Below are 72,089 nucleotides of genomic sequence, written 5' to 3'. Positions count from 1 at the left end.
ACTGTAAGCCAGTCTTTCATCTGTGGTCTCTGATATGATGGGCTGCTTCCTTTATAGTGCAACCAGCCTAGGCTATGATGCAGGGCAGCCTCCTGCTGTGATTCAGACCAGAATTTACATTTTGTTTGCAGCTCTGGCATAGGCTCCATGTTCAGCTAAAGCCTAGGCCATGGGCTCTGCCTAGTCCTGTCCATCGCTGCTCTTCTTTACCCTCATGGTCTCACTGGGTCATGGCTCACCTTGTCATTTTCTGTTTTACTACCAGATGAGCCTTCCAGAATGAGAGTAGCTTGGAATCTTCATTCCTTAGCTACCTGTGTTGGTAAGCTCTATTATCTCTTCACTTTGCGTGCTTTTAGGCCAAAATGTGTGAGCAGCATGCATCTCCTCTTTCAACTCCTTGCTGAGCTGCCTCTTCTTATTGAAGTTTATGTCTTGGATGAGGCTGTGATGTATCCTGTTGATGACAGCAATTGTCCTGTCACCAGTCAGGGTGAAGAGGTTTGCTCAAGATTCAGGCAGCCTGGAAAAGTGACATAGAGCAAAGTATCTAGTTGTCCTTTCTTCAGCTGCTCAGCAGCTCAGCTGTGGTGCATCTCTCCATTTAGCTGCATGTACTGGTGGCAGTCCTCAGCTGCCTAGCTGACCCCTTATCTGCCCAGCCACTCTTGCAGCTCCCAGCCCCTAAAATTCTCTCCGCAGTCCTCAAGCTGCCAACCCCACATAACAGTTTAGATTTACAGTAAAGTATGCAAAAGTGGCTAAGTGCCAGATTCAACCTTGGCTATGTAAATTATTTACACAGAGACTTCAGGGGCACCTGCATTAGAGATTGAAGTCTTGTTGACTCAGGACTTACTCCCCCCTAAAACTCCACACCTTAAACTATAATGTAGCTGTGATGGGCTTCACTCTGCTCTGCAACCATAACAAAATATATATTTTTTGCTTCATATTTTTTCCAGTCCAGAGAAAAACTTGAGAATTTCAAAATGTAGACTTTGGTCACTGTACCCTATAATAAGGAAAGAGAGAGAGAGAGAGAGAGAGAGAGAGAGAGAGAGAGAGAGATTATCAAGAAGTTATTTTGCCTCTACATTTCCTGGAAATCCAAACCCTTCTTTCTTATGGTGCAAGGTAGAAGCTGTGTTATTTTTACTTGGTTAGCTAATGGCCAAAGATGCTGAACATTTTCATTTACTTATTGCTCATGTGTTTATTCTTTTGAGACATCTCTTCCTTTCCCTGCCCATGTCATGGTGGAGTCATTTATTTTAGGAGAGGCCCAATTTTTGGAGTTCTGTATGTGTTTTACATGTTGCTCACCTGTCTGAAGAATAGATGAAAAAAAATTTCAATCTGTAGGATGTCTCTTTAAACTCTTTATTATTCTTCCCTTTGCCAAAGATTTTTAATTTAAGATACTCACTTTTATCAATGCCTAGTATTATTGTCTGTGCAATTAGAGTTCCATCTTAGTTACTTTCCTGGTCACTGCATCACAGTACCCAACTTTAAAAAGGACAGGTTTATTGTGACTCACACTTCAGAAATTTCATGCCATGTTTAGCAGGCTGAAACACAGAAATGGCATGATGCAGGGGCCTAAATAGAGGAAAGCTGTCCAGAGTATGGTGGGCAGAAAGCACAAAGAGAGAAAGAAATTTTTTGATACCAGTGGACTAGGTTTGTTGCTGTGAATATAACTAACCATGTGATTCTGAAGCTTTTGGAACTAGCTCATAGGAGGATGAGTTTTGATAAGTTTGGACACGCTGGCTAAATGGTTGTAAGCTACTTGATATGGGACACTGATCAGCTAATTAGCTTGCTTGTATCAAAATCTGTTTTAGCCATTTTTCTCATTGCTGAAAAACAATACCCAATGCCCACAACTTGAAAGAGGAGAGTTTTATTGTGGCTCCAAGTTCAGATATTTCAGTCCAGTTTTGTGGTCTTCATAACAACAATGAGGGGCTCAGTGGTGCCACACCTGCCTTGAAAGCACAAGGATTTGTGTTTGATCCCTGGTACCACAAAAAGAAAAGAGAGAGAGAGAAAAAAATAGAAAAGTGGTTAAAAGCATAATGGAAGAAAAGAGGTGGAGAAAACGTGCTCATATGAGGGGACCCAAGAGCGAGAGAGAGAAAGAGAGAGAGAGAGAGAGAGAGAGAGAGAGAGGGAGAGAGAGGGAGAGAGGAGAGAGGGAGAGAAAAACAGAAGAGAGATGCACCCTTTCAGGTCTTGTTCCCAAGGTTCTGCACCCTCAACCAATTTTTACCTCCTAATAGCAGGCCTGCTGTAGCGGCATGATGATCCAATATTCTTCCAAAGGCATGATCTATGAGAGCACGTGACTCAGGGGACATCCAAATATAAACCATAACAGCTTTTATACAGAATATCCTTGCTTAGGCCAAATTTACTTTCCTGTAGATTCTGCATTTCTATCTTTGTATCTAGGACTTTTTAAAACCTATTTTAATTTCATTTTAGTGCAGGGTGAGAAATGTGGGTCCAGATTTTTTTTCTTCAAATATAATGGAGAACAACTTTTCCCACCACCATCTGTTAAGAGACTATCTTTTCTCTAGCATTAGCTGTTGGCCCGTCTGTAATAACAATCGGATGAGTGAAGGTGCATGGGGTAATCTTGGTTAATGTATCTCTTTCTGTGCCAGAACCATGCTGTTTTTATTATTGGAGTCTTGAAGTATAACTTGAAGTCTGGGGTTGTAATACCACCTGCTTTTGTCTTTTTGCTCCAGGTTGCTTTTGAAATTCTAGAACTCTCTTGGTTACATGTAAATTTTAGGATTGCTTTTTAAGTTTTGTGGGCTTTTGCTGCTTTGGTATTTTGATAGAAATTACATTGTCTATATATCATTTTTGATAAAATGTCCATTTGATGGATATATTTCAGGCCAAGAAATAACAGGGAATGAAATTTTACAATCTACTGTCCTCTTCAATCTTTTTTTGGAGTACTTATTTGTTCCAGATTTCTTTTAGTTCCTTACTTATGTTAACATATAGGCATATAATATTTTTAAGGTAGCCTATGTGGAATTATTTTAATGATTTTTTCCCAATTCGTGGTTTGTGTATGAGAATACTATCATTTATGTGTTAACTTTTCCATTTTTTCCCTTGCTATATTGGTTTATTAGCCCTAAAAGCACACTTCTGTGATTTTTACAGTCATTTATATAAGGGACCATGTCACCTGTTAATAAGGATAGATTGAATTCCTTCTTTCTTAATTATATCCCTTTTATTTCTTCCCTTACCCAATTTATTTGACAAATGTTTTGCATTGATCATTCTAGTATTTATGGTAGGGAAAAAAAGGTAATTCAGCATGGCCAATACATCTAAGTGTGCATCTAGATTTAATGTACTTGTTTTATGTTTTCTGTATATTTAGTCCAACTTCCTGTTAAGTAGTTTTTAACAGCTCCTTCAAGAAAATTTTTGACTTTATTATATTTTTTTAATTTCCCTTTTCTGCCTTGTAAATTTCTGACTCTGTTAGGCCTTTACACACAAACACACACACACACACACAAACAAAAACCAGGAAAAACTGGGTAACCAAACTCACTTAAAACTGTATGACTAATACTTGCAAATAAGTTTAATATATAATAAAAGTTGGCATCTTAAAGTTTTGTGTGATTAATGTTAATATATATATTTCAGTGAGTTTATTTTTTGGTATATGTTATCCTCTAAATTTTCCACTTAAATCAGCTTTAACAGAAATGAACACTCATTACATTAATCCCATATTGTGTGTGTGTGTGTGTGTGTGTGTGCACTGGAGTTCAAACTCAGGACTTTCTGCTTTCTAGGCAGCAGGTAGTGCTGCCACTGAGCTAAATCCCCTGACTCTGACCCCAATATATTTTTAATCACAGAGCTTAACTGTGAGCTAATTTAAATTGATTGGTATGAGCAAAAATGTCTTTAAAGTGGGTGTTATTTTTCCATCCAGGTTCTCGTCAATCAAGATAATATTTATCTTAAAAATTATTTATGTGAATGTAACACACACTTTTTTCTAGTGGACAATAACAATATATTTTCTTGGGTTAAAGATTATACATATAATTATGACTTGATATATATGACATTCATGCTATAGTTTGATTCCCACGGGTCATCTCAAATGATTGCTTAAATGAGAAAATATATAAAGGTCTAATATTTATATATTATGCATTCCAATATTTAAATCATCCACTACTAAATACAAATTCAAGTATTCTTGGCTTCTGAAGAATTATAGATAATATATTTGGTTTAATACATATGTAGTTATAAGTTAACATGTTTTAAGATTGCTTTCTTAACTTGGATGAGTTACATTTCTCACCTTAAATTTTATAATAAAGTAATTAAAAATTTATTTTTGCCCTCAGGGGAAGCAACTGACCTGAGAAATTACTGAAAAATCTCTCCCCCATGCATGGCTATAAATAGCTGCCTAAAACAACTTGCTTCAGTTTTCTTCACTGATGAGTGGCTTCTCACATTTTACTCCAGAGTCTAATGGAACACCACCCAGCATATTATTAAAAATTATACATATAATATTCATTAGATATTACACATATTTATATATGCATGCATTAGCAATAATGAAACATGAAGTGTTCTATGTCCAAAGCAATAAGGCTTTCTTAATTTATTAAATAGGTTTGGTTAAACTTACAAAAACTAGGTGAAAAATGTTTTATAGTTTAGTAGGATAGTTTCATGTATTTCAGCTTTTTGATTACTTTAAAAATACTGAATTTTGGAGCTACTCCTATTTCCTAACAGGGTTAATATAATGAGTGTTCATTTCTTTTCTTTTTTTTTGGTACCGGGGATTGAACTCAAGTCCTTGTGCTTGCAAGGCAGGCCACTGAACCCCTGAGCTAAATCCCCAGCCCAAGTGTTCATTTCTGTGAAAGCTGATTTAAGTGGAAAGTTTAGAGGATAACATATACCAGAAAATAAACTCACTGAAGTATACATATTTAAGAACTATTCCTACTCTTTACCTCCCTAAAATTCATTCTTCAGTCTTGGGGAACGGAGACACAGTCTGGCTGGCACGTAGCAGCACGAAGTTACATCTGTTCTGTGTCACTAACATGAAAATTACACCCTTCAGATTCAGCGGGGAAAAGTTCCTCTTTGCTACATGGACTCTTCATTTATTTTCCCTCCTTGCTGTAACAAGTTTGAGGCCATGCCTTTTATTTAACTACTATTTAGAGAAGTGTGGGGAAAATTAACTTTCGTTTCAACCCTCCACTTTAAAGGGGAGCCAGGGGTGGAGGCACGGTGGCTGGGGCAGCTTCGCATAGACGGGCAGCCACTGAGTCAAGGTGAGTGTCCCACCGGACCTGCGCTCTCCAGCTTCCCATCCCACCCCAGTCACCTGAGGTGGTCTCAGGCCCCAGTCCCTTCCCTGTCCCAAACGGGGAGGGGGGCGGCACTGCCCTCCTCCCACCATGGCTCTGAAGAGAACCCACGGGCATTGAATGATCTGGTTCAGGACCCATCAGCACAGGGCTCACAGATCCTGTTGGAGATGACATGTTCCACTGGCAAGCTACAATAATGGGGCCACATGACAGTCCCCCTTGGCAGGGGGGGGTATTTTTCCCAACAATTCATTTCCTAACAGATTGCCACTTCAAACCACCTAAGATTGCATTTACAACAATAATTTATCATCCAAACATTGACAATAATGGCAGCATCTGTCTTCATATTCTATGGGCACAGTGGTCTCCAGCAATAACTATTTCAAAGTACTCTTGTCCATCTCTTCTGTGTTGTGTGATCCCAATCCAGATGATCCGTTAGTGCCTGAGATTGCTCAGATCTACCCAACAGAGAAAAGTACAACCGAATAGCTCACAAATGGACTCAGAAGTATGTGATGTAATTAAAGAAATTATTGGATAACCTCTACAAATAAAGACAGAGGAACTCTGAAAGAGAAAGCCCTTTTGATTTCCATTGGACTGCTTTCTGTGAGCCCACAACTCATTTTCCCCTGCTCCCATGTTTACCTGACACAGCAGTGCTGCCTGTTGTACCTACTTGGAAGCAGCAACCTAGAAATACTGCACTTCTGTACCAACATCTCCTCCTAGCAGAGAACTATGTGTGTGAAAAGCCAGTTCTTCAGGCATAACCTAGGTGTGAGACTAAAAAGCTTTCTTTATTGACTTAAATTTGGATAGCAGCAAAGTGTGAGGGGTGGTGGGTACATGTGTGTACTTGGATGGGGAAAAGCAGCACTGGCCTGTAGGAGGTGTTTTTTTAAGTGAAATGCATTTAAACTCAAAACAGTTATGAAAACCAAGGTAAAGAATATGAAGCTGCTACTGTATTCATTCTATTGCAAAGGACCTACAACTTAGGTGAAAGTTAGGACCAACCAGATTAAGGTCCACCCACATACTGCATTTTAAGGTCTAAGTTTAACTGGTCAACATTTAAATGGATTGGAGCTATTAGTACATAAAGTCTGATGGGCTTTGTTCCCAACTCTTTTACATCTCTCTGCCCCCAACTTTTATCCTTTCAGTCCCTTTCTTTCCATATTCTTTGGTTTAGATGTGGCTTCTCAGTTAATACATAGCTAATAGCTCTTATTTTTCTTACAATTTTAACTGCCTAGGTCTATTTAGATGTGACGGTGAAAATATATTTAATGGAAATACTTGTGTATATTTAAAGACCCAATTGCTCCTCTGGACCTTGTAAGTTCAAGAATGATTAATCTGTGTACTAAACTGATTACTGTTGTCACTACATTAAAAAATTATAGTGGTGCTGATTTGCTAAAATATAACCCAGAGGTGATGTTTTGGGAGCAGACACTGAGTTACACATAATCTTTAAGATGTGTAGTCTAGGATGTGCTTCTTGAAAGACATAGAGAAGGAAAGAAAAAGAGAAAAGATAGACCCCTTTGAGGATTCCACAGTCAGAGAGCAGCTGCAGCCGATCCAAGGGGAGGTGCAAAAGCCTCTTCACAATAGACGTTAGAAGAGGAGCTAGACAAGAATCTGGCCCTGCATGTGCGAGCGCAGTGCCCTGGCCAAAGGGAAGTGGGCAGACACCGGTGACTTCTCCTGGGGGGACTGGCTGGTTGAGGTCCCATGCTCTCCATCTTGGCAAGGGCTTTCTCAGGAGCCAGTGTCCTCGCCAGCAGGACCTGTCCCACCTTCCCTCCCTTCTGAGAGTGGGCAGCCTTTGACAGACGCCTGCATTGCGCACAACTGGGAGGGCTCCTCTCTGGCCCAGGCTGTGCAGCCCAGGGAGGTCTGGGGTGAGGTGGTCCAAAGTCTGGCTGCAGTGGGGTGAAGGCTTCGTGGAGGGGCCCTGTGGGCTGGGCCGAGGGCTCAGCACAGAGGCACCTCCTGCATGGTGGCGCCCTCTGTTCTGGGAGCAGGACTGGGTCAGGTCATCTGGTCTCCATGGAGACCATCTGTTCCTACACGCATGTGCGGCTGGTTAGAATACATCGGGCCATTTGCGTATGCGTTGCAGCTGTCAGGCATGTCAGCACCCAAAGATGACGGGTGTGTACAGGGTCCTCTAGGGTTGTCACTGAGTGACTTGTTTCCAAAAAAGTGGCTCACCAACTAAACATTACCAGTTTCTGAGTTGCTCACCTCTCCTTCCAGAGTTGGATTCCACATTCATCTCTCTTGAGCAAAGAATTGAACAAAATGAGCAGCAAAAAATTTTTTTATTCAAGAAAGTAAAAGTCACGAGTGGGAGAGAAATTGGCTCTGCCAAGCAAGCTTGGGACAAGTAGATAGAAAAAAGAGAGTAAACGTGAAAATAAAAGTGAACACTGCCTCTGGGAAACAGTATGGGCTTTCATGAAAAGTTATAGTAGCACAAGTTCCTCGTGGCTGTTTTTTGTTCATGCTGCTCAAATCATGAGGAAATCCATGAGAACTTTTACATCTGGATAATGAGATTCCACATATCAAGCAGAGGTCAGGTCTAGGCAATCCTATCAAAGATCTGCTGGAGTTCTCTAGGGAAGTCCACATGCAGGACTTCGGGAATTGTGCTGTGCTTGTGTCCAGGATCTTATTTTAACAGGTCACACCTATTTCCCCAGTCAGCTTTGCATTGCCCTAATTGCCTGTCCTGGGGGTGGTTTGTGTCCAGGTTTCGATTTTATATTCTCCTGTCCTGTGGTGTACCGGCTGCACACACTGGCTGCAGGAGCGAGTTTCCAGAGTCAAAAAAGCAGCAACTATTCCCTGTCCACAGCAGCAGCCCAGAAGAGTATCAGGGCTGGGGACAGAACCAGTCTAATACTGACCTTGGTGGCTGGCAGGGTCTGATTGTCCCTCCCTCTGCTGTCAACTCCTCCTGACAGTTTAACTGGACACCTAGGGATACAGCAGCCCTTCCTTGGGCTCCCCAGAGTCACCTGATTGGCCTCACCAGTGCAGCTTTTCTGCCCGAACTTAGAGCTGTGGAGCCTGTGGGTCTCTCGGTGCTGGGTCCCACCAGGCCCAGGCCACTGTCATCCACTCCCAGTTTTCCAAGATAACACATATGTTGGGGACATTATCACCTGGGGTTTGCAGTCCCCAAAGCCAATGCAATGCATCCCAAGGCATCAGTCCCATTGGTCAGGGCACCATCCCTCTCTGCCCATCCAGGGAAGAGGTTCATGAGGCAGATGTGTCCCCTGACAGGGGCACACAGTGGTGGGGGAGAAGCTGTCCCAGCCATCTGAAATGCAGGGATGGCCTAGGGGTGGACTGGATTGTATAACCATGCCTGCTGGGAGGAAGGCTGTGCTGGACATCAGGGCACTGGCAGAGGAGACACAAAAGGAGGCAGAGCCCGTGGCCAGTGGCTGGGCTCTTCCATCTTCCTGCCAGAACCCTTTTGGCAATTTTCTGCTTGAAATTTTTTCTGTGCTTTTAAATACTCCCCCAGCTCCACCCACCACATGATAGGCATGTGCTCTGCCACTGAGCTGCTTCCCCAGCTGGCCTCTTTTTTCTATTTACCTTTTTGGCGGGTTAGAATAGGTGAAGTGGCAGTTTAACTCCCTATCATCCTCACTGTCCCCTTCCTAGCTCTAGGTGACTGACTCTGAGGCCCTCAGATTAGTAGGGCCATGCAGTGCTTGGCCATTTGTGCATGGCACAGTGTCCTCAGGGTCTGCCTGTTTCCTTCCTTTTTAAGGCATCGTGACAGTGTTATATCTCACATGCTGTATTCTATCTCTACCTTTGTGCTGTCACTCTGGCGGCAGGGAGCAGCTGTGTGAACAGAGTCCCCAGAGCTGGTGACCACTCAGGTTGTAGATGTCCCCAGTCCTGTGCATCACTCTGCTCTCCTGCTTAGCCTCTGTGATGCTGCTGCCATCCCTGGAGTAGACTTTCTTGGGAAGAGTTCTATCAACATTTGGAGAGAGTGAAGGAAATTTTTGTATTGGGAGCCTGGGACACTAGAACCACTGCTCTTAAAGCTGCATTGTGGTGTTACACCAGGGTGTAGGTGGCTCTGGTTCTGGCTCAGAGGGGACAGCGCTGGCTGCTTTCATGTGCCCAGCCCAAAAGCCCTTCAAGGGCCACTTCCCTGATGATCAATGGGAAGGATCATGGAACAATGAGCAGATGTGGAACTGTTTGAAGCCACCATTTACAAAAAGATTTTTCCACTATATGCAAAGCACTGAACATTTTTTGGAGCAGCATTTATTCAGGATGATAGTTCTTCATTGGTGAGTTTATGATCACCTTGGGAAACATTAGGAAAAATCTGCCAAGTATTGCTTGTATTCCTGGTCCTTTTTAATTTTTTTTTTTTTTAACTTTGAGTCAGGGTCTCTCTAAGCTGAACTTGGAGTCCTCCTCCCTCAGGCTCCCAGGCAGGCAGGATTACAGGCATGCACCACCCACAGCTGTAGGCACCATAAACATGGGCACAGGTGTGTGTGAAGATCTGTGGCCTGTGTTTGACATGGCACCTGGCACCCAGAAGTGGAGCATGAGCCTGCAGCCAGCCTCACCTGCTCTGCCAGCCTTGCGTTCATGGGTGGCTGTTGGGGGCCAAGGAGAGTGGTGTTCTTTCCACTCTGAAGCCAGCACCCCGATCACAGGTTAATGCACCATGTGTGCAAGAGCAGGGCAGAGAATGACTAAGGGGGTAGAGCAGTGAGGGCCTACCTGGGACTTCGCAGGGGCCTGGGCCACCACAGGCTCCACCTGAAGAGGGCTCAGCTATTGGGGGTCTGTCCTTGGAAGTGGGGTGGACCTTCTGGTCTTCTGTCCAGACAGCCTTGTGGGTGGCCCAGCAGAGCCCTCAGGTGGTCTTCATATGCGCATGCAGTGCACGTTTCACATGCATCACACACACGTTTGTCTCCTCTCCTTGCCAGGTCCTGTCGCTGGCATAACCCCAACGTGGCGTCCATAATCATTTTGGCAGGAGGAAAAGCCCAGGTGTCCTCTGGTGAGCATGAAGACTGTGGGTTTGGGGGCTCACCGGTGTGTCGCACCAGCTTCTCTCAGCGGCGGGGTGTGCTGGGTGCTCCCCTCCGTGGCCTGAGCCCAGGTTGCAGCAGGGCAAGTGGCAAGCAGGAGGGAGAGGCCGGCCGGGTCTCCCCATATCCCGCTGGCCCAACGTCTGCATTTCGGTGGATGACTGAGCTGCTGGAGATGCCCACCAGGCAGGCGTCCCCACAGCATCGTGATGCGATACCATCGCAGTGGGGTTGCGTCAGCATGAGCATCTAAATCTCTGGCCAGATTTCTAGCAAACTGGAGTTTTCTCTCAAATGGCTATGTAGGATAAAACCATACCAATGCAAAAAGTCAGGGCCCAGGTCTTCTGCCTCTGCGAGAGGATGCAGTGAGGACTTGGGTCAGGTCTAATCCTGACCCTTCACCCCTGGCCCCACCCAGCCCTAGCAGGGTGGGGGATGGGGGACCTGCAGCCACAGGGCTCTCCAATGTGGCCTCCCTGAACCTTTTTCACAATAATTAACACCAGCCAGACTCCCGGGGGGAGTCAGGTGAGGGACAGTGCACAGCCCCTGAGGGGCACACCAGATTCCATCATGGCACTGAGGATGAGGGGAGTCTGAGGTGCCATCCCATGTTGTTGTTCGGGATGCAGAGGACAGCCAGAAATAAGGAATGTAGTTTGCGGAGGATTAGAGTGCTGAAGCTCTCACAGGCAAACAGCAGCCAACTCTCACCAACCTGTTTTTCTGAGATGCATGTGTAATACTTCCATGAGAATAAACAATTAGTTCCTTACAGATTATCTCTAGCAGAGCATTAGAAAATATATTTTATGAACATCTGGCTCTATATATTCATATACTTTTTCAAAACAAACTGTTCCCAGGATGTTATTGGATTGTTCTCAAGACTGTTCACAGTCTTGACCTTTTTAGTCTTGGCTCCGTGTATGGAAGCACGACTGCAGATCCTATTCCAATCCATGTCCCAATGTAACCTTCTCCTCTACAGTCCCAGGGCAGAGCTGCCCAAGGAGATGAGGTGATGGGGTCCTAGGACAGAAAGGGACATGAGGGGTGATCTGGTTGACTATGGCTCATCCCCCTTGAAACGCGTGCTGACGTTTCATCCCCATCATGAGATGTCAGAAGTGGCACTGTACAGGCCAGCATCACTCCACCTTTCTGCGTGGCGAGTGGGCCATGGGTCATCTCATGGGGGCTACCTGGAGGCCTTGGCTAAGTCTGGCGCCAGGCGAGTTCCTGCACCTCCTCACACTCTGCCAGCAGGGCCACCATCGCCGAGGGGCTTTTCAACTCCACACCAGAACCACGAATCTGAACAAATCTCTCTTCTTTATGAGTTACCAAGTCTGTGATACTGTGCAATTAGCAACCAAAAATGGAGTAAGACAAAAGGAAAACAACTCTAAATAAAATGTGTACTTAATAACAAAAAATACTGAATTTTAACACTTAAATTTTAAATTTTTGAGCATCTTTATAGTTTATAAAGTGTATATTCATTATGGGAAGTTGTTACATGTGCATGACTCTTTATTCCTTTAGTATCTTTTTCCCCTACCCTCCCTCCTTTCCCCTTCTTCTCTTGGTTTCCTTTCCATATCCCAAAGATCCATCTCGCTATTTCCTAATATTTATCTTTTATTTTGCACTTTATTTATATTTTGGGCTTCTCATAAATGAGAAACCATGTGAGGTTTACACTTGAGCATCTGATTTATTTCACTTAACATTATGGCTAAGTGTTAAAGATTATTTAATCATTGATGGTATTTTTTTTTTTTTTGTACCAGTGACATTACACTTCAGAGACAAGTGTGGTGCCACTGAGCTAAAACCTCAGCTCGATATAGAATACTTTTAATAATCAGTTATAACTGGTTAAATGTACAAGTATTATCTAGTTTATTACATACTGCATATCTAGGACTAAAGGTACATATACATCTGGGGAAAAAAATAGTTTGTGCCTATAAGCTTTAATGTTAGCTTTATATGCAAAGTAAGTAATAAGTGTTCTCTTTTACATAATATACATTACATCTAGACGTGAGACATACAAAATGATCACATTTCTTAGCATTTCTTTAAATTTGGCCCTGCCATTTAAAACAAAGTATTTCTATTGTATTTAATTAAGTGTTTTCTTATTATCTGCGATACATTTGTATATTGGGTAATAATTTTATTTGTTGTAATTAACACTATTTCTTACACTTCTAAGATATTCTATATTATTGTTAGTGAGGTTATACCATGCACACCTGTTTTAAAAATACCAATTTGAATGTAAGAGTAAAATCTAATTAAAGCTATGTAAAAAGATTTCTATATACTTGTAATGCTAATTATTGATAACTTCTAGGCATAAAAAATAAGTACATTTATGTTATTCAACTATAAAATATCTCTAAAATACAATACTTAGAGTACTCCAAACTGGGCTAACAGAACAGCCAATATTTTGACCCTTACACTCCAAGTTCAGCCAGGACCCAGGACATGTCAGGCCTCTCCAAAGGATCCTACTACTCTGATGAGTCACCCAACCTCGTGAACAGGGAGTTGTTGGACCCTAGAGGAGAGGATTCAGACATTTCACAATGTATTCAAAGGAGGGTCACTAAAGAGAGAAATATCTGCCATGATTGCCAGGAAACCTATATGATCTGGTAAGACCCAGTGGTTATAAAAGAAGAGATAACTTCATTTAGTGTATTCATTTGCCACTGTTATCATTAAAGTATGAGTACTTTAAATTTCTTATAAACAACAACAAAAAAGTCTATATATGCACTTACATTCCAGCTGTTGTGTGTGGATAAACATATCAAAATAGACTTAAATGGCAAATGCTACTAATTTCTATCATGTTTTCAGAACCACTATTCATCAATATCCTAATTACAATTTCTGACTCCTGCTTAATAAACATGGTTAAAAAACAGTGTGTCAGTAATGCTAATGTTCTTGAGCCATTGCCAGACTAGCAAAGGAGTATGATTCATCAAACAAAATCCATCTCCTTATTAGATCACTCAGGTTGAGAATTTTTATCCCTGGCTATACAGGATAAATGTCCTTCCTCAGCCTGAAAGAGTTACAGAAGACAAATCTGCTGGCTGTTTACACCACTTAGAAATAAAGACTCAAGGGGGCTGGGGTTTTAGCTCAGTAGTGACACCATGCATGGTCCTGTGTTCAATACCCAGTTATCCCCCCACCATCCCAAAAAGAAATAAGGAATCAAAGTCTTCAGGGGATATGCTAGATGAAATAAAGACATGTTAATAGGAGATAAGTAAAAAGGAAAAAATACATCTTCATGACACAAGCCCAGTTTAAATTCTTTTTCTCTTTTTGAGAAACACAATAATTCTGGCTAGTTCCCTTTCACCTGAGAATAAACCATGTGCTTTAACCTGAAAATCAGCCATTCTGCTTTGAGTATACCATTATCATGCTATGGGTGAGCCATCCTCCCCCAGTTATCAAAGGAAAAGGACACTATAAATTGTCAAATATCACAGATTTTCACTGATAAAAATATATAACAATTCCCAGTGTGAAAGTGTAGTGCATCTCTTTTCTGAGAGCCTACACTCCACTCTTGATTATGTACTACTAACTTTGTAGCTAGCCCTTTCTGTGCCTCTTACTGATGTATCCTGAAAATTATTTTTGTGTAGAGGGAGTCAGTAAAACTCCAATCCATGTTTAAGGTTGGTTAGGATCTTCTCAGACTCAATCTAGTAGCAAGTCTGTTTGAGAAGAGAAAGAAGACTGGGGAAAAGAGGGTGAAAGGCAGTGATAATGTGTATAATCAAAGTATATTATTTGTGTGTTTCAACATGTCAAAATGAAAGTTTCTTTTTTTTTTTTTTTTTTGTTCTGGGGATCAAACTTGGGCCCTTGTGCTCGCAAGGCAGGTGGTGGATCCACTGAGCTAGATCCCTGGCCCTGAAGCTTATTTTTTGGTAAAACATGTGAACCAATAAAAATATTTTGAAATGATATGTATAAAAAATGTTAATTAGCTTAATATTGTCATTCAGTAATCTAACCAGTGAGGATTATAGAAACCCACTCCCAAGCACTTTTTGGTCTGGAAAAATAGTGTTTTTTTTTTTTTTTTTTTTTTTGTTCTGGGGATCAAACTTGGGCCCTTGTGCTCGCAAGGCAGGTGGTGGATCCACTGAGCTAGATCCCTGGCCCTGAAGCTTATTTTTTGGTAAAACATGTGAACCAATAAAAATATTTTGAAATGATATGTATAAAAAATGTTAATTAGCTTAATATTGTCATTCAGTAATCTAACCAGTGAGGATTATAGAAACCCACTCCCAAGCACTTTTTGGTCTGGAAAAATAGCTCAGAGAAATAAGAATTTTCCCATTAGACTTAGATGAACACACACACAAATATTCCATGAAGAGAAGACCAAGCACTCCCCAAATTTCCACTGTGTGGCTTCAACATGGTTAGCGAAAGTGATTGCCAGAACAAAACAGCAATTAACAAAGTTCCCAGTAGTTTCTCTTCTTCCTCCAAGACTGTGGTCTTTGGGTCATTCTCACCCTGAGTCTATCAAGGCCCCAAGCCATGAGTCCCGACTTCCTATATGGCAATATGGTGTAAAAAAGGACAAAAGACACAGAAACAAGGTTTGAACAGAAAGTGGTGTCTGGGGTGGCCTGAGCTGCTCTGGGCAAAAAAGACAAAAGACACCAAAGACCTCCAGAATGTATTGCTTACAAGCATGGGAAAAAATAAGGCAGGGTATGTGTGAGGCATCTGGTGATAGCAATTGTCACAGGCAGGGCTATAAAACAGGACAGGCATCCCTGAAGATCAAACAAGTGAAGGAAGCCACAATTCAGGGAAAGGAATTTAGTTGGAGTCATTAAAATTTTAGCTGGAAATTATCTCAACAGTGTTCTGCAGTTTCACAGACCAGGTCTTAGGCCTTTAATGCTGCCATTGGCAGGGGAGCTGTGCTTGCCCAGCCCTGCCATCTGACATGCCCATATGAGACACACAGTTTCAGTCAGACTCCTAATATAATACAGCCAAATCATGGGGAAGCAAGGAACCTTTGCCACTTACAGGCTGCTAGTAGACTGGCTGCCCACTATATAAGTCAGCTCATGACCCCTGCCTTATTGTCATTCTAAGACCAGGAAGACCTGATGGGAAGACCCTTTCTAGTTCAGGAGCCAAATTGGCCACCTTTCATCATCTCCTGTCCCTCAGCTTCTACTCATCTCCATTTTTGGCTAATGACTGAGATGTCTGAAGAAGTTACACTTGGGGCTTTTCTCCTACTTCAATATTCCTCTCAAATAAATTCATGTCCTAACTCAGCATCAAATTTTTAAAGCAATGTCAAGAAACAGTCCAAGGATGATAACTATCACACCAGAGATAGCTACAAATTGCCCCCTCTGGACCCCAGCCACATTCACTTGTGTGTGCCACTCTGCAAGGACTACAGTAATGTGGGCATGATTTGGAAGACAGTGACTTAGTGCTGGCCTTCAGAAGCCCTTGGATCTGAACACAGATCATGGACTTGACACTCTACTTCCCAAACATATAAAACATTCAAGGCATTTGGGACTGCCCTTGAGACAAAGAAGGGACTGGAGACAAGGGAAGTATGTCTTTTCCCATGCACAAACCTTGCACATGATTCTCCAAGACCTTCTGAAATAACACAGAGGACAGAAAGACAAGGAGATGCAGGTGTATCACTGACAAGATAAGGCTTTGGATGAGACTGAAAATGAAGCAGGAACAGGACAGGATACTGGGTGCCACAGCCCAGAGGGGCTTGAGGGCAGAGCAGTTAAAAAGTTTGCAGACCTCAAAGACTTCATGGATAGGCCCTGGGTTCAGCAGATCAAAATAGTCCATCTGTATCTATTTCAGAGCCCCCAGCCCCACACTTACATTTCTGGCTTCTAGGTTGTTTTTGTGTCTGCACAATTCCTGTACCTCAAGGAAGTTACATAGCAAAGGAGTCTGGGACTCTCGTGCCATTACTCAGCAGGTGACACTGGGTTTAAAGTATGGCAACAGGAAATGAAGGCTCCACATTATGGATCAGCCTGATCTCCCTCTCTCTCTCCTATGCACAGCTCATAGAGCCAACCTGCATCTCTCCATGGCTGGTGCTCAAAAATTCACCCTCAGATCTGAAGGACAGGAGATGTGATCCCATATCTGACTGTGATGAGCAAAGTGACACATCCAATTGAAGACCCTGCTGTGCCCAGGGTTAATCCTGGGGTGCTGAAATGGTCCATCTGGGGACAACTGCTTTTAAGACGAACTTGCTTCCAGCTTTGCAGATCAGGCACCTGCTTTCTAAGGATATTTAGTAGACCTTTCCTTCTTCTCTCACCCGGAAATAGAGGAATAAGTGTGCTCAGGTTTCTAGACTATGTCCTGGGGAGGCAGCAGAACTTGCAGGAGGTCTGCCTAGCAGATCAGGTCTAGCAGAGGACATAGTGTGGGATGTCACCCTTGAGCAGTGTAGGATGAGGGAGCTGGATTAATTGCCAAGGCTCTCACACTTTTTTAGTGAACTAGGCATTTTCTTACTTTTTCAAGATTGGCGCTGGATCCAGGGCATTTGTACTCAGCCACATCCCCAGCTACTCTGAGACAGTATTTTGGGATATTGTTAAGTTGCCCAGGATGCCCTCAAACTTGTACACTTGCAATCTATTGGTGTCAGCTTCCCATAGTGCTGAGATTATAGGAGTGCACAACCAAACCTGGCTTTGACCCATTTTACTAAAACTAAAGGAAAACATAAAAACTAGGGAATATAATTATTAAATAACATGTTCTACACTTATTTGGCAGTTAGATCATAAAGTACAATGGAAAGGGATGAAAAGCCACCTGCTTCACCCATGGTCAAAGGAAAAACCCACATTCAGACAGTTAAGTTTTATCTTTTCAATGTACCAGGCAAGATTGACTGCTGAAATGATGTGCTACGGTGAGTCAGGTCCTGGTGGTCTGCAGCAAGAAGTAAAAATGTTAATTCTGAGAGCTGACCACAGCCTGCTATTCCATTTTCTCAGTCTTAAAATTCAACTTTCTCCATCCTAATATTTACTAGAGGAACAACTTTACCTGGGATCACTTTAAATTCTCACGGAAAGTGTCAAATGTCACCCCTTCCTCTAGAAGCTACATAATCTATCAGCCTGACCACAATTTTTTATGTATGCAAATTATAGATTGGTGCCATTAAAACTATGCATATGAAAATCAAAACTGTGTACAGAAATGCCCAGGAAAAATAGGGTCAATACCTCAGAAAGGAGATAAGCACTCTGGCTGTGGCTTCTGCCTTCTGCATGACTTCTGCATATGTGTCTCTAGCTTTCCACCACTCTGCAGCTTTTCAGTCCCCACTCATTCTGTTGGGGTTCTCTCCAGCTAGAGGCCACCTACCAGGAAGACTGCTGCCCTGAAAGCACCAAGGGAAATTCATTGCTCTTTCTCTGCAGTTCCAAGTTTGGTCTCATCTTTCAGTTATGATTCATCTACATCACAACAATATTTATGGATAAATTATGAAAAGAATGTTGAATCCATGTCTTTGAACATCACTTTGTGTCACTTCATGATTCCTATTATGTTACCTGATAAAATAGAAAGGAAATGCTGAGATAGTTTATGTGGATTTAAACATGGGAGAAGAGAAATACCTTTGAGAATACAAAGACATCTACAAGCAATGCCTAATATGTAATCAAACTAGTTTGGGATACAACTTATTAAACAAACTCTCCCGTTGCATCTGCCTCAGTACTTCTCTCAAGGTCCCAGGTGATGCTTGTCCCCTGGTGCTATCTGCCTAAGGATGTTTGTGTTCTCTTTGCCATTTGAAACTGTCCCTCTGTTTCACCTCCACTGCCATTCACCCACCTATTCTTTTCTAGAGTAAATCCTAATCTTCTTAAAAATGCATTTTTCCTTTCACAAATTTCTACTTGTTCCAGGTTTATTCCTCCTGAAGTTCAACCACACCCCATGTGAATCCAAGGTATTGCCCTGGTGCAAAGATAAAATGTCCTCAAGAATCTGTGCTTCAGACATGGGCATGGAACAGTGGTTGTTTGGGGGACTGCACATTGTATTTATCATCTGTCAGGTTAATCAGTCATATGTCTTTTCCAGACAACTCTGATCTAGTCTATTTTCCTGTTGTTTCAAGCCAAACAGACAGGAGTTGTGTATCTCTTTTAAAATAAGAAATAGAGTAGAGCACCATTATCCGATGGGGATATGTTTCCATGTACCCCACGTATGTTTCCAACCAAAGATAGTAATAAAACATGCACATACGTAAATGCATATAGCATTTTATATTTATATACACCTATGGAAATTTTAATTGATAAATTTAATTGATATATTAGATTCATATTACTCAATATTGAAATGGTTATTAGAAAACATGGTGTAATCAGTGCCATGTGAAGGTGCTCTGAATATTGTCTGTTATTGTATTCACCCTTCTTGCCATGGTGTGATATCTACAATATCTACATAATTTTTTTTTGTTGTTTTTTTTTACAGGGAGCGGGCGGAACCGGGATTATACTCGGGTCCTTGCGCTTGCGAGGCAGGCCACCGAACCACTGAGCGAAATCCCCGGCCCTACATGATGAGTTTAATTGAGATAAATAATGGATCATAGTGGCATGAGATTTAATCATGTTAGTGAAAATGGCACCATTTCAACCTTGCCATTTTTCAAAACTTTTCATATTAGGTGCTGCTAAACTGGCAGACTTAACATGTAGATAAAGTGGGAGACTATGATGACCTTAGGTGCTGCCACACCCCTGGACACAACTACTGGACTTACAGGAGCAAAGCTTGTGCCTCAAAGCCCAGGCAGCTCTGCACCAAAGTTTTTGAACCAAAGTGAATCTGATGTTCGCTCTTTATCCACTGAACTCATGTTTTGATCATCGCATGCTTGTGCTGCACACTGTGGCTCTCTGTCTCCAGAGTTCCAATGTGGCCTCATATGCATCATTTGGGATTCACTGTACTGGAATCAAATTCTGTGGATTTTCTTTAGACACACAGGAAGGACAATGAATGCCTTATACACTTGTATATTCAGGAGGCTGCTATTTATACATGAATGGCTTAACTATCAGAGGTATCATTTAACCTTTACTTTTGTAAGTAAAAAAGATGAATGTCTGGAAAGATATTTTACAAGTGAAAAGAGAATGAAGAAATGTTGAAAGGGGGAGAAAAGTCATGGGAAGGTAAAATAAAAAGTTCAGATGTGCTGTATACATGTGCAACTTTCTGACAAGTGTAACAAGTATACACTACAGACATATTAAAAGTTTTAAGATGTTTTGATGTTAGACTGTTACTCGTGTCATCAGCGTGACTTGATGGAGACATGCCGTAAAACCTGTGCCTGTGTGTGTCCTTCTAGAGAATATAATTAAAACATGGGCCACTGATCTGAGTAGAAGATAACTGTCATAAAGAAAATGGGTGTCACCTAAGAGACTCTGTGCATTGTCACAAAAAATGTGGAAGCAAAGCTTCTGCATACTGGAACTGTCTTAAACAGGTGTGATGTTTGGTGCTGTCATCATCCCAAAATATCAGATTCCAGTGCTCAGCTCCCTTGTGGGTCTTCAATGCCTTCCATGAGGACATTGATTGATTTACTGTTTCATCTTGTTCTTAAGCTTCTGGCTTCTTTTGAGCCGTCAGTGGTTCCCAGGTTGAACTTCTTAGGCACCCATTGTAGGAGTATTCAGCCTCTGATTACATGAGGACATTTAAAAAATCTTTCATGAGAAAAGTACAAAAAGAAACTCATATACATGTGTATACATGCTTTACTGAGCACTCAGACTACCAGCAATGAACCCAGGAGAGAAGGTGATGACCTTGGTGTTATGTGCCTCACCACCTCAATAAAGTTGAAGTGGTTACAGATGTTCCTTGAGGTACAAAGTGGAAATATCTGAGCAAACCAAAAAATTGAAATATAATGAATATGCATTTAATATACTGCATCTAATGAACATAATAGTGTTCTTGCTATATTAACATGTTTATCATGCTTCTACTGACCTGTATTTAGGAAGTATAATCTAATATTGAGTTCATTTCATAATGAAATATTTAAAAAATATCACTTTATTTATTTATATATTGGTACCAGAGATCAAACTCAGGGCCTTGTCATATAATTTATTACATAGAGTACACAGAAGGGTACATGCTGACGCTTTGTATCTGCCTGCTGACAAATCAGGGCTCACAGCTGCTGCTCAAAAGAAAAAGTGAGTGTTGCTACTCTAAACAAGAATATGCATGGATCACTGAAATATGGTATCTTCACTCTTTTGGGAAGAGAACCACAAAGGAAACACTACACTGAATGGAATCACTACTTTTAGTTTTTTGAATACTTTGTATACTGACCTCCATAGTGGTTGAACTATTATTACATCCCACCAGTGATGTTGAATGGTTCTTTTCCCCTGCAGCATCATTAATTTGTTTTGACTACTTGGCAATGTGATCTTTTTGGAATGAGATGGTGTCCCAATATGCATTTCTCTATTGGGATAAAAAAAAAAAAAAGTTCAACATTTTTTCAGGAATTTACTGGCAATTGGTACTTATTCTAAGAAATGTGTATTAATTTCACTTGCCTTTATCTATTCAGATATTAATTATCTAAGGAGTATCAAGCAAAATTTTTCACCAACAGTAGGTTAATTTTTCATCCTTTTTTCCCCCCACTTCGAAATCTGTGCAGAAGTTTTAAAGCTATATAATCCTTTTTGTTTGTTGGGTCATCCTACTCTATTTTCTGTCACCAGTATCACCACTGAAAAAACAAATTTTGTTTCTGTGCAGGACATGGAATGCCTGCTTCATTCATGTTTCAATGTTTATGTTTTACTCTGGCTCAGGCTTATATATGACTGCTGTAAAAAATTTTTCCATGAGAAGAGTATTTCCTAACAAAATTATGATTTTCAAGTTTTTTTTTAAACTCTATCCTGTTTTTGACTTAAATTTCTTTCTTTCCCTAAACTTCAAATGCAGGTATATAGACAATTCTTTCATCTCTTGCTAAGGCATCTAGTTAAGTTGTCCCCCAGAGTTAGCTTCAACCATGATTATCCTGTCTCGACCTCTTCTGATGCTGGGACTAAAGAACTCACATTTGGCTTAAATTTTAACACTAAAATAAACACTTCCCAGCCCGATTGTTTAAATTTAAGATGACCAAAAATTGCATACTTTAGTTAATTTTTATGAGAATAAAGAGGAAATAAAGATAACAATTTTATCAAATTTATTCAACACAAGAATTGACTACTTAAAATGACACATGCCCGAGCAAGGTCAGGATAGTCAGTACATAAAAAATTGTGCTGCCCAACTGATGCTCAGGGAAAACTAAGTGGTCATGAGAAAAGGACAAACGTTAATGTGTAATTGTATAAAATGTAAAATTTTGATACTGGGGAGTAAACCTAGGAGTACCAAAGCACTGGGCTACATCTGCAGAACTTTCACATCTATCTTGAGACAAGGTGTCACTGTTGGGTAGGCTGGACTCAACTATTTTTCCCTCTTACTTCTACCTTTTAGGTTTCTAGGGTTATAAGCATGCGTCAGCAGGGCCAGCAAGGTTTTTTTCATAGTAAAATAATGGGAAAGAAAATGTGCTCAGTAGTTTCAATGTTGTATCACTGGCTGTGTAGCAATACACACTGCATACGGTGATGGCAAGAAGCAGAAATGACCACACATAGTAGGGTAGAGTGACACTGTACTCTGCAGTGTATATCCCATGAATGATACCAGGTATTTCAGATAAAAAGACATAACCTTAGGTTATATTACACAACCCATAATCTATGTGTCTAAGCATAAATAAGGCTAGGACAACTACACTATGGGTATTTAATGCATTGCTCACTCATGTTACCATGATACCATAGGTTTGTAAAAGTGTAAACTCACCAGAAACTGACTGGCTTCATGTATGAAGATACTGTGTAAAACATTTTATAAATCATACATGTGTTTAAAAGATACTAAAAATAAAGGTCAAGCCCAAATGGGACTCATGCACACATCTTGGCCTGGTGTATGTTTGAAGGCAATCATCACATACTGCAAACCTCAGACAGTGGTCATTAGGAGCACTGAGAGACAGCATTGTATAAATGTCTCAAAACTTGGTAAAACAGAACACAAATATGAATTACAGTAAGTTAGTTAATACACTTTTTACCAACTGATACCTCACATGAGTTAAGACTTCCTTCATGTAATTACTTCAGCTTGCTAGGAAAAAACAATGATTACCAAAGACAGAATGGCACCACAGCTTCAGGGAACAGAATACAGGTATTTATCTGGAATATTCGATAGCAACCACTCTCCCCAAACAGCTCCACAGCTGACAAAAATTCCTTTGAAAGTGTTGCTACTGATTAATCAGACCACCATTTACATTTTCTGGAGACATTACCGTAATTCGTGATATCATCCTGGAGACAAGTCATGGTCCTGCTGCCCTGTGGCAATCAGAAACTCACAGCAGAATCATTTATTTTTGGTACGTGTGATGGAAAGATTAACCCTAAACTAAAAGTCATTGAAAGATAAAGGTGAAAAAATGTTGATGGTAAAAAAATTTATGTAAATGATATTGGCTTCAGCATGGAAGTAAGCAAAATTAGACACACGATATAACATATTGATGTTGGAATAAGCAAGTATCTTCTGACGACATAAAAAACATAACATTTGCTAATCTACAAGTTGTGAGAAAACAACTTTGTAAAACACATGCTCACAAGTCTCTGAAAATATACTTTAATATTATCTATAGCATCAAATTAAAAAACATCTTGTTACACAAAAAATGCAACAGAAATGTAAAACAGATGTAACAAAATCCCAGCAGTTCACAAAACCAATTTAAAAAATTAAGTTTTTAGTACCCTATCCCTTCCAATTTTACAGATAAAATAACTACATAGACACTAACCATACTTGAAAATGAAAAGCTTCTTTTTTTCTCATTGAGTTTATTGGTACATTTTAGGTATACAGTACAGTCACATTCATCATTGGGATCTTGTACCTAAAAAGAATATTTCAATTCTCCATGTTGAGACACTACAAATTAAACAAACTCAAATACAAAATTATGTCAACTCAGTATTTTTACATTAAACCTTATGCATAATCTAGATACATATACATGATTTACTGAAAACCACACAATGAATGTACATTTGGACATCTCCACCTGGGATTTGTCTTTTCCAAAAAATGTGTGAAATGCTGACACCAAACAATGTAAAAATTATTTCAACAGGTCTCCATTACATGACAAATTTTCATAGGATTTTGAAAATAGGCTTACATACAAGTTTTCTCCCCAGTGAGACTTTCACGCATTTAAAAATGTGTATGGACTGACATCTTTCCCACATTACTCATGCACATGATTTCTACCTCATGAGTTTTCATATCCTTGACGATCATCTGTGCTGTTTTTACACACTGCTTACATGCACAGGATTAATAGCCAGTGAGCTCTTTCATGTATTTTATATGCACTGCAGCTGCTGAAAGCTTCCTTTAGTTTCTTCAGTGAGTTTTCATCTTTCAAGTGTGATGAAAACTTTCCTGCCTTGCTTACAAATAGGATTTCTCTCCAGTGTGAACTTTCATGTATTTTACAATATCCACATGTGCTGAAAACTTTCCTGCAGAGCTTCCATAGTTTCTTCCCCCTGTGAGTTTTTTCATGTATTTGACAATATTTGTTTCCTCTGAAAGCTTTCCCACATGAATTGCTTGCAGATTTTTCTTCCAGAGAAAACTATTTCATATGACAAGCATCAGATGTGCTGCATATTTTTCCACATTGCTGACATACATAGGCTTTCTTAAATAGGGCAAGTCCTTCCATGTCTTTGACAAGGTCTGTGTGATAAAAGTATTTCCACAATGTTTACAACACAGGCTTTCTCCTCAGTGTTAGCCCCTTCTTGACTTTGATAATGGTTCTGCTGAAAGTTTTTTGACATTGCTTACATACATAGGGTTTCTCCCCAGTGTTAACTCTTGTATGTTGGAAAGTCACTCTGGTTATTGAAAGCTTTCCCACATTGCTTACATACACAGGGTTACTTCCCAGTGTGAAGTCTTTCATGTCATTGAAAAGCATCATGTGTGCCAAAAGCTTTACCACAGTTCTTCCATAAATTGGGGTTCTTCCCAGTGTAAACTCTTTCATATATTGGGCATTTACCATGTCTTGAAAGCTTTCCCACACTACTTACATGTTTCTCTCCAGTGTGATATCTTTCATATATTTGACAATTATCACCTGTGCTGAAAGCTTTCCCGCAGTACTTGCATATGCAGGGCTTCTCCCCACTGTGAAGTCTTTTTTGGCAATAATTATGTGTGCTGAAAGTTTTCCCACATTGCTTACATACAGTTTCTTCCCAGTGTGAAGTATTTTATGTTTTTGGCAATAAACATGTCTGCTGAAAGCTTTCCCAAATTGCTTACATACATAGGGTTTCTCCCCAGTGTGAAGGCTTTCATGTATTTTGCAACTGTTGTGTGTGCTGAAAGCTTCCCCAGTGCTTACATATGTAGGGTTTCTCCCCAGTGTGAATTTTCATGTACTTTACAAAAATTCTGTGTCCTGAAAGCTTTTCCACAGTGCTTACATAATATGGTTTCTGCCCAGTGTGAATTCTTTCATGGCTTTGACAATGCCTACATGTGCTGAAGGCTTCCCCGGTGTTTACATATGTAGGGTTTCTCCACAGTGTGAGTCCTTTCATGTACTTTAAAAACACTCTGTGTCCTGAAAGCTGTCCCACATTGCTTACATACATAGGGTTTCTCCCCAGTGTGAATTCTTTCATGTACTTTAAAAACACTCTGTGTCCTGAAAGCTATCCCACATTGCTTACATACATAGGGTTTCTCCCCAGTGTGAATTCTTTCATGTACTTTACAACCACTCTGTGTCCTGAAAGCTTTCCCACAGTGCTCACATACATATGGTTTCTCCCCAGTGTGAATTCTTTTATGGCTTTGACAATTTGTACGTGTGCTAAAAGCTTTCCCACAGTACTCACATACATAGGGTTTCTCTCCAGTATGAAGTCTTTCATGTACTTTACATTCACTCTGTGTCCTGAAAGCTTTCCCACAGTGCTTGCATATGTATGGTTTCTCCCCAGTGTGAGTCATTTCATGTACTTTAAAAACACTCTGTGTCCTGAAAGCTTTCCCACATTGCTTACATACATAGGGTTTAGCCCCAGTGTGAAGCCTTTCATGTACTTTACAATAACTCTGTCTCCTGAAAGATTTCCCACACTGCTTACATACATAGGGTTTCTCCACTGTGTGAAGTGCTTCATGTTTTTGGCAATAACCATGTGTGCTGAAAGCTTTCCCACATTGCTTACATACATAGGGTTTCTCCCCAGTGTGAAGCCTTTCATGTACTTTACAATCACTCTGTGTCCTGAAAGCTTTCCCACAGTGCTCACATATGTAGGGTTTCTCCCCAGTGTGAGTCATTTCATGTACTTTAAAAACATTCTGTCTCCTGAAAGCTATCCCACAGTGCTTACATACATACGGTTTCTCCCCAGTGTGAAGCCTTTCATGTACTTTACAATCACTCTGTCTCCTGAAAGATTTCCCACACTGCTTACATACATAGGGTTTCTCCCCAGTGTGAAGTGTTTCATGTTTTTGGCAATAATCTTGTCTGCTGAAAGCTTTCCCACATTGCTTACATACATAGGGTTTCTCCCCAGTGTGAAGCCTTTCATGTACTTTACAATCACTCTGTGTCCTGAAAGCTTTCCCACAGTGCTCACATACATATGGTTTCTCCCCAGTGTGAATTCTTTCATGACTTTGACAATTTGTACGTGTGCTGAAAGCTTTCCCACAGTACTCACATACATAGGGTTTCTCTCCAGTATGAAGTCTTTCATGTACTTTACATTCACTCTGTGTCCTGAAAGCTTTCCCACAGTGCTTACATATGTATGGTTTCTCCCCAGTGTGAGTCATTTCATGTACTTTAAAAACACTCTGTGTCCTGAAAGCTTTCCCACATTGCTTACATACATAGGGTTTCTCCCCAGTGTGAAGCCTTTCATGTACTTTATAATCACTCTGTGTCCTGAAAGCTTTCCCACAGTGCTTACATACATAAGGTTTCTCCCCAGTGTGAATTCTTTCATGTCTCTGACAAGCACTACATGTGTTGAAAGCTTTCCCACAGTGCTCACATACGTAGGGTTTCCTTTCAGTGTGAGCCTTTTCATGACTTTGATAATGACTGTTTCTGCTGAAAGCTTTCCCACATTGCTTACATACATAGAGTTTTCCCCCACTGTGATTTCTTTCATGGATCTGAACATCACTGTGTGTGCTGGAGGATTTCAAATTTTTCTTATATACAGAACCTTTATCTTTCACTTGAGTTCTTTCACTAAGATCAGAGTAGGATTTCCCACACTGATCACATTCACAGGGTTTCTCTCCATCCTTTGACTTTGCATGCTTCTGAAGGGACTGTAAATCACTGGAGTTTCCTGTATGTTGATTACCTTTATATACCTTCTCTTCAGATCCCAAGTGTTTATATGGCTTCAGTGCAGTGTGAGCAATGATAGGCACAGTTAGTGACAAAGGCCCAATCAGAGCCTGCCTACAAGCAAGGCTTTCAGCTGGTGTTAAGTCAGCTTGTTTAACATTCAAATTAGTATCTGGATTGCAAAGGAATACTTCTTCATGTTGATTCCAAGATTTCCAATGATAGCATTCCACTACCTCTTTGTTTCTGCAAAGAAAAAAGTAACAGTGAAGTGGGTCTCTGTATTATTGATTTACCAGAGCAAGTTTTGCTTTGATGCCTGCTAAGAAATTTTGGAAATGAATTCACTGACTGCCTTAGAGGATACCTTCAAAACAGCCATTCCCTACTAGTCAGCCATAAAGAATTTGAAATTAGATTCATTCATTGGAAAATGGATACATATTGAGGATATACTCCTAAGTGAAATAAATAAGTCGCACATGTATAAATACTGAATAGTTTCTCTTTGTGAAAAACTATAATAGTACATAAGATCCTAATGATATAATTGACAATGTGAAATAGGAAGAAAAGGGCTAAAAGTGTAGGGAAAATGGGAAGGGTGGGGGAAAGGTAATAAGGGAAAAGAAAAAAATAGGAGAAAATGAAAAAATGGAAATAAAGTGTTTCTAAGTGGGGAGGGGAGGAGGGGGTGAAGGGAGGGCACGTACAAGGGGAAAAAAAATGAGAAGAAAGACGTGTCCTGTAAAGGTACAAGATCCAAATAATGAATGTAACTGTACTGTATACCTAAAATGTATCAATTAACTCAATGAGAAAAAAAAAAAAAAAAAAAAAAAAAAAAAAAAAAAACATAAAAACAAAACAGCCATTCCCAAAAGGGTGGTATTCATTTGGGAATTTTTAAGTTGGTACATTTTGCAATACAGAATATTTAGCTTCATTTTGGGTAATTGTTAAATATGTGTAACACATACTGATCATTTTCATACCTTTCCCCCATCCCTCTTCCCCTTCTCTCCTTACCCTGTTTGTCTTTCCCATCTCCAAAAACTCAGCTTTTCCTTTTTCTATCACCTCTTCTCTATTTTCTGCTTAATTCACATTTTTTGGTCTTTCATATAAGAAAAAGCATGTGACATTTCATATTTTATGCTTGAACTATTTCTTTTAACATTTAGTGACGCGGACCCACTTATTTCTTTTGGCAAATGACATGATATTATTGCTCTTTTTGACATTATAAAGTATATTTCCTTTTTCTTTTTGGTGTTGGGAATGAAACACAGGTACTAGCACAAAATTTCCAGTCTTTTTGGTTCTTATTTTGAGAGTCTCATTGATGATTAAGTTGCTCTTTGTGAGCTTCAACTTACCATCCTGCAGAATCTGTTTCCCAGAGTACTGGGTTTATAAGAATGCAAATCACGCTGAGCCTATCAAGAATTTTCTCTATCTGTGCATCCAGTGATGGATACGTAAGCTAATTCCAGGGCTTAGCTGTTATAAATTGAGCTGCTCTGAGTATGGTATACATGTATCTGTATAATGTTAAACCTTCTGAGAATATACCCATTAGAAATATGCCTGATTACACTTTTTGAGACATCTGTGTACTGATCATCCTAGTGGCTGTACTAACATTCCACTAGTACTGTTGGAGGGTGCCATCTAAGAACTTTAAATCATGAATGGACTCAATTCTCTGGAGAATGGCTTGAAAATACCTATTACAACATTAGCATTCATTTCTACTTTGAATACTGCTTCCAGGTTAGCAAGGTTTAGATAATGAATGTCTGCTATTCACCTGGATTCCAAAATAGATATCCTAATGAGGGCTTCCTGTCAAAACTCAAAGTTCTGAATAAGCATATACACCTATATATAATACCTAAATGCAACTACATGCATTTTCATAATTTGATTGTCAGATTATGTATACTGAAGCTGCATACATCTTTGGAGAATATTTATTTCCTGGATTGTCCTGTTTCTGCTCACACCCTGACTCTTGTGGAACATTCATTTTTCTTGTGAGTGTAAATTACCTTAGGCTTCTCCAGTAATTTTTGTATTCTTCAACTTCCTGGTTATCCAAGGTGTTTCCTGAATTGTAGTCACAGAAATATAAGGAGACAATATATTAGTAGATGAAAAGTAATAGAGTCCAATTAGATTCATGGTATAATGTAACCAGGCCTGATATTCTTCAAAATGTTTTCATATTCTTTGTAATGAAACAGCATTGATGAGAAACAAACAGTATTCTCTGATTGTACAAATGAAAAAGTGATGTCATCCTTACCTACAGCAGCCAGGTTCCTAAGGGTTTCCGCTGTCACATCTCTGTAGAGCTTCTTTTGGGATGGATCCAATGAAGACCACTCCTCCTTGGTGAAGTTCACAGCCACATCCTCAAAACTCACTGCCTCCTAAATGATCACACATATTAAGGTTGACACTCACAGCCTGAGATCTCGACTCCTCAAAAAGTTAAAATGTGAGACAGGTGTAGTGATGCAGGTCCACAATCTCAGCACTCAGGAGGCATGAGTTCACGAGTAGCATGGGCTCCACCGTGAGTTCAACGCCAGCCTGATCTAGATAGTTAGACCTTGTATCAATAGAGCAAAAGAAAGCAAAAAGCTGAATGGAGGCTGAATCCTTCAAATATTAATTCCATGTCTTGCTCATCAATTCAATGAGTAAATACATTTTTTCAGACAGCAATTCTGATTCTAAGTTGCCACTCATTGCTAAAGCAACAGCAGAACAGGAGCATTGGTTCTTTTGCTGGATCACTGGAAGTTATCTGTGCACTGTCTCTAAAGCAGAGCTCATAGAGGGAGCATACAAGATCACCCCCCACTGGGGCAAGTGAAAATCTAATGAATGGCTTTGATAGACCATAGGTTATATCTCTTCATTTATGGAATTGAGTCCTTCTTTCTTTAACTGTGTGTAAGCAGTATTTTGAAATATTTTTTTTTCAATACTAGGAATCAAACTCAGGATCTTTCTTGCACATGCCAGGCAGGTGCAGTGCTGCTGAGCTGCATCCCCAGCTGGCATTTTAAAACTTGAATTTGGTTTCACAGAAAAAATAAATAAATAAATGAACATCAAATATGGTATATGAATAATTAAAATGTTAATAGAAAAAGTTTTATAGGAACAAGTCTATGAAAATAAGGAAAACAAGGAAAGGCTGGCAAATTATCTTATCTATAGCTCAAGGTCACCTTGCTCTCAGATATAAGAAATTCTAGGGGAGTATGAAGGGAAGCTGAATAAATTGTATTATGTGCACTGAAAACCAATATATCACAGAGTAATCAGGCACAGAAGGAAAGTTTCAGAGCCAGGTATGATGGTGCACACCTGTAATACCAGCAATCGGGAGGCTGTGGCTGGAGGATTGCAAAGGCCAGCCTGGATTACACAGTGAATTAAAAGCCACCCTGAATGACATAGTGAGACCCTGTTTCAAAAAACCAAGATAAATAAAACTACTTTAGAAACAGGAAATTTCAACCACATGTAGTGGTATATGCTTGTAATCCCAGTACATGGGAGGCTGACACAGGAAGATTGCCCTGTGTTTGAGGCCAGCCTCAGCTGCATAGTAAGATCAAGTCCAGTCCAAAATACAAAGTGCGATCCTGCCTCAAAAGCCTCACCAAAAAGGAAAATTTCCATTCAATACCATCTATGCATGAAATGAGAAGCTTCCATAATGTACATGAAAGACATTCCAATCCCACCTTTCATGAGACTGTGCTATTAGCAGAGAAAATGACAAACGGATCTCAGGAACAGAAGATAGACTACAGTGGGCCCACATGTATGTGGGATATTGATTCTTGATAGAGCTGGTGTTAAAGAACTCGGGAAGAAATCACAATCTCTTTCATTTATATTCATGGAGAAGCAGGTGTATATATGGAAACCTGGGTTCTATAATCTTTTACATGCAATAATTAAGTTACATATTAAAATGGGAAAGGTAACTTTGAATGCCTTGAGAATTCATAGTGAAATAACTTTTTAAATGTGAAAAATAAGTTTTCCTCAGAAGAAAATCAAGTAACTATCAGAAAGAAGTACAAGGAGAAGATGAAATACATGAAAACCATGGCATAAAAACAAGACAAGAAAATATTGGGTATGTACGCAGAATAAAGATTTGTAAAGATCAATGAACACAAACCTAAAAAAATGATTACAGTATAATTAACTCAAGAGAAAACATTCCACTGTGGAAATCAGTTTGGAGATGCGTCAGAGAACTAGGATTAGAGGTTCCACTTGACCCAGCTATTCCTCTGCTGGGTATTTTTCCAGAAGAATTAAAAGAATCATACCACTATATGTGTACCCATGTTTATAGTGACACAGTTTGTAATAGCTAAAACTTGGAAACAACCCAGAAGCCCATCAACTGGAGACTGAATAAAGAAGATGTGGTTTTTCTATAAAATAGAATATTACTGAGCCATAAAGACTGAGAAATTAGAGACATATATAACTAAATGTATACACATTGAGGCTATCCTATTAGGTGAAATAAGTAGGACACATGAGTTAATTCTGAATAATTTCTCTGGTGTGAAAAACTAAAAGTGTAAATAAGGTTCAAATGGTATAATTGGGAATGTGAAAATGGCTGAAGGCGAAGTGAGAAGGGGAGGAGAAAGGAAATAAGGGAAAAGACAAAGTGGAAACAAGTCTTTGTAAATAAGGAAGGGTGAAGGGGGTTAAAGGAGGGCAGGGGTATGGGGAAAAAACAAGAACCAAGACATTGCATCTAAAGGTACAAGATCCCAATGATAAATGTAACTGTACTGTTTGCTTTGAATGTACTAATAAATTTAATGGGAAAAAAAAGAGAAAACACTGAACAAATAACAAGAATCTACTTTTTTTTGATAACATGACTAAAGAAAATGGAAATGTGGAACAACACAATAACGATGTAGATTTATGTAAGAATGGAGAATCAGTTCTCATTTCCTTTACTTTAGTGATTGCCAAAACATACAGGCCAGTAAGTTCTTTCCAATGTCCACAGAATACACTGCGCTAGTTTTTCTGGATATAGATGTGATTCTTTTCAAGTAAACTTGAAATACCCCAAATCACATAACCAATGAAATAGTTGAGAAAGCAAATGGCTCTTGATTACATATCAGCATGTGTGTAAAACAGCAAGAGGAAAAAATGTCCAAAAATAGTTCTCTTTGCAATTTCTATAATACTCACTGAAAATTCCAAGGGAGGAAACTAAAAGTATGTGGTTCAGAGATAGGAAAAGTTGAGAGAGAAAGGGGGGGGGTAACAATCACCTAGATGTTCCTGTCCATTGTCCAAGGTCCACTGAAGAAATTTTATGAATATTCTCATGATATTTACACTGTTATTAGTATTAAGTCTCCTCAGAAATTTTGAAAATAAAATTTATTGCAAAATATTTAAACTCTAAATTATCACTAAGAAAATACACATTAATTTATATCTGTCTGCATTCATATATGAAAAGATCAGACATCCTTCACACCCTGGGCAGCAATCAGCAAAGCAGCACAGGAGCAAATAGGAGAGCCCCACACCCCCAGCAAGCAGTGGTCACACTCTGCACTGCCCACCAGGAGGACAGGTGAGACTATCAGAGAAAGAGAGAATAGACATCACAGCTGATCAATGTCTGTACATTTAGGTTATGGGCCCAATGCTGTGCCCATCTGGACAGAAGTGCTTGTTGTATTGACACTGATGAGGATAAAATACACAGAAAGCTATGCAAAAAGACACACTAGTCTATCAACAATTCAACAAAACCTACAGAAGCTATTTTAATTTGACATTATTCAATTTGTACCTCAAAATAATGAATACAGTGCTCAGATAATGATATAAAGGCAGTTCTCTAAAAACAGTCCCTGATACATATCCTACTAAACAGAGCATCAAATTACATGAGGGAAAGCATGAACATAAAGAGAAATATCACTGATTCAAAACTATGTCTGAAGACATCAAAACAACTCCATCAGTAATTGATAGCTGAAGAAAGAGGAAACATCTGCAAGAGAACAGTTAAAATTAACGTTATGTTTTACGGGGACTGAATGGATACTGCATAATGCTTTAATAACTACCCAGTACAAAGCTCTTCTCAAAACCACAAGAAATACTTGCCAAATATAGCATGTTCAGAGCAACAATAGAAAACATAATTTCTAGGGGCAGTGTAATTAAAGTATGTTGGGATATGTACCAACTCTCTACAATGAATATAATCATGATGTACAGTAAGATATACAGCAATAAAAGTAAAAAAAATGATCAGGAAAAATTTAAAGTGTTCAAAGTAATGAAAATTGTGCAAAGAAGGCTCTCAGACTTATTGAAATGAAATCTGACACCACCAACAGTAGAAACATATTTAAAACACTCCTAAGAGTTACATTAAATCATTTTGAAAGACATATGTTTCATATGCAAGGCTTGATGAAATATTAAGGATTGTATAAGTAAAAAGAAGAAAGGTCACAATATCAGAAATTTAGAAAAATAGCAAAATAAATATGGAAATCACTCAACAAATATGAAATTTCATTGCTCTTTATGTAGCTTATTGACAATAGAGAATTATTAAAAGTTCAAAGGCATTTTAAAATAATTAACATAATCCACTACAATAAATCTAGACAACAAAAAATCATAAAATCCTGTCAGTGGATATAGACAAAACAGAAGACCAAATACTACTAAGTACAGATTTAGATGGAACTTATAAAATTGTCTTTACTTGTATATAACATCATGGCATATGCTGGAAAAATTAAAGTACCAACAAAAATTTAATGGAATTACTAAGACATTATACCACAGAGTACATCCCTAGCATAAAATACAGTAATCTGCCATGTAATTATGTATCTGTTATAAATAAGTACATCATAAATTATAAAATTTACATCACAGCTCTGAGTGACACATGAATGTTAAATGCCTATATGAAAGAGGTTCAACCTGAGATACAGTAAGCCCAAGATAAAAAATCTTCTCTGTAATGAGGGAGGAATACCTAAGAATTTATCAGATTGCATTCTTCATAATATGCTGTTCCCTCCTCACAGATTGAAAATTTCTTCTCTCTTTCAACATTAATTTCCCCACAGTAAAGTTCTCACCTAGAATCACGTGATGGGTAGACTTACTGCTAAATGTATTGGCTCAAAAGATGCCTAAAATATTAGTAAGTCACATGTCTGGGTGTATCTGAGTAAGGCAAGGGGGCATGACCTTAGACATGACCTCTGTTCCAACACCCCTTATCTCACTCTTTCCTTACTCAAGAATTCCCACTGGAATGCTGAAGAGTTGGTGCTAGAAGCCTCAAAGAACTACAGACCAGCACGCAAAGATGATGGCAGATACCACAGCTCCTTCTGAGAAGGGAAGAGAGACTTCCTTTCTTCCCTTGTTATTCTATCTTGGGTACAAGCTTATGGTTGGTGGCAACCACAGGCAGTGTGGGCTTTCCTTCTTAGTTTGTGGCCTACAAGCCAATCATCCACAGACACACCTGAAGCTTTACTAACTTGCTGGTGTTTCCTACTTACAACAGGGACACATAACAATTCATTGTCACAAAAACCTAAATGAGTCTCTTTCTCGAACCATTCCATGCAAACATTTCTTATAAGGACAAATTTTAGTCTGAATACAGCAAGTACTTGCAAGTGAAAAAGCAAATATTTTTCAGTAGAAGCCCCATGTCAATAAGCATTACCTCCACAAGAACAAACCCCAAACCATCTACAGATGAGATACCTGCTTTCTCACACTGAGCAGCTTCTCATGATCAAGAGTCCTTAACGTTCAATATGGATTTAAACCATGTCAGTAATCTGTTTCTTATGAAAAAGCAAAGATGCCCCAAACCATTTTTTAAATTATGTTTATTGGTTTATTTTAGGTATACAAATAGTTGCATTCATCATGGGGATATTGCACCTAAATATGACTTATCTTGGTGCTTGTTTTTTCCCCATTCCCGCGCCCTCCCTTCACCCCTCCACCCTTCCCTGTTTACAAAGACATTGTTTCCATGTTTTTCCTTTTCTCATATTTTTCCTTTTCCCTTTTTACTGTTCCCCTACCTCTCCCACTTTCCCTACAATTTTAGAGCTTTTCTTCCTATTACACAATATCAATTATACACATTGATCATTACCTAAACATTTACTTTTTCACACGAGAGAAACTATTTCCCCTCCACCCTTCCCTGTTTACAAAGACATTGTTTCCATGTTTTTCCTTTTCTCATATTTTTCCTTTTCCCTTTTTACTGTTCCCCTACCTCTCCCACTTTCCCTACAATTTTAGAGCTTTTCTTCCTATTACACAATATCAATTATACACATTGATCATTACCTAAACATTTACTTTTTCACACGAGAGAAACTATTTCATATTTACACGTCTTATTAATTTCATTGAGTATGACCTCAATGTGCATCCATTTAGCTGCAAATGTCTGTAGTATCTTAACCTTTATTGGTGAGTAGTACTCCATGTTATTTTAAAAAAATCTTTATATAATCTTCCAGTTAATGGGCAATCGGGCTATTACAAAGTTCTAGCTACTACAAATTGTGTCATTATAAACATGGGTGTGCATATGTCACTGTGGTGTGATTCTTTTAATTCTTTTGGGAAGATACTCAGCAGAGGAATAGTTGGGTCAAATGGGACTTCCAATCCTACTTGTTTGAAGGATCTCCATATTGATTTCCACCATGGTTGCCCCAGTCTACACTCCCACCAACAATGAAGAAGGGTTCTTATCTCCCCACAACTCTGCCAGCATTTGTTTCATAGCAGTCATTGTTTCTGGGGTGAGGTAGAATCTCAGTGTTGTTTTCATCCATATTTGCTGCTTTTACTTCTTCATCTGAGAAATGTCTGTCCATTTCAGATGCCCGTTTTTGAATTAGGTCTTTATATTTGGAGCCCTGATTTTTAAAAAATATATTCTAGACAGTAGACCTTTGAGGAGCAACTGGTAAATTTTTCTCCACATTGTGGGTTGTCTCTTAGCTCTGCTGGTGATTTCTCTTGTGGTGCAGCTTTTTAAAAAATGGGATCCCATTTTTTGATTCTTTGTGCTAGTTCCCGTGTTAGTGAAGATTTGTTTATAAAGTCTTTTCCTATGCTTATATCTTCAAGAGTTCTACCTATCTTAAAGCAAGTTTAGTATTTCTGTTTTAAATTTTGTATCTTTAATCCACCTGGATTTTAGTTTAGTGCATGGTGAAACACGTGCATCTAGTTTTAATCTTGGCAAGCTGAAATCCAGTTATTTTAACACCATTTATTAAAGAGGCTTTCTTTCTTCCAATGAGGATTGTTGTGTACTTTGTCAAAGATGAGGTAACTGAGTACGTCTGGAGTTGTTCCTGCATCTTCTAATTTATTTCACTGATCCTAGGGCCTATTTCTTTGCTAGTATCATGCTGATTTTATTACACTGGCTTTTTATTATACTTTTAAGTTGGGGATTGTGATATCCCTTGCCCACCCTCTGTTGCCTACAATTGCTTTTGCTATTCTAGGTCTCTTCATTTCCCAAATGAATTTTTGGATTGTTTTCTCAAGTTCTGTGAAATATACTGTTGGGAGTTCAATAGGGATTGTGTTGAATCTGTATAGCAGTTTTGGAAGTATGGCCATTTTCACTATGTTGATTCTTCCTACCCATGAGCAAGGGATTACATTCAAGTTTCTTATATCTTCTTCAGTCTCTTTTTTCAGAGTATTATAGTTCTCCATGTAGAGTTATTTTGTTTCCTTTATTAGACTGATTCCTAGATGTTTCATTTTTAGGGATGCTATTGTTAAAGGGATTGTTTCCTCAATTTCACCCTTAGTGAGTTTGTTAGTTGTGTACAAGAAGGCTTTTGATTTTTGAGTGTTTACCTTGTATCCAGCTACTTTACCAGATCTGTCAATTAAGTCTAGAATTCTTTTGATCAAGTTTTTTGGGTCTTCTATGTAGGGTAACATATCATCAGCAAATAATGGCAGTTTAATTTCTTCCTTTCCTATCTTTATGGCTTTTTTTCTTTCTCTTATCTAACTGTTGTGGCTAATGTTTCCAAAACTACATTAAACAGGATTGGTAATAGTGGACATCCTTGTCTTCTTTCTGATTTTAGCATGAAGGGTTTCAGCTTTTGAATATTTAGTATGATGTTAGCTATTAGTTTTTCATACATAGCCTTTATCAAGTTGAGATAAAGACCACCTATTACAAGAGTTATAGAGAAACATGAATGAAATGTGAATTGTCCATTTTTTCCTGAGAACTGTTTGCTGCCTCATGATTCTAGCTGAATATAATCACAAATTGCTTGGCGCCTAATGACTAACATGTCCTGCTCATTTAAAAAAAAAAAAATTCTCAGGCTGGGGATTTAGTGCAGTGGTTCTACTTCCTGTCTCACAAACACAAGGTCCTGAGTTCAATCTTGGGTACTAAAACACAACAATTTCTTTGACCCCACACCTCCACTGACACAAGTATTCCTTTCTATAATAATTTGTAAGCATCTCAACTGATTTCTTGCTCTTTCACAAAGTACAATTTCCATACATTTGAATATTCCTGAGGCACATCTGTATTACTCAATCTAAATTATCCATTTGAACAGTGTTAAAGGACAAGTGAAGACATTTTAGTTGTACACCAGGGACATACTTGTAAAGTTATTCTAAAGGGCCTGTTGCAGCACAGGAATAATGAAAATACACATTGTATAATGCACAAGAGCTCCTAAGATCTTTAAAATGCATCAAAGCAAGAAGGAATGAGAAAGTTAAGGAAGAAGAAATTAAACAACAGAGGAAGGTGCAGAAAAGTGAGAGGAGAAAGAACAGATACATGGAAAGGAAGGAAGATACATGGAGGTCATGGTATCACTATTAACTACACCTCTGGCCAAAAATACTCTGAGGTAAGAGTTTTATGGGTAAGGCCTTTTTCATGTTGTTCTGATACTTGTTCCTGAGGTGAATATGAGGATATTATGATTATTGTATGCAAGACTTTTGGGGGATCTTGGTTATTTCCAAAATTGGAGTAGAAGTAAATGACAAAGGAAGAGCCAGAGAATTTTTACCACCACAGGAAGATAAAGTGCACTTGAGGAGAAGGAAATCTGCTGTCCCTCAGCAGAGTGGATCCTTCAGGTGGCAGCCACAATAAGAACACAGGAGAATACAATGACTACTAAATAGCTAATGAGACCTGACACATGATGAATGTCTTTTTTACGACAAGTAAACATTCTTTGCAAAATGTGACAGAGACAATCTTGAATTACATTTAGACTCACACAAGGGCAAAACAATTATTGTCACCAAAAGGCTATAACTGAACAAATCTGTCTGAGTTGCTTGGTACTGAGACACAATACCCAACAGCGTAAAGGAGGAAAGGTTCAGTATGTATCAGTTTCAGTCCATAGTTATCTGGTTCCAAGGCAGTGTGGCTTGGCAGTGGGACGCAGCATGCAGGAAACTTGCACTTGGCATGGCATAGTAGAAGCCATCAAGGGAGGAGTGACACATAAGTATACCTTTCTAGGCTACACCCACAGTGACCCTCCGCTTCTCACCAGGCTTTACCTCCCAATTTTATACTCAGCTGTAAACCCACCATCCATCTCATCCAGTCACACACCCATGATCCAGTCACCTCCCAAAAGATCCAGTTAGAGTCCATGATGCTTTTGGAAAACATTTAGATTTAAACCATAACAATATCCCAGGAAAAACTTCAAGATAGTCATAGTCTCAAGGGCTACTGTACATAGTGTATCAAAGACAAGAAAAGGTGCATATAGCAGGCTTACTAATAACAAAGAGGTATTTAGTTAAAAGCTGAAGAACACACTGTGATTACAGGTGCACACCACTATGCCTGTCTAAGCAATAATGTATAAAGAGACGTAAGCTGTAAAAATGTTATGATTTCATGAATTTTAGCCTGTCCATAAATAAATTTGTAGAAATATATTAATTTTCAAATCATATATTAGAAGAGGATGGATGCTGATAAATCAAAGAAACTATCAAATATTGAAGTGTCAATCAAAAATTTCCCTCCAGTGTTTACAAGTGAGTCCTTGAAACTTTTAATATACTGCTCAAGATGAAATTTTGCTCACTATGCAACATATATGTGGCAATTTGCCATGATGACAGTATTTATTATATATAATATATATATACTCAGCTAGGCATGGTCTCACATGTATGTAATCCAGGAAAAAAAATCTTAAGACATTGCTTCAATATATTTTATCAGATTTATGCAATATTTACCTCAAACCAGATAAGTATGTATAAGGAAAGGGAATTATAAGCTCAATATGGCCAGGCATGCAGATTTGCACTACAAAATAAATCATTACCTGTAGGGAGCCATTCTACTTAATTTTTGAGGAAAGGTCATTTCAAAATTAAAGTATGATTGAGGTGCACAAGCTTCAGGTAGTGGCCTGCTGATGGAAGCTGTGAGTAAAGATCCCAGGGCGTAGCGATATGGTCCAGACCAGCACCGCTACAGGAAGATCCCAGCCAGGGATCCATCTAGACCCCAGAGGCTCAGGCACAAAAACCCAACAAAGGGTCAACTTGGAAAATACCTACAAGGGCACACAAGCTTCACTCAGAGGCTCATTCCTATACTTTCTCGGGTGGAGAGCCTAGCCAAAAGCCTGCTCAGAAAACAGGAACTGCAAAGTACAGCCTCCTGACAAAGGACCTGTCAGACAACAGGTACATAGATGTCCCAGCCAGAGGCATATCTAAATACCATCCCAAGTGTGCTCAGGGATCCAGAAGGCCACTACTCTGAACCAAGGAATTGGTGTACTGGTTAGCAGCAGAGAAAAGGCCTCTTGGTTGCTTGTTAAGAACTAAAGAACACTGTGTGATCAAAAAGTTGTTACAAAGGCACAGCATGCTGCATCTGGTGAAATGAGAAGACACAAAAACAAGTCCCCAAACCAGACTTGCAGATCACCTAAGGCAACCACAAAGGGAAATAAGATAGAACAACCTGATACTCAACCACCTGGACTCCCTGGACAGATAACAAAAGAGGACCTGAAAAAAATTAAATCAGAAATAATTTCTCAGATATCAGCAGAGATTGCGCCCACTGTGCAGGAGATGATTAATAAATCTAGAGCAGACATAGCTTTTTTTTAAAATAGAGGAGCTAAGGAATATGATGGAATCTCAACATAGGAAATAAATGGAATCCATAAAACAGATGCAGATTTCCAGGAGATTAAAAACTCCATTGAAAGTTTATGCAGCAGAATGAGCCTATGCGAAGATAGAATTTCAGATATAGAAGATAGGATAGCAACTAGTGACAACAAAAGGAAAAAAAAAAACAACTCTTAAAAATACTAAGGGACCACAAAAAAGCAATCCAACAGCTGTTAGATGATGCAAGGAAGAATAACACAAGACTGACGAGAGTAAATAAAGAAACAGTAGAGAGTGCAGATCACACACACACACACACACACACACACACACTCAAAACTTGCCACAGAAGTAATGGCACAAAAGTTCCAAAGTAGGGGAAAAGAACTTGACATACAGGTAAGTGAAGCATATAGGACTCTAGCTAGCCATGATTAAAAAAAAAAAAAATCTATAAATAGGCATATAATAGTTAAGATTCCAGAATCCCAACAGAACAAAATTCTATAAGCAGTCAGAGAAAAGAAACAAGTCACATACAAAGGAAAGGCCATCAGAATCAAAGCAGACCTGTCTCAATACAATTCTCAAGACAAAAGAGCTTTGATGTTTCTCAAGCCCTAAAAGAAAACGGCCTATAATCCAGACTGATGTACTCTGTAAAACTATCTTTCAAAACTGATGGAGAAATAAGATACTTCCATGACAAAGACCACCATAGAAACTTCATCAATGTCAAACAGCACTATAAAAATTTTTAAACAGTATCTTAAGAAAAGACAATGAGGATCACAACCCAAGGAAGGTCAGAAGAATGAATTTGTCAGGCATGACAAGAAACTAAAGGCAAAGGTGGAATAATTCCAAAAAAGAAAAAGTCAGGATAAATCAATACATATTCATTATAACCATCAATGTTAATGGTCTCAGTACATCAATTAAAAGAAACAGACTGGTAGGATGGGTCAAGAAGCAAGATCCAACAATATGCTGCATGCAAGAAACACAATTCAAAACGAACCTCACATACTGAAAGTTAAAGGGTGAAAAACAATGCTCCATGCAACAGGAACCTGAAAAAAAGCAAAAGATGCTATTTTCTTTGCAGATCGACTGGATTTCAAGCCAACACTGATTAAGAGAGATAAAGGCACTACGACCTTGTAAAGGAAATAATCCAAGTGAAGAGATGACAATCACATATGTATGTACACCAAACATTAGTCCTCCCAACTACATAAAGCAAATACTAACAGGCATGAAAAATCCAAAAGAACTAATACAGTAGTTGTGGGGGATCTCAATAATCCACTGTCACAAATAGATCAACAAAACAAAAAATAATGAAACACTAGAACTCAATCAAGCTCTCAAATAAACAAACAACACAAAATCAAAATATACATTCTTTTCAGTTGCACATGGGTTGTTTTCCAAAATAGACCACATACTCACTCAGGACATATCTAAGTAAGAGCAAAGGAATTGAAGTAATCTCCTTCACATTATCAGACAATAGTGTGATGAAACTGGAGATCCACAGCAAAAGAAAACACAAGAATTTCATAAACACATGGAAATTGAATAACACACTTTTGAATAATGAATCACTCACACAGGAAATTAAAGAAGAAATCAGATATTTCCTACCACTAAATTACAATGACAATACAACATATCAGAAACTATGGAACACAATGAAAGCAGTCTTATAAGGGAAATTCATAGCAGTGAATACTCATACTATGAAAACAGAGCGAGCTCCATTACAAAACCTGATACTGAACCTCAAACTTCTAGAAAAACAAGAGCCTGAGAAACCCAAAGCTCATACAAGGGAGGAGATTATAAAGATCAGAGCAGAAATCAATACAATGGAGACTGAGAATGAATACAAAAAAATCAATGAAGCCAAGAGTTGGTTCTTTGAAAGAATAAACAAAATTGACAAACCCTTAGCCAAACTTATTAAAAAAAGGAATGAAAAGATCCAAATTTATGCAATGAGGAATGACAAGGTTGAAATTACAACTGACTCAGCAGAAGTCCAGAGGATCATCAATACCTACCTTCAAGAGCCTTTAAGCCAATAAGATAGAAAATACAGAAGAAATGGGCAGATTCCTAGATTTGTACTTCCAAGTTGAATGAAAATGACCTAAAAATTCTAAACAACCCAATATCAACAAATGAAATTGAAAACAATTAAGAACTTACAAACGAAGAAAAGCCTGGGTCCTGATGTCTTCACTGCTGAGTTCTACAAGACAATTAGAGAAGAATCACTGCAACTCCTGTTTAAACTCTTCAATAACACAGAAAGGGAAGCAACACTCCCAAATTCACTCCTTGAAGCATGCATCACTTTGATCCCCAAAGCAGAAAAAGACCCAGTGCAAAAAGAGAATTACAGGCCAATCTCAGTAACGAAAACAGATGCAAAAATCCTTAATAAGATACTGGCATATAGAATGCAGAAGATCATCAAGAAGATCATACACCCTGACCGAGTGGGGTTCTTCCTAGGGATGCAGAGATGGTTCAACATACACAAATCAATAAATGTAATATACCATATTAATAGAGCCAAGCACAAATATCATACAATCATCTCAACAGATGCAGAAAAAGCATTCAACAAAATCCAACATACATTCATGATAAAAGCCTTACAGAACATTGGAATAGATGGTCTCTAACTCAATCGGCTAAAAGCCATCTATGAAAAAAATAATAGCCAATAGCATACTAAATGGTCAAACAATGAAATCCTTCACACTAAAATCAGAAACAAGACAAGGATGTCCACTATCACCACTCCTGTTCAATATAGTTTTGCAAACATTAGCCACAGCGACTAGACAAGAGAAAGAAATAAAAGGAATAGACAGGAAATGAAGTCAAACTGTCGTTATTTTCAGATAACATAATGCTCTGTATAGAGGACCCCAAGAACTCCACCAAGTCTTCTAGAATCAATAACCAAATCCACTAAAGTAGATGGATATTCAACACACAAAAATCAATGGCTTTCCTGCACATGACAAACAGACTCACTGAGAGAGAAATGGGGCAATCAATTCCTTTCACAATAACATCCAAAAAATTGAAATACATAGGAATCAACCTAACAAAAGAAATCAAAGACCTTTACTCTAAAACTATAGCACTCTGAAAAATAAGACTGAAAAGGATATTAGAAAATTTAAAGACATCCCCAGCTGAAATTAATGATATGAGCATTGAGGTGAAAGAGACAAAATTACTAGTCCAGGATGAAGATGTAATATTTTAGAAAAATAACCATGCTGCTAAACACAAGATCAACTGGAAAAACTCATAGTGTTTCTCATACACTCCACAGTCACTAAATCTATGTCAATTTAATAAAGCTAATTTATTCCAACAAAAGAAAAAAAACTGTGAAGAAATAGCTCTAAGTCGTGTAGATCTCACCAGAAACACTGTCTAAATACAGGGAAAACTTCTGGTTATTTTTTTAAAAATCAGACTGGGCATATCAATATTTATTGAAACACTGAAAAAAATTCAATTTTGTTGAGAAACTCCTGACAAGAACTGACATGACAATATGCGCTTGACTGATACAGTAAGAAAACATCATCATGCAATGAACTTCACACTCTAAATATTACATGCACTTATGTCCAAGGCAGCTTCAGATCTGTGGCACTGAACGTTGATAACACTGGCAGTGTTTCCGGGAGAGTTTGCTTGCAATTCTTGTCGTCCAATATTTATTCTGCAGAAGGCTTTGGTCTATGACTTAGAAAGGTCAGCATTACTCTTTTCTTTTCCCCTCGGGGAAATATTTCAGTTACTTATATATCTTTTGAGGATACATGTAAATAATCACTGTTTCTGTCCCAAGTTAAGGAGATACTACTCATTTGCCACTAGAAAAAACCATGAGTGAGTTTATGAGTTCATCCTTTTTTTTTTTCATTTTGTATAGCATATACCATGCTTTTTTATGTGCACCTACTTCGAACTGTGACTGTTCGATATGCTGGCAAAAAATGCTTACTATCTGATTTTTAAATGAATACAAGCTTTGATGATTGAAGTGGCAGAGTATTCTAGTAAGCCTTCTGGGCAGAAATTCTTATGAAATTCAAGAATGCCAAAGCCACACTTCAGCAATAGTAACAGACATAAGATTTAACTCCCTCGAGTTATGAAGCATTTTTCTGTAAAATGATGGTCATATCCCTTAACATTGGTTACTAGTCATGTATGATAGAAGAGGGATACTGCCTGCTTCTTTTTCAATCATGAACATGTGAGAAAATAACTAGAACATATTTTAAATGGCAAGCTGAGGTGTTTACACACTACTCTTATTAGGTGTTTGCAGCTCTAAACACAGACATGCAGAATTCATGATTTAGTAGAGCTACTACTGGGCATGTCTGATCACAGGTCCTTACCAAAGAGTCCATGATCATGGGCAGAAGTCACTGTGGCCTCTAGAGGAAGAGGGAGGAGCTGACATGGGCACAGCTGACCCATTCTTGAGAATTCTTCAGTTCAGCTCCACTGGAGAGGAATTTTGTAATCTCAAAGCTCCATTGAACAAGCCTAATTAATAGTCCAGGTTAGTTCCTAAGTTCTTTCACAGCAGATATAGGCTTAAACATGCAAGAAGTATTCTTCCCATTTTTATTTTTTCAGTGCTGGAATCTATCCATGAGTTCATCCCACCCCATACAATGTCTTTCCTATGAATCTTTTGGGGATGTGAAGGCTTTCATTTACTGTTTGCATACAAATACCATGATCCATCATTTAATTGCCATTAATATGTGACTCTTATGCTTTTTAAACCAAGTTTTTAATTAGGTGCTTGGAGCACTTCAGAGTATTTTTTTCTCTTCCTATTCTTCTTGCTCTTCCTCATCTGCCACGACCACTCCAGTGGAGTCTGCGTGACAATGCCGGTCACCTGGCAGAAACCAGACCAGAGGTATCGTCCCCACGGGGTTCAGCCTCCTGGAAGTCCTTGGCACACACCGCATGCAAAGTCAGCTGTGAAGAGAATAGCTGGCCTCTCTGCCTGCAGTTTGGGGACATTGGGTTCATCTATAATTCTGTTCTATTTTGTCTTTATTACTATTTGTTCATTATCTGTAGAATTGTATTCTGGGCCCAGGAAAGGTTAGGAACAATTAGATGTTCCTAGAGATGGGGAGGTATTGAGGCACAAGAGGACGGGCGGCCAAAGTGCTGACCCTGAGCCCCGGACTGTGAAGTCCTGAAGGTGATCCTGAAGGTGACATGCTGAAGCCAGTCCTTTGTTTTACAAACTTCCCCTTCTGACTGCGTATAGGTGTGGTCTTACCTTGACTTAATGGTCTTAGCTTTTGTGATGGTATACAGGTGTGGTCTCACCTTGACCTTGTGGTCTTAGTTTTTACAGTACTATTGTCTATCTTTCTCATGCCTGCCTGTGCCTGAAATCACTCTTGAGGTGTGCCCTTGAAACTAGTATATAAACACCTAGAGTTAGAAATAAAATTGCAGCAGCATTTGCAAACTTCACCTCGGTGTTGAGTGCTTTTGTCTGACTGTCATCGCCGAACCTGCTCCCACCTTTCAGAGAACCTGTATCTCCTCGTGAAATCCCGTGTTTGCTGCCCTACGGTGGGTAGCACTCATCCCAACCTCTTTTTGTTCTGAAAGCAGCATTGGAAGGGGTTGTAATTTAAGCTCTTTTTGCATGCAACATTTCAATGAGAAGGTTATTAAAAGGGGCATCCACTTTTCAGTGCTTGGACTAGAGGTGTTCTTCAGCCTGCATAATAATCACCCAGATTTCAGGGAGTCTAAATCATAGCTGCCCAAACTTCTGTGTTTTCTGTGGGCAGCTGGAAAGCGTGTAGGCAGCAGGGCCATACAGACTTGTTCCTGGACACTTTCAACCAGCTAGGTTTTTGACATCTAACCTAAGGAGCACCTAAAACTTTAGATGCACAATATCTCACTGATCAAACATGGGGGCTAAAATTTTGCCACTAGCCACTGTGTATGACTCATGTAATGCTATTATACAATAGTCCATTTTTGCCCAGTAGCCAGAAGAGTGACCCTTCCTTTCCATGTATGACTTGTCAGTAGATGGGGCTGAGGATTAAAAGCTTGCTCTAGCAAGTCTGAAGCAGCTTCATTTGGTCATCAACCTCAGGTTCTCAGAAGAAGATACTACTCCTGGTCCCTCAGCACTGGAGAAGAGGATTCTATCTGCCCTTGTGCACAGAAGTCCAAATGTGCTCAGCTTTCCGTGCTTGCTTTGGTTAGCTCACTTTTGCTGCACACAGGCCATGATTTTGGCTTGAACTTGAGGCTTGTCTGGCTCACAGTTTACAAAGTTCCATTATCAGATATGGGAAGCTTCCTGAAGAGCTGTCTGCTGACTGTTCATACAGGAATAGCCCATGACTGACTCATGTGAGTCGGTGCAGTGGTCTGGGTACTCAGGCTTGATGGCCCACCTAGGAATAGGGCCATGTGTTTGGTAAATGTGCAGGCTGCCTTGAGGAGCACCGCCATGCTAATGGGGATGTTACAAAAGGACTCTGTCATAGTCTATAGGAGGCAGAGAAGCATGGTTCAGAGGTGGGCCTTTGGACGCAGAATGGATGTACTGAATCACAGAGGAGATGGTCAAGTTAGAGGGCACGGCTTGGATCACATGAACATGGCTGCTAGCTTATATCCACTGGCTCAGTTGAGGGCTTTTTGCTGTTGCTTCCGGAGCCTGCTTCTCTTATACATAGGCCCAAACTATTCCTTCTTCTGGGCACTCAGTCAGTCTTTGCCACCTCCAGCTTCATTCCAACACTTAGACATTTTTGAAATCGACAGTAAGGACAATATTTACTCTGATTTTTGTCAATTTGGTGTAAAATACATACTCATCCTGGGATATGCACATGCACACATGCATATACACATAAGCACTTCATTGTTCTCTCACCATGTTACTGCACTAAAATGTGCATGTATCCCTTTAGTGATTGCTAAGTCAGGTTTGCATGTGAAGCTCATCTGGACAGAACAGAGAAGGCCCAAAGGAGCTTATTAAGGAATCTGCATATGGGCAACAGGGAGGGTTAGTGGCCACATCTGGGGTCTTGAAGCCCAAACTAGCCAATCAAGTCATAACAGCTGTCTTCTTGCCATATAATAAGTGTTACAGGAGATCAGCTGTGGGAAAGCTGTCTGGGAAGTGAGCAGGGCCTGTCCATTACAAGATCCCAGGGCACTACAAGGAGCCCATACACAGAACTTCTTTACAACTCCAGATGTGGATGGCATGGAAGAAGAGCAGCCTTCATGGAGAGTTGCCATGGGCCTGGGTTTCCAGGTAGTCCACAGTGTGTTCCCCCAACAGAGCAAGTCATCATACTTTTGCCTTTCTCCTTTCTCTTTTGTTTGGCCCAAATTCACTCTTAAAGAGCTGTTTTTTTTTTTTTTATACCCATTCATGCCCCGTTTTTCAAATAAACTTTCTGGCACTGATATTGGCTTTTCTCATCCAATTCTTCGAGGTAGGAAGGTCCTGGAATATTTTGGACTGTGATCAATTTCTAAAGGAACCACAGGGTAAGAAAAGGGGCTAGGAAGGAAGACCCAGAGTGTGGGCTCTGGGCTCCAAAACTTACTCCAACAAGGTAGATGTCTATCTGCTTGTATATCTCTTCTTTTCTAATAAACTGATTTTTTCTCATTCTAAACCTGTATCAATCATCCTTTATTTATATCAACCTACAAATCTGGGATTAGTGAAATTTAACCTTAGAAGATACAATAGTATAGGAAGTACTTGTGAATATGTTAAGGGACGAGACTGTCTCTGAAAAAATAGGATCTTCAAAGTGGGTTTAGTTTAGTTATAAATAGATGTGGCTCATTCATAGGAAAAGGGATACATATTGAGGATATACTCCTGAGTGAAATAAATAAGTCACACAGGTATAAATACCGAAGAGTTTCTCTGGTGTCAATAAACTGTCATAGTACATAGGATCCTAATGATATAATGGACAATATGAAATAGATGTAGCTGAGAAAAAATGTCCTGGATTTGATGCAAACTACTCATCCAATGACAGACAATGCTATTCCTCTAAATTTTTAACCAACAAGGCCAGACACAATTTTTTAAGTTACAACTCTGGCTCATAAGTGTTTGGATAACTTACTAACAGAATTAGTATTATAAAATTTCTCTCTTTCCTTTAGGTCTCTGGTATTTGACTCTGTTCTGGCATAGGACACCTTGTTTACTATCACATAAATAACCATTTCATTATTTAAAATTTTCTACAAACCATCCAAACCTGTAAGGATTGTGTGAGGGGTGGCACCCATGTCTCTTTCCACTCATATTCAAATGGCATTTACACAAGGATGTTGCGCTGCAAATAGAGCATGGTACTACTTAGCATGCAGCTCCTTTGGGAAACACGTCACTTGCAAGATCACTTCATTTTCTCCTTCACAAATTAGTAATTCCTTCTCCAAACCTTTGACATTCTAAGTAGTAATGGAAACATTGTTTTATTCTTATTTCTTTTGATGTTGTAGATGTAATGATGAGCTTTAGCAAGCTTGATAATTGCTCACTCTCTGAAACTCACTGGCAGCAATGTTAAATAATTTTTAAGATTTTCTTGAGAGTTATCAACACAACACAATGACTTTTACAATGTAAAAATGTACATAGAAATATAAGTATTTACTGCCATCACACGTAAGACCAGGATGGAAGACAAACTTGTGGGTTTGAGGCCTTGTACTCTAAAAATACATTACATTTAGGACAAATGGGTGTCTTCCCAATTTCCTGTTACTGGGCCAAAATACCCCATACCCACAATATAAAGAAAATTTTATCCCTCACAGTTTCATTCCATGATTATCTGGGAATAAGGCACATACAGATAGCAAGAAGTCATGATAGAAGAAAAGGTACCAGAAAGTAGAGAGAAAAGGCAAAAGGAGGAGAAGAGAATACAATTTTCCAAGTCACACTCCCAGTGACCCTCCTCCATCCAGGTTACAGATCCTAACATCACATTCAGTAACAACTCATCAATGAATCCATTGATAAGCATGTGTCCCACCTCAAAACAACTTTAATACACGAGACATTCTGCTCAAGAGGAAAATGACAGGACACCCAACACCTCCTAGTCCCACTCCTACAAGTCAGGAGTTCCTCTGTAACTCTCTTGATCCCTGCACTTTCTGCAGAGAAGCATGGCTGAAGGCACTGAGCTACCTAAGATAGGACACTGGCCATGCTAGAGTCACCTCACTGGGATGGGATAAGATACTGAGTTCCTGGATGCTGGCACATCCTCACCCTGAGGGCCTGAAAAGAATGAGGTTGTAGCACTAGCAGTTGACATGTTAGAACAAAGACACTACAGCTGATAAAGAGAGACCCAAGTCCTGCCAAGGCTTGTTCTATTCAGACAATAAAATCAACAACTACAACTAAAAACAATGCAACAACTATAAATAATGCAAAATCAGAATCAGGGGAATAAGTAAGTGAAATAGATGAAATTCAAACTTCCCTACAATATTCTGGGTAATGGCTTATGGCAAAGAAATAACAAGTAATCTTTTTAGCATATAAATACTACGATAATAACCTCAATTATTAACTCCTTCAAAGATTTTTAAGCTAGTAAAACTCTGCTTAGTGCTATGGTGTGAAATCCACAGCACCCAAACAAAAATCCACTTTGTGGTCACCTATGGGTGTAGTTAGAGGAAATCAAAGAGATGAACTAGTAATAAGCATAGGTGGTCTGTTCATCACAATCATGATTCTAAGGAAGTTTATCACGTGTATATTAAATGTAAAGGAAATAGTTTATGTCTGAATTTGTTTGGTTTCTTCAGGGGTAGACCTCTAGTTTCTAAGAATATAAAATCCTTGTGTATAAATCATGAAACAAAATTTCTAAATCCTTTAGGTAACTTTTCTTCTTCTGTACAAATGACAAGCATCAAAAGAAATGATGGGGAAGAAATTCACAAGAAAACCCACACTCAGAATGTTAAACATATTCCTGGGCTTACAGATCACTTGTTGTGCCCCATGCACCCAGAGTGTCTCACTTCGAGGTGGTGATGAAAATATGCAAACCCAGGAAATTTAAATTGGGAACTTCCACGTGTTATTTTTTATCCATCCTCCCAGGGTAAAATTTCGTTTTTTCTTCAGGATCAATTCTGAAAAGATGTGACAACTCACCCATTCATTGAAGGTTGACCTATGCCTTTTTGAAGTTTCACTTCAAAATTCAAATGTGTGTTTGTTGCTGAACACTAAGAAATTCTCCAACAGTAACAGGTGGGCCAAAAGTTCAATACTCACTCCAACCAGTTATCATAGTTCTATCAAATTCAGAGCCCATTTCTAATACACAGATCTGATTCCAAGAATAATTATCTTGAAGTCCTATATTATACAAAAGGACATGTATTTGTACTGTTCAGAAAATTGTAATGGTTTTCGGTTCTTTGTTCCAGATACTAGGGAGAATTATATTTTAAGTAAGAATTATTATAAACTGCTACTATGAAATTTACAGAAATTTGTGTAAAGGTAGAGGAATTGAAGGATTAAGAGGGAAAGACTGGACACACAATGGAAAATAAAATGGACAAAGATTGACACAAATTACAATTCTTTGGACATAAACACAAATAGCAGATGATGTTTATTTTGACAATCCATTATGATCTTGTAAATAGAAATGATTGCAAACCTCTCACCATCCTAACATCACATTCAGTAACAACTCATCAATGAATCCACTGATAAGCATGTGTCCCACAACCGCCAAACAATTTCAATACATGAGACATTCTGCTCGAGAGGAAAATGACAGGACACCCAACACCTCCTAGTCCCACTCCTACAAGTCAGGAGTTCCTCTGTAACTCTCTTGATCCCTGCACTTTCTGCAGAGACGCATGGCTGAAGGCTGGGCTTTGTCTTCCACACCTGTATTTGCACCACTCTCATAAATGGAGGCAGCAGCAGTAGCGGCAGCGGCAGCAGCAGCAGCAGCAGCAACAGCAGCAACAGCAGCAAGTTTAACCTCCAGCTTACACATCAGAGACTCACTATCAAAACTAAATAATATAAAACACGAAAAAGTGGATGTAGCTTAGAGCAAATGTCCTGAATTCAATCACCTTAGTTGTTCTGGTACCCAGGATTGAATACCAGTCCTCTCACTTGAGAGGCAGAAAGTGAAACCACTGAGCCAAATCTCCGGCAACTGTCCTGAATTCAATCAGAGATACTCTTCCCATGACACTTGGATAATGCTGCTCACCTAATTTTTTTATCCCACAACAAGGCCAGGCATAATTTGGTTTTTGCTTCATAAGACATAAGGTGAATGGAATAAACAGAAGTCTTACTTTAACTAAATTTCTGAGTATTTTTCCAGCCTGTGACTTCTGAATCTTGTTCAACATAAAACAACATTAAAAGACAAAATGATAAATTATGACATAAACAAGGAAGCTACAAAAACAAAAACCCACAATCCAGCAGTTACTAGGTAACTGTAAAAAGACCAACCAAAGCTTACCGAAGGTAGAGAAAACATAACACAGATGTAATATTAATATATTTACAGAAATTTTCCAAGAAAATTTCCCAAATATGTGAAAAGAATTAGAAATACAAGCAAGCAGGGTTTCCAGTACAGCAAACTCTAAGAGATACTTAGTAAGATATGTCTTTTCTAAATTGCCAAATAGACAAAAAAATAATTTTCAAAGCAGTTACAGATGAACAATAAATCACATATCAAGATAAACTTATTAGAATTACAGAAGACTTCTCAGCTCAGAACTTATAGACCAGAGAGCTTGGAGTGAAGTGTTTCAAGCTCAAAGAGCAAACAGTTCCCAACCGAGTGTAACATGCCCACCCATGCCTTTCTTTCAGCTACATGGAGAAATAAGGACATTTCATGAGAAAGACAAATGCAAGACATTTATGACTATGCAACCGGCACTCAAGAAAATAAGAAAATCCTACACAGAAATAATGAGACCGCTAGTTTTAGCTCAGTGCTTCTGCCACTTGCCTCACAAGTGCAAGGACCGAGTTCCAATTCTGGTACCAAAACAAAACAGCGGGGCATAGTGGTGAACACCTATATTCACAGCACTTGGGAGGCTGAGCCAGGAGGATAGTGTGAGTTGGAGAACAGCCTGGGCTACATAGTGAGTTCCAGGTCAATCTCAACTACATAGTGAGACCCTGTCACAGAAAAAAAAAAAATGAGACCAGTAAAACTACATATCCTAATGATATGAAAACACTGAGCAATTCTGATAAACAATAACAACAAAAAAAGACAGGAAAATAAAGAAGTTATCAACAAAAATCAGTAAAATGATAGTAAATAATCAACACATCAGAAATATCTATGTTAATTACCTTATCCCTCCAATTAAAAGACAGAGATTAGGTAACTGGATCAAAAAATGGAATTTCACAGGCTGTTTCATGAAAGAATTTCATCTAAACCAAGGAGACATTCATAGACTAAAAATCAAAAGGTGGAAAAGAGTATCAACCAAGACCTCCAAAAAGCAGTGGTAACAATTTTACTCTCAAATACGGTAAATTCCAAGTTAAAAATGATGACTGATGACAAATGACAAAGAAGGTACTACATATTAGTTAGGGCAAACAATCCAACAAGAAGATACTGTTTATAAATATTTATGCACCAAATATTAGAACACATATCTTCATAAAAGAAACAATGCTGAATAAAAAAGATGAAGTAAATACTAACACAATCATGGTAGAAAATCTTAAAACCCCACTTTCCAAAAGGGGTAGATCAATTAAAACTATATATCAAGAAGAAAATAGCAGAGCTGAACCACAACCTTAAACATACGGACTTAAAGATGTCTACACAATATTCTACTTCACTAAAACATAGTATACTTTTTCTTTTTTTCTACAGCACATGGCATTTTCTCCAAAATAGATCTCCTAGTAGTCCACAAAGCCTGAATAAGTAAAAGTAAAAAAATCACAATCAGCCCATGTGTACCTTTAGATCACTACACCATAAAAATATAAATCAAACACAGAAGAAGAAATCACTTTGAAAATTAAAAGCATACTACTAAACAATGAGTCACAGAAGAAATCAAGGAAGAAACGTAAAAATTTATGGAAGTTAATGACAATGCCTTTAAAATTCACCAGAACATCTGGGACATTATGAAAACAGACCTAAGAGGAAGGTGTTTTGTAATCAATGCCCACATTAGGAAAACAGATCAAGCTCAAATGAATAACCCTTTGAGATATTTAAAAATACTGCAAAAACAACACTAATGCAGCACCAAACCAAATCTAACAAGAAAAATTATGAAGATTAGAATGAAAATCAATAAAATTGAGATGGAAAAAATACAATGAATCAAAAGATTCAGTTGAATAAACAAAACAAATAAGTCCTTACCAACAGAAAAAAAGAAAATGCTCACATCTTTTTAATTAGAAATGAAAAAGGCAAAATCACAAGAGACAAGATTAAATATAGAAGACAGTAACTTCTGTGAAAAATTTTATTCCAACAAACTGGAAAAGTGTGAAGAAGTGGACAGGTTTCTTGACTTATACAAATTTCCAAATCTAAACCAAGAAATTGCAAATAACCTGAGCCACCCAATTACAAACATTGGAATTAAGAGAGTAACAATCTACCAAAAAAACAAACAAACAAACAAACAAAAGCCCAGGACCTGATGGATTCACTGCTGAATTACATATAGAATTTAAGGAACACCTGTACTCAAGCTCTTCAAAGAAATTTAAAAGTGTAGAGTGTTTCCAAATTCATGTATAAAAGCAAGCATCACTCTGATTCAAAACCAGTTAAGACCCATAAACTATTGGCCAATCTCCTTGTTAAACGTAGATGCACAAATGTTCAAGAAGATTATTTGTGAACACAACACAGCACATAATCAAAAAGATCATCCATCATGACCAAGTTCCATCCCAGAGATTTAAGGAGAGCTTATTATATACAAATCAAAATATATAATACATCACATAAAGAGAAGCAAGATCAAAACCACTGGATCATATTTAAAAAAAAAGAAAAATCTCTGAACACAATCCAACACATATTATAAGAACCCTGAGGAAATTAGGTATAAGAATCGGATAAATTCTGAATCCTGAATTTGATAAAAAGCTACTTACAGCAAACCAATAGCCAATGTCACATTAAATGGGGAAAGACTAAAAACAGTAACTCTAAAATCTATGTAACCAGACAAGGATGTCCTCCCTCTATCACCACTTTTATTCAAAATAGTATTCAAAACATTGGCTAGAGGAATCAGGCAAGAGATAGAAACAAAAGGGCTACATATAGGGAAAAAACCCTCAGTCTAGCAGTACTTGCAGATGGCATGATAGTCTACAGGGAAGACCCAAAGATTTCACTGAAAAACACTAAAATGACCAACTTGAGAAAAGAAGCAGGATAAATAACCAACACACACACACACACACACACACACACACACACAGAAAAAACATTTTGAACACTAGTAATGGACTCAATGAGAAGGAAAATATGGGAACAATACTCATGATAGCATCAATAAAAACTAAATGCCTAGGAATTTACCAGACCAATGCAGTGTAAGATCTCTACAAAAAAACAAAAACTATTGGAGTATTACTCAGCCATAAAGAACCAGAAACTAGAGGCATTTACAGCTAGATGGATGCACACTGAGGCCATACTCTTAACTGAAATAAATAGGACACACATGTGGAACTACCAACTAGTGTCTCTGGTGTGTAAAACTCCAAGGGTAAATAAGGATCAAAATATACACTAATGTGAAATAGGAAGAAAAGGTCCAAAGGAGAAGGGGAAAGGAAAGCGAAAGGGGAAGGGAAAAGAAGGGAAAGGAAAAAAATGGGAAGAGAAAAAAAATGGAAACAAAGTCTTTGTAAACAGGAAGGAGTGCAGGGGTTGAAGGAAAGACAGGGGAATGGGGAAAAAATAAGACCCAGGCTCTATCATGGAAAGGTACAAATTCCCAATGATTAATGTCATCATTTTGTATACTTAAAGTGTAGCAATAAACTTAAAGAATTTTAAAAAAAGAAAACTTCAATACTCTGAAAAAAGAGATTGGAGGGGATAACAGAAAATGGAAAGAGGTGTCAGGGATAACATTCCTGGACACTAAAGAAATGCAAATTTTAAAAATGCTAAGATTCCATAAAGAATGGCAATTATTAAGAAATAAAAAAATAATTTGGGCTGGGGATTTAGCTCAGTAGTTCCACCTGCTTCCTCCAAATTGCAAGGTCTCCAGTTTGATTCCCATTACGGAGTTAAAAGAAAAATGCTGGTGAGGCTTGAGCAAAGAAATTCTCCTACATTGTTAGTATGTTTGTAAAACTACTGCAAACATTATGTAAATCACTATGGAGTTGTCTCAAACAACTGAAGTTAGGAATTCCATATGACCCAGCTATCCTCCTTCTAGGTATCTTTCCCAAACATCTAAAGACAGTGTGCCTCAGAAATACACACAAACCAAGGTTTGTAGCAGCACATCTCATAACAGCTAAATCCTGGAGGCAGCATCCATCAACAGATGATTATAAGGAACATGTAGTATACCTGCATTATGGAATACTATTTAGTTATAAAGAAAGAAAAATCTGAGATATTTGTAGGAAAATGGATGCCCCTGAAAAATAAAGTATTGGGTGAAACAAATCAGACACACAAGATTAAATGCCACCTAGTATTGCTCATTTGAGTCTGGCAAAGAACAATACAAAGCACAACAAAGGGTGGACAGAAGGAGACAAGACAGATCTCTTGCAGATGGAAAGGGGTCCTGGATACTAAGGGAGAGAGGAGAGAGGAAGACAAAATAAATAGAACAAAGATATACCATGTAAAAGGACTGAATGACTTCAATGCATGCAAACATTCTGTCATAAACATGAAATAAGATTAATAATATCAACATGAATGAAAATAGGGAAAGAATTTAGAGGAGGATAGAGAAATGTGTGAGGGAAGGGGATTAAAAAAGAATCAAGCTATTTATTTCACCTAAGAGTATTGCCTCAACATGCATCCAAAGTGAAAATAAGGACTAGAAGGTATAATCAATACTCTGAAATAGGAAGAAAAAGTGCAAAGCAAAAGGAGAAATGGGACAGATAGAGAAAAAGAAAGAGGGGAATGGAATTAACCTGAGAAAAAGAAAAAATGGAAACAAAGTCTTTGTAGATAGGGAGAGGCAGAGAGGTTGGACGGCAGGCAGGGGAATAGGAAAAAAATAAAAACCAAGATGGATTATGTAAAGGTGCAAATTTCCAATACACTACACTGTATACCTTAGGTGTACCAATAAAATTAAGTACTTAATTTATGTATCTGCTACACAAGGTGATTGCTTCATTGCCTGTATTGTAAAAATATAGTAATAATAAAGTATACAATATTTCCAAACATCTTTATATCCCAAATCCTACCTAGTTAGCATATCACCTAACACACTTACTTACCTTTTGAGTATGTGGTGAATATGCTAGAAAATACTCCCTTTGCAATGTCAGTATTCTTTGAGATACTATATCACTTCCTGTGTGACTATGAGATCTCTATAAGTTGGCTGTGCCATACCACAGGAAAAAATACACCTTTTCACTAACTTCTCTCAATTTTTAAATACCCACACATTTCAAATATCATTAAACTCTCTGCTTCTGTTAGGCTGAGTATTCCAGACACTAAGTACAATGTAACTTTTGTATGTTTAGAATATTTTTCTTACTGAACTCCAAATTAATTCCTGTCAAAAAAAATGCAGGAAATTCTTGCCAATGAAACTAAATAACACTCTGTTGTGTGACTAACACCCATCATCTCTGTGTACTTCAACACTGTTATGGATTCAAGGTAAAATGTCCTCCAAATGTCATGATGTAATCTTGACTACAAGCTCGATGGTTGTTTCCAGGTTAAATTCATATTGTGGATTATTATCCTATCAGGAGGTAACTTTCTTGACGTACTGGAGGAAGAAGGCTACTGGGATTATGCCCAGGCAGAACCATTTCACATGTCTGTCACTTGATGAATACCTAAAAATTCATGCCACCCATGAAAAAGGATATTCTTCCTCCAAGGAAAGGACTGAGGTTTTGATTCCTACATTTACAAATTAATTAGGAAATGCTGTGTCAACACAACAAACATAGTAACAGTGTTCAAGTATCCACTTATATAACATGGACAGGATACCAAAATCTTTTGAGTAGACAATAACACATTAGCAGTTTATAGACTTGGCAAAAGTGAAAAAATAGTTAAAACAGGCAGAATTTCTAAAGAGCTGGGGAAGCTCTTCTAAGTATTTTTCCTAACAAACTCTAGGTTAATTCACATTATTATGAAAAGAAGGGTATCCTTTTTCAGATTTCTGCAGTATAATAACCCACACCATTCTCATGTACTCACGGCAAATTTAACCTCTCCAGAGCTTAACTTCTTGATATTTTAGAAGAACAAGATCCCTGGAAGTATGCTCTAGAATGATACATTCCATTCCTCCTCACCTACCCTCCACCCTCTCTGTCTCCTTTGTGGGTGAAATGAGAGTGACCAGAGTTCCTCACCACACCCCTCTGTAATGACATTTATGCCTTCCTACAAAACTATGACAAATGAAATGGGTTGGCCAAGGGCTGCAATCTCCAAAAGTAATCCACAATAAATCTTTCCTCATAAAGTGTGTCAGCTATTTTACATGGCAAATGAAATCTCACTAAGAGATCCACTGAAGAGGAAGCACATTGTTTTCACACGGGTCATTTTTTTTTTTTTTTTTTTTTTTTTTTTTGTGGTACCTGAGATCAAACTCAGGTCCTTGTACTTGTGAGGAAGGTGGCAAAACCACTGAGCTAAATCTCCAGTCTATTCACACAGGTCTATGGAGAATAATTATTCATTGCACATGGGAATGCAGGTATCTATTTGAGGCGCTATTTTCATTTCAATACAGTTGCAATTCAACTCCATTACTTTTCCTTTCTTTCCAAATTGCTGTGGTACTGTGTATGAACCCAGATCCTTGGATATGCTAGGCAAGCACTCTGCAAAATAATTACTTCACTAGCACTCAGCTCCATTTTCTTGATGCCAAACATCTTAATATTGAAACAAGGCACTCTGTGCATTCAAGCATCTGCTAAGAAAAACTTGATGCAATCCTGTTTCTTTTTCTAAGTACAGGTGTTTAGACTCTGTAAATTATAAAGAGAAGAGCTTTACTTTTTCTCACAGAGCCATGAGAGCCAGTTAGGCCAATCTCACCAGACCTCTCCTCCAGTCTCACACTGTTGTTTCCTGTCATACTTTAAGAATAAAACATTTGCAGCACAGAGTCATTGCATTGATGCTGACCCTGATTTCATTCTTATTTACATTCATATCTTCTCCCAGTTATAGAGAACACTGGCTTCTTCAATCAATGCCCTGAAGCAGACTATGCTTTTTATCTCCACCCTTTTTAAATTTTATGACAGGTTATTTTGCACATTTTTCTCTTTCATTCTAAGTAAAAAAGAAAGAAAACACAGTTAAACAATGTCATCTCTTATTACTGTTTCTTCATCTTAAAAGTAGAACAAAAATTCCAACCGTCTTTATAATAAATAATTCAAGTATTTGTAACTATTAAAGCCGTGCTTGTCATCGGTCATGCTACAAATGTTTCGTTATAGCACGATACAGTCACAAAGACACACAGAAAAAACTACTGCTGAGGATGTGAAGAAAACTTAAGTTATTGAAAATACAAGATGGGTACTCATGTTGGACTGCACCCTGACAGTTTCTGCATTTATGAAAATACAGGTATTTTCTCAGTCCTTGGTTTCTAAACAAAACATGTCATGTTCAGTAAATAAGGAAGAGCTTTACTTTCAGTTCTCAGTTCTGGGATGAAGTGGGAAATGCAAATCTGGTAATAGCCTTCTTGTGGACAGAAACATGACCTAATCACACAGGCTATCACATGGAGAGAGTCTAGGAGTGCAGCTACATGCTCTCCTCTCACTCTCTGTTTCAATGCTAGTATTCAGTAACAGGGACTCCAAAAAAATTTTATCTACTTCTAACTGCCTCCTAAGTAACCCAACTGTCCATAAATACTCAGATACTTTTACTTATTAGTATGTACCACTGGCTATTCACCAATTCATCTATACCACTGGGAATTAGATTTTATCATGAGTTTTGAATGCAACAATCCTTGTATAACCATAATTGTTTCCATATTCGTCATTATCACTATCTTTGTTATATAAAGAAGTTATGGAGACATAAGTCCACACAAAAATGTATACATGAATGTTTATATTGCAGATAGGTTATTACTGGATAGATAGGCAGTTAGAAAGTGATCAGGCCCAAGACAGAGCCACTTTCAAGAGGAGGTGAACTGGGTCTGAAGCTGAGGGCTTAGCTGAAAGAAACCAGGCCAAAAGATGGAGAAGTGGTACCTAGTCCCAGAGCCTCACCATATAAATCACTGTTCAAAGCTGTAGTGTAACTAGTAACATCTGGTCAAGTAAGCCCAAACAACGTAACAAACAAGCAGATGGGTGCCTAGAATACCCTGACCCTTACTCCTACTCCTTCTAGAAATGCCTTTGTTCTTTTTCTAGGAACAGTGACTGATAAATTTAAGTTGCTGATTCCTACAGATGTATTCTGACACATGCCTTTTTTAGTATAAGATCAATACTACTAGGCAACTGTACTTGTAAGCCAATAGGTTGATTTTAGTTTGACCCAAAGAAATCTGTAAAATTATTTTACTGTTTAAAATACTACTAGACAGGCCAGGGATTTAGCTCAGTGGTTTGGTGGCCTGCCTCACAAGTGCAAGGACTGGAGTTCGATCCCCAGTACCACAAAAATAAAAAAAATAATAATAATAATAAAATAAAATACTATTAGATCATGCAATTTTACTGTATAAAAAACCTCATCAGCTTCAGTTTCAACCCACTTTCACAGTCCTTTCTGCTACTAACTCTAAGGCACTTAAAAATAATCAGACAATAGGCATCAGATATAATTACATTGTGTACAAAAAAAATAAAATTTTAAAAAGTAGACATTTACAGGCCAGGTGTGGTGGCACATGCCTGTAATCCCAGCACTCAGGAGGCTGAGGCAGGAGGATAGCTGTGAGTTCGAGACCAGCGTGGGCTACACAGTGAGTTCCAGGTCAGTCTTAACTATATAATGAGACCCTGTTTCAAAAAAAAATATAAAAAAAAAAGTAGACACTTACAAAAAAAAAAAAAAATCAGAGTTGTCCAGCACAGCACTAGGGATATTTTGAGTCAAGATTTCCTCCTAGTAAGAGGTACCCTGCTTGTTATGAGACATTGTTCAGGTGCTACTAAGTCTTCCTTATGGTGTTATATCATAACTATAACAAAAAAGTTGAGACACACACGTTTTCTGACATGCACAATTGCCATCCTCTGAAAACCACTGACTTAGCAGGTGCAGTGGACACATAAGCTCCTGAATGACAAGGTGTGAGAATGGGCAGACTCCAAGACTGTCAAATTTCTAGCTCTGCACCACAAATCCAAGCTCAGTGGGCTCTTCACAAAGTACTATCTGTTCTTGCACACTCTTTCCTTGTCCTCATCACATGCACTACACTTCAGAGGTCACCAGTGTACAAGTCCAGAACAGGATCCACTGCTTCTTGGTGGAAGATGACACCCACAGGGAGATACAGACAGACTAAAAGGCACTTTGAACCAAAACTCTGTGCTTTATCTCAGCTGTGTCACAGACCATTTCCCTGGGCAATGGCAAGATACCAACATGGAAGGTCAGTTCTCAGCATATGCGCAAACCAAGAGAACTTAGAGGTCTTCAGGGATTGCAGTCAATTGTAATTTATGGAACAAATAACAAAGGCCAAAGGTCATTTCTTTTCCCAGAAAATTCAAATTACTGCAAAGGGGAAAGCACCCAGAACAGACACACCTTCAACTCTTTAATGTTATGGAAATGGAAGTGGGATTATATGAGTCTGCAAATCCGAACAGAACAGCAGATGTTTATCCAAGATTAAAGCAGTTAGAAAGGTTTCCAGCTGGGTGTGGTGGTGCAGGCCTATAATCCCAGTACTCAAGAGGCTGAGGCAGGAGGATCGCTGTGAGTTCAAAACCAGCCTGGGCTACATAGTGAGTTCCAGGTCAGTCTCAACTACATAGTGAGACCCTATCTCAAAAAAACCAAAAGAAAAAAGAAAAGAAAGACTTCCAAAATCAACATAAATTAGAACTAAGAATGAAAGTGTTTTCTCTTCATCTTTGCATATGCTTGGTGGCTTCTATTCAAACTGCTCAGACCTATATCTGATCAGTGAAATCTCTATTCTATCCCCTTGTTATGGAGATGCAAGCCAGACAATATGATCACAGTGGGACACTTTTTATGATATTAATAATAAAAACAACCAAATCAAAGCAAACAAGGAAAAAAAAACTCCTAAATCCAGAGTAGTGTCCCCTTTTCCAAATATTGCTCATATTTCTCTTGATTTAGATGCTCTGGGGAACCTGATTAATGCAGCTTTCAGAAAAAGAAACAATCTGATGAGTAACATGTTCATCAGAGATTTTTTGAAGAGTTGAAGTAGACACATTACTTGAGTTAGAGAGGAAAAATATGATCAACCCAAAGGAAGTTGAAAAGAAAATGCGTTGAAAATGTACCGAATATGCCTGAACAAACAAACATTACCACTAAGCCTTGGATCCTTTAAACCTGCTCAACACACTTGCTTGATCTGTGTTTGGAGAAATACATGTACCACAGTACAAAGTCCATCCGCAGTACAATACTGTCTCATGCATCTTATTGAATACAGTGCCCTGTAAATCTCTGCTTGTTTACCCTTGGTGCCCAGTTGCTGACAGTGATTCATTACTGCTGTCCACCACCATGAGCAAGTATCAAACATATGAAAAAAGAATAAAATAAAAAACTCAAAGTATGACTTCCAAATAATTTTTGCTTTTATTCTTCAGTATTGGAGATTTATCATAGGGATTCAGGCATGTTAGATGAGTTAGTGTTCAGGGGAAATAAATCACAGAATTTATATTTCATACTGAAAGAAGGTCTTCCTCAGTTGTCCAGACCAGGCTTGTTGTTGTAATACGAATGTCTCAGTCTCCCAAGTGTCTGAGAGTAAAGGTGAACTATCAGGCCTTGCTGATTTTTACTATACTCAAGCACTGAAATCTTGGCAAATCAGGGGAATAAAGAACACCAATCTGGCCAGGCGTGATGGTGCATGCCTATAATCCCAGCACATAGGAGGCTGAGGCAGGAGGATCGCTGTGAGTTCGAGACCAGACTGGGCTACATAGTGAGTTCCAGGTCAGTCTCAACTACATAGTGAGACCCTGCCTTTAAAAAAAACAAAAAAACAAAACACCAATGTGAAACAGGAATAGTGGCACATGCATGTCATCCCAACAGTCAATGAGGTACAAACACTGTCAAAAGATCTCACCATGCTGGCCAACTTAGCAAGACTTTACATGAAAATTTTTTTTAAAAAATTAAAAAATTTGGGCTATGTAACTCAGAGCAAACTTCTGGAGTTCGATTCCCATACAATAAAAACATCAGGCACACGGAAAATCTTCTGTGGTCTAGGGAAACTCTCATTCAACTTCAAAATGGTGCGCACACTATTTTAAAACCTACACCTGGGCCAGAGATTTAGCTCAGTGTTTCCAATACCAGCCTAGCAAGCACAAGGTCCCATGTTTGATCCCCAGTACCAAAACAAACAAACAAACAACAAAAAAAACCAAAAACCTACACCAAGGGCAGACAGTCTCCTAATTTCCCATTTTGCCTCAGAAATGATTAGGTGAACTGTTCAGTAATAACAAAAGACAGATTTATCTATTATTAGTTCCCCTTCTTCAAGCCTGTGACTTTAGGCCAACTCACAGACCAGGCAAGCAAACAAACAAACAATTCTTCCTTCATGCTTTCCCTAAGAACAATCTGACTTTCAGAGATCAGTTGTGTAGGTGCTACTATTGGCACCCTTCCTCATGCCATTCTCTTCCACCTCCTTTGATCCACCCTAAGCAGAAAACCCTTTATGTCTAATGATTAAGATCCTTGCACAACTTCTCTGTGGGGCTTCTACTGTAGTACTACTTTAAAATCCTGCCTCAGAGAGCATTTCAGTATTTAAACAATGTCTACAATCAGGCTAAACTCTATAGCCATTAAGAGATGAAACCCCTGTCCCTTTGCACTCATGCACATATCACATCTATATGTCCATGCAAATGCTCAATTCAAGGCATTTCTCAGCATGGGTTTAAGAGGCAACTCCTTCTGGAAATTGTCCTCAGCAGTTACACTTCCCTCTGGCCTTGCTAATGCTTTTATATCCCTTCCATTTTTCTCAGAATCCTAAACTCTATGGCATTCCTCACTTAAACATTCTCACTGTGAGTAGGGGTGTCACCTAAATAAGTAAGATTACAAAGTTCTTTTGTGTTGCTCTTTATGGAAGCCAGGAAGGAGTTCACTGGGTGTTTGCTAAGTGTTCCACCACTGAGGCACACCACACTTCTTTGAATTCTCAGGACCTTTGTCAATACCTACAACTAGTTTGGAAATGTGAGGAGATACTGAAAATGTAGGAGATCGCTATAAATATAAAAAAGCAGAACTCTGAGGAGAGGTGTTGTGGCTGTGAGACCCTGCATCACAGACATTTAGAAACTTCAGATCCGCCAGATCTGCTGCTGGCCAGGAATGAGACCAGGACCTAGCTCACCACAGCTGCACCCAGGTTCAGCCCACATCTGAGTCAGGGTCTTTCATCCCCTTCCTCTCCCCAGACTGATGGAGATTCGAGGGCACAGGGGGTTTCCCAAGAGGGCACTGTGGCCTGGCGGTGTCCCAGTGGGGACAAGGTTCGGGGACCCGGAACTACCTTTGCCCCAGCAAGGGCCAAGAGGGACAGAGGATGCCTGGTTCCAGTCCAGGAAAACCTCAGTGTCTGAAGCTTAGCATGGAGGCTCTGGCAACCACAGCTGATCACATCCACTTCTAACCAGATCTCACCCCAATTCCACTCAATTTCAGAGCTCCCATCCCACAACGTTACCATTGCGTGGTTTTCGGGTCTCCCGGGGGTCACTCCTGTGTAGGCTGCAGCCAATGGAAATCACAGAAGGAGGCGGAGCAGCATTCCACTCGCCGAACAGTGTAAAGGAAAGCACTTTGGCGCCATGACACCGGAAGAACCCTCCTACCTTGGCCCACCTGATTGGACAGTTCATACAGCCTGACCTTTATCACTGATTGGCTTCTGCTCTCTTGCCCGCCCTCTGTACAAAAATAAGGAGAGAGGCAAACGCCTTCCTGCAAGAGCTGGTCTCAGATGAAAGAGTGGTGCATAGATACTTCTGGGCCAGGCTGTCTTCTGCTAGGTTGACCGTACCTCGCCTCTACCCCACACTTTTCAGTGTGTTGTTCCTGTTTTCTTAAAAGGCTCAGTGAAAGGGTCAGGGATGTAACTCAGTGGCACGGCGCCTGTCTCGCAAAGTTTAGAGTTCCATCCCGGTACAAAAACAACAACAACAACAAAAAAAACCGCTCATTGGACTCTTGTTGAATGTGTTTAAATTGATGAGTATTTTGGTTCTAATTTTCTTTACTTTTTTATTTGAGAATTTATGAAATCTGTATATATGAGTAGTATGAAAAGTATTAAGGTCCATCTGTCATTTTCCTCTTTCATCTCTGCTTAGTACAAACTTCCTTTTTCTGTCACTACAGCTTGTTTGGTTGGAAATTTATTAAGACAAATGTTATGTTATCCATATATGTTTGTACCTATTTTCTACTGATAATGAATATTATTTTAAGTAAATTTTATTATAACTATTTAATCATAAATATAATTTAGTATCTGGTACATATTACAAATTTTCCAACTCCCTCAACGATGATATTTGTTTTTTCTCAAATTATACAAATCACCAACATTCCACACATCACTGCACTGTTTTGTTTTACCTAAGTATATATTGTATTGTAGAAAATATGCATTGTGTATATGTCTGGGGTGTATGTTTTTACACATATGTGTGCACTATTAAATGACAAACGGTCATAAATGTGGTAGGATTTTGCTCATTTGGCATATTGATAGTTTCTCTGGCAACCTTATGATTTCTTTAAATTACATGCTTGACTTAATTCATAGTCATTCATTTGGGAAGAATATTACATATGTTTTGGTGTTAAATTCTATCATTATGCTTATAAAAATATAATTAAAAATAAGTATGGGATAAAATAAAATAGAAACAGAAAAATCTGATCTTAAATATGTGAATTTTTTTCAGTTGCATTTGGATTTCAAATATAAGTATATTTTTTTCTATGAGAAGTTTTGTTAGAAAATGTAAGTGGTACAATCAACAAGCATATGATATTTATCAATTAATAAAACCAAGGAGGTTATAAATCATACAATTTTGAGGACAGTTTCTAAACTATAATATGTAACATTGTTTTATTTATAATGACATCATTTCAAAAATATTATAAGAAAATGAGAAAGAACATAATGTTTGAAGATCATATCAAACTAATAATATATTTCGATTAGTCTGTGTTACATAAATTTTTGTTTATTTTATATCCTTTTTTGGCTGTTATATATTTGAAATTTTTATTTAGTATCTTCATTTCTTGTTATCATTTATGCTTGCAATCTTTAATAAAAAAAAACTGAACTTCAAGCTGCAAACCATTCTGAGAAGTGTGTTTCTCTTCTAACCTAATGTTCTACTTACCACAAAGTTTACAGATCTCCAAGCAATTTTTGCCTTGCAGAACTGCGCAGCACTCTCTAGGCCTAAATGTCATTGCTTATATAAGCCTTATAAACATGTGCTTGTACCTCAGCCATACAGAGAGCTAGAAACAGAAGGGAATACTCTTTTATTCAACTTCAGATGTGGAGTATGCTGGTGCATTCACACTGTTGAAAGTGCTTTCTCTTTCTTCCCCTCCATTGTCTTCAAAGGAGAAAAGGTCTCCAAAAAATTGTTGCCATCAAAACTTCAGTTCAAACTGCAGAACCATTCTGAAAAGTGCTCTTGGCTTCTCAGCTCAAGTTCCACTTTCCACAAAGTTTAATGATCTCCAAGCCCTTTTTGGGACATAGATCTGCATGGCAATCTCTGCATGTTATTTCCTCCCCTCCATAGACTTCAATGTGGAAAAAGCCTCAGGAAATATGTTGATTTGAAAACATCATTTCACACTACATGAACCATTCTGAAAGTTTTGTTTGGTTTCTCACTTCAAGTTCTACTTACTACAAAATTCACAGATATCACAGCAAGTTCTGTTTATCACAAGGTTTACACATCTCCAAGCCCTTTTGGGGCGGCAGAACTACACGTTTCTTTTGATGCTTGAATGCTGTTGATTACAGAAGCCTGGGAGATATATGCTTATAACTCAGTCATGCAGAGAGCTAGAAAACAAAGGGAATACTTTTTGCTCAACTTCAGATTTGGAGTAGGCTGGTACATTCACCCTGTTACAGATGCTGTCTCTGAGGAGTAACTGTACATTATTCCCTTCACTCCATTGACTTCCATGTGGAAAAACCCTGAGGAAATATGTTGCTTTGAAAACATTATTTCAAACTGCTGAACCATTCTGGAAGTTGTACTTATGACAAAATTCAGATTTCCAACTCCTTTTAGTACAGCAGAAATGCAGGGCAATCTCTACGGCGCATTGTCATTAAATAAACAAGCCTCAAATACATGTGCTTATGACTCTGGCATGCAGAGACCTAGAAACACTAGGGAATACAATGTTGCTCCATTTAGGAAGTAGAGTATATTATTCTACTGGCACACTAGCAATTTCTTTCACTGAGAAATAACTATAAGTACTTTCCTGCCCCCATTGATTTCAGTGGAGAAAATGCCTCCAGAAACATGTCGCCATTAAAACTTAAGATCAAGCTATAGAACCATTCTGAAAAGTGCATTTGGCTTCTGACCTCAAGTTCTTCTTGCCACAAAGTTTATGGATCTCCAATCCTTTTTTGGGTCAAAGAGCTGCATTACACTCTCTAGGCCTAAATACAACTACTCATAAAAGCCTCAGAGATATTTGCTTATAAGTCAGTCATGCAGAAAGCTACAAACAGAAGAGAATGCTCCTTTGCTCCACCTCACATGTGGACTAGGCTGGTGCAATCACACTGTTGCAGGTGCTTTCTGAAGTGTAACTCTATGTTCTTTCCTCCCCTCCATTGAATTCAAAGGGGAAAGAGCCTCAGGAAATATGTTGCCAGGAAAACTTCAGTTCACACTTCAGAACCGTTCTGAAAAGAGTGTTTGGCTTCTCACCTCAAGATCTACTTATCAAAAAATTCACGGATGAGCTGAGGATTTAGTTCAGTGTTGCTACTGCTTGCCTCACAAGTGGAAGGTCCTGAGTTCAATCTCTGGTACAAAAAAAAAAAAAAAAAGTTCACAGATCTCCAAACCTCTTTTGGAGCAGCAGAAAAGCTCGGCACTCTTTAAGGCAAACTGACATTACTTATACAAGCCTCATATATGTGTGCTTCTAACTCTGGCATGTAGAGACCTAGAAATAGGAGGAAATCAACTCTTGCTCCTTTTATGAAGTAGAGTATATTGGTCTACTGGCACAACAGTAGATTTTTCTCTGAGGAGTAACTGCACATTCTGTCCTGCCCTCCATTGATTTCAATGAGGAAAAGTCTTCTGAAAAATGTTGCTCTCAAAACTTCAGTTCAACCTGGAGAATCATTCAGAAAAGTGTGTTTGGCTTCTCACAGCAAGTTCTACTTGCCACAAAGTTTACAGATCTCCAAACCCTTGGGCTGCAGAACTGCATGGCACTTTCTAGGCCTAAATGCCATTGCTTTTACAAGTTTCAGAGATATGTGCTTCTAAATTAGTCATGCAGAGAGCCAGAAACTGAAGGAAATATTATTTTGCTCCATTTAAGGTGTGGAGTAGCCTGGTGCATTTACTTTAAAGGTGAAAAAGCCTCAGGAAATATGTTGACAGGAAAACTTCATTTCATATTGCAGAATCATTCTAAAAAGTTTGTTTGTTTTCTCACCTCACTTTCTACTTTCCACATAGTTCATAGATCTCCAAGCCCTTTTAGAGCAGTAGAAATGAAAAGCACTTTCCAAGGGAAACTGCAATTACTTATACAAGCCTTATATATTCGTGCTTGTAACTCTGGCATGCAGAGACCTACCAACTCCATTTATGAAGTAGAGTGTATTTGTCTATTGTATACTAGCAGCTTCTTTCTCTGAGGAGTAAGTGCACTGTCTTCACTGCCCTCCTTTGATATCAATAGGGAAATGGACTCTGGATAATATTGCCAACAAAACTTCAGTTCAAACTGAAGAACCACTCTGAAAAGGGTGTTTGATTTCTCACCTCGACTTCTACTTACTTCAAAGTTCAGAGATATCCAAAGCCTTTTAGGGCAGCAAAAGTTCACCACACTCTTTATTGTAAACTGCCTTTACTATACAAAAGTCATATATGTGTGATTATAACACTGGCAAGCAGAGACCTACAAACAGGAGGGAAGGTACACTCGCTCCATTTATGAAGTGGAGTATATTGGTCCACTGGCACACTAGCAGCTTCTTTCTTTGTGTAGTAACTGCATGTTCTTTCCTGCCCTCCATTGTTTTCAAAGGGAAAAACAACTCCCAAACAATGTTGCCATCAATACTTCAGTTAAAACTACAGAACCATTCTGAAAAGTGCATTTGGCTTTTCATCTCAAGCTTGTCTACTACAAAGTTTACAGACCTCTAAGCCCTTTTGGGCCACAGAACAGTCCAGCACTCTCCAGGCTTAAATGCAATAGCTAATACAATCCTCATAGATATATGCTATAACTCAGTCATGCAGAAAGCTAGAAACAGAAGGAATACACCCTTGCTCCACTTATGAAGTAGAGCATATTGGTCCATTGGCACACTAGCAGCTATTAACTCTGAGTAGTAACTATACATTCTTTCCTGCACTCCATTGACTACAATGAAAAAAGTCCTCCTGAAAATTTTTGCCATCAAAATTTCAATTCAAACTGCAGACCCATCCTGAAAAGTGTGGTTGGCTTCTCACCTCAAATTCTACCACTAATTTCACAGATCTCCAAGTGCTTTTATAGCAACAGAAATGCAAGGCACTTTCTAAGTCAAAATGCCATTATGTATAAAATCTTCACACATATATATATACAATTCTTTCATGCAGAGACCTAGAAATAGGATGGAATACACTCTTGCTCCATTTCAGAAGTACAGTATATTGTGCCACTCCACACAAGCAGCTTCTTTCTCTGAGGAGTAAATGCATGTTCTTTCCTGCCCTCCACTGACTTCAATGTGAACATGCCAATGTAGAAGTGGGGAGTGGAGGGGTGGGTGAAGGGAGGGTGGGGACAAGGGGAAAAAAATGAGAACCAAGACCTGGCATATAAAGGTACAAAATCCCAGTAATGAATGTAACTGTACTTTCTACCTAGAATGTACCAACAAATTAAATTTTTAAAAAATTAAAAAAAGAAAATGCCAATGTAAATACGTTGCAGTCAAAACTTCAGTTCAAACTGCAGAACCATTCTGAAAGTGCTTTTGGTTTTTCACCTCAAGTTCTACTTAGCACAAAGTTTATAGGTCTCCAAGACCTTGTGCTGCACAACTTCTTGGCATTCTCTAGGCCTAAATGCCATTGCTTATAGAAGCCTCATAGATATGTGCTTATATATCAGTAATGCAGAGAGCTAGAAACAGAAAGGAATACTCATTTGCTCCACTTCAGATGTGGAGTAAGCTGGAGCATTCACACTCTTGCAGCTACTTTCTCTGAGAAATAACTGTACATTTTTCCCACTCTTCCATTGATATAAATGCGGAGAAACCCTCAGGAAATATATTGCCATGCAAGCTTCAGTACACACTGCAGAACCATTTTGAAAAGTGTGTTTGGCTTCTCACCATAAGTTCTATTTACCACAATGGTTACAGATCTCCAACACCTTTTAGGGCAGCAGAAATGTGTGCTACTCTCTTTGCAAAACTGCCATTGCTGGTACAAGCCTCGTATACATGTGCTTATAAATCTGTCATGCAGAGACCTAGAAACAGAAGGGAATACTCTCTAGCTCCATTTATGAAGTACATTATATTGGTTCTCTGGAACACAGGAATCTTCTCTTTCTAGGCAGTAACTGTGCATTCTTCCCTGCCCTCCATTGACTTTAAACTGCAAAAGGCCTTCAGAAAAGTTATGCAGTCAAAACTTCAGTTCATACTGCAGAACCGTTCTGAAAAGTGTGTTTGGCCTCTCACCTCAAGTTCTACTTATGACAAAGCTTATAGGACTCCAAGATTGTTTAGGGCAGCAGAAATTCAAGGCACTCTCTAAGGTAAACTCCCATTACTTACACAAGACTCATGTATATGTTCTTATAACCCTGTTTTTTGTTTGTTTGTTTTGTTTTGTTTTTTTGGGTACCGGGGATTGAACTCAGGTCCTTGCACCTGCAAGGCAGGCCACCAAACTGCTGAGCTAAATTCCCGGCCCTGTACTTGTAACTCTGGCATGCAGATGCCTAGAAACAGGAGGGAAGAAATTATTGCTCCTTTTATAAAGTAGAGTATATTGGTCCACTGGCACAATAGCAGATTTTTTATCTGAGGACTAACTGCAGTTTCTTTCCTGCCCTCCACTGCCTTCAATGGATTAAGGCCTCCAGAAATATGTCACCATCAAAACTACAGTTCAAACTGCAGAACGATTCTGAAAAGTGTGTCAGTCTTTTCACATCAAGATCTACTTAGCATGAAGGGTACAGATCTCGGAGCACTTTTAAGGGAGCAAAAATGCACTCCAATCTCTTTTCCAAACTGCCTTTACTTATATAAGCCTCACATATATGTGCTTATAACTCTGGCATGAAGAGACCTAGAAACAGAAGGGAATGCATAATTGCTGTATTTATGCAGTAGGGTATATTGGTCCACTTATACTCTACCAGCATATTTCTCTGGGGAGTAACTCCACATTCTCTCCTGCCCTCCATTGATTTCAATGCATAAAATGCCTCAGGAAAAATGTTGCCATCAAAACTTCAGTTAACTGCAGAACCATTCCGAAAAGTTCAGTAGTCATCTCACCTCAGGTTCTACTTATCACAAAGTTAACAGATCTCCAAGCCCTTTTTGGGTCACAGAATTACATGGCACTCTCTAGTCCTAAATGCCATT

At 38.7% G+C, this 72,089-nt stretch overlaps 1 protein-coding gene and 2 pseudogenes across 1 annotated transcript; 1 reads left to right on the top strand and 2 right to left on the bottom strand.

Annotated features, from left to right (window-relative positions):
* Positions 1 to 5,507: 5,507 nt before the first annotated feature.
* On the top strand, positions 5,508 to 5,947 carry LOC104859225 (annotated as a pseudogene).
* Positions 5,948 to 25,138: 19,191 nt separating this feature from the next.
* LOC104858967 (zinc finger protein 14) lies at positions 25,139 to 65,011 on the bottom strand. Its single transcript, XM_010619446.3, has 4 exons — positions 64,884 to 65,011; positions 29,557 to 29,683; positions 29,300 to 29,357; positions 25,139 to 27,491 (listed from the first exon to the last, which is right to left on the bottom strand). Exons 1-4 carry the CDS (start codon positions 64,884 to 64,886, stop codon positions 25,394 to 25,396), a joined length of 2,286 nt encoding a protein of 761 aa, XP_010617748.1. The 5' UTR covers positions 64,887 to 65,011; the 3' UTR covers positions 25,139 to 25,393.
* LOC104859003 lies at positions 46,270 to 47,915 on the bottom strand (annotated as a pseudogene).
* Positions 65,012 to 72,089: the final 7,078 nt, after the last annotated feature.

The sequence above is a fragment of the Fukomys damarensis genome, unplaced genomic scaffold (assembly GCF_012274545.1).
Source record: "Fukomys damarensis isolate Sample0158 unplaced genomic scaffold, DMR_v1.0_HiC HiC_scaffold_24, whole genome shotgun sequence".
Classification (NCBI taxonomy): domain Eukaryota; kingdom Metazoa; phylum Chordata; class Mammalia; order Rodentia; family Bathyergidae; genus Fukomys; species Fukomys damarensis.
The sequence above is the reverse complement of the archived record's forward strand: the minus strand, read 5'-3'. Positions and strand labels throughout refer to the sequence as shown.

Excerpts from the sequence above, each read along its gene's own strand:
- LOC104858967 (XM_010619446.3), bottom strand. Across the intron at positions 29,358-29,556 it reads TAGGAACCTGGCTGCTGTAG|GAAACACCTTGGATAACCAG; the intron begins GTAAGGATGACA and ends ACTACAATTCAG. Across the intron at positions 27,492-29,299 it reads AATTACTGGAGAAGCCTAAG|AAACAAAGAGGTAGTGGAAT; the intron begins GTAATTTACACT and ends TTTTCTTTGCAG.